The 72,089-nt window shown below is 35.6% G+C and overlaps 2 pseudogenes; both read right to left on the bottom strand.

The window, feature by feature from the left end:
- Positions 1-20,329: 20,329 nt before the first annotated feature.
- LOC149181489 (ubiquitin-activating enzyme E1 2-like) lies at positions 20,330-41,079 on the bottom strand (annotated as a pseudogene).
- Positions 41,080-41,676: 597 nt separating this feature from the next.
- Positions 41,677-61,407, bottom strand: LOC149181488 (ubiquitin-activating enzyme E1 2-like; annotated as a pseudogene).
- Between the last annotated feature and the right edge of the window lie 10,682 nt (positions 61,408-72,089).

Below are 72,089 nucleotides of genomic sequence, written 5' to 3'. Positions count from 1 at the left end.
CTGGTTATAATATTCTGCTTCAAGAAGTGGGTGACTTCCTGATCATTAACTCATCTTAAAGGAACTTCTTTTATCCACCGAGTAAAATAATTTGTCGTTGTCAGAATGTATCAGTGTTTCTTCAACGAATGTGGAAATATATCTGTGATAACATGTAGTCCCCATTGTTGAAATGGTTCCTCGACTACTACTGGTAGCATTGGGGTCGCTGACTCTTGATCTTGACCAACACATCTCTGACAATTTGGGCACATGCGAGCAATAAGTGAGATTATCTTTGAAAGCCCCAAGGGTTAGCTCAGTTGGCCAAAAACCGTGCCTCACCATCGGGAGGTCACAGGGTCAAATCCACCCAAAGCCCTTGGGGTCAGTTCTTGCAGTAGGCCGAGGGGAGATTTAGCCCAGCTATCGCCCAGATATTTCCGTGGATGTAGCGATCACTCACTGACCAGGGTGCTCGTGAACCACATGCAAAAAAAAAAGTGAGATTATCTTTGAATAAGGTGGGCTAGTAATAACAATCCCTCATTACTTTATGTGCAGTTGTATCACTCGCATAGTGACCACCAGTTGGTTTGTCGTGTAAATATTTTAGCACCTTCTTTGTATCTTGTGGATCAAGGCATCTTAGCAAGACACCGCTTTGGTGATTTCTAAAAAGCATCCCATGAATGACACGGTAGGATAGAGATTTAAGGTGGATCGACCTCTTTTTTTTGTTTGATAACTGCATGGGAAAGGTCTCATGCTCTAGGAATTTCCATATATCATAATACCATGGCACTGTAGATTTGGTCTGGGGAACATGTTCAACATTGTACATTTCTATTTCTTTCTCGCAACCTGAAATATCTTTCTCGGGAGCATCTCTTGCTTTGAATGCAATTTCATAGAGGCCATGACTCTTAATGATATGAACTGGTTTAAACTCCAAATCATATTCTTGTAAACAAATCATCCATTTTTCCCTCTTCTCACCCAACTCCTATTGCATAAAGAGTGTTTTGACTGTTGGATGAGGCACAAATATGATTGTGTGAGTTTTAAGAAGATAAGGCCTAAAGTATTTCACTACCTTATACACAACATAAGCTTGTTTATTGTTGGAAGGATAATTTAGATCTGACCCATGTAAGCTAGCACTCATGAAAGAAATAGGTCATATGCTTCCTTCTACATCCTTCTGAGCTAGCATGGCCGCAATGGATGAATCTGAAGCGAAAGTGTAAAGCAAGAAATATTTGCCATAATTAGGACCGAATATTGCAAGTGCATCAACAATAACTTGTTTAATTTGAGATAAAGCATCCTTCTCCCTTTTTTCCATTTTGTAAGTAGCATATTTCTTAATAATCTCTTGAAGAGATTTAACTATTTGAGCATAATCAAAGACAAATTTTCACAGGAAATTAATATTCCCTAAAAAAGATTGCATACGCTTCTTATTCACTATTAATGGGATCTGAGTAATAGCTTTGACCCTTTAATGATCAACTTTGATTCCACTTTTGCAATGATGTGTCCTAAGAGAGTTCCGTCTGACACACCAAAAATGATTTTCTTGGGATTGAGAGAAATCCCATATTTACGACACCACTCAAATATTTTCTTTAGATGACGTACATGATTTGATCTTCCTTTGGAAAACACAGTAACATCATCTAAATAAACAGCTACACTTTGGCTAATGTAACACCCTTCTCCCACACTTACCCAAGCTAATTGGTCCACTGGGGTAAATATGTGATGAAGAGTTAATATGATATGATTCAACTCCCAAAGTATAGTTAAGGAAGTGGAATCAACAAACCAAAACCAAACTGACCTTCCTCGGGAGCTATAGGACCCTCAGGGGCTAACCAACCACTCCAAGTGCCCAACCCCTGAGTTAACTTTATTTTTAACTAAACTAAACCCCCAGTCACTCCCATGAAAAGCCCTCCATGTGATTGTAACCCTCCAGTCACTCCCACAACAAGGCCTCCATGTGACTGCAAACTTTTTCACCCAGTTCTGTGCCAATGACTACGAAATTTAAGCCACTTTTTCAAGCTAGTCTCCAGACCACTGTTGAGAACTTCAGTAAACTTTCTAGAATAATGAATGACACTAGGACAGAGAGTTTCACACAAAATTTAGACAAAAATTTGACCTAACCAGGCCTATCCATGACAAACATTTCATCAAACACATCATGAACATGTAATCTACAGGTCATAAGTACATATCTGATTATAGGGGTCGCATACTTATCTAAGAATCGTCAATAAGGTTTGATTCCCTCTCACAATAGTTACATTATCATCTATTAGGTCATTCATTCATTAACATTTCATCTACTAACCAAAACATGATGAGAGCCATAACTCAAGATTGTCATAAAATCATGCTTGTAACTAGCATATAACCAGATAAATAACAATAATAAAACAACCATCATAGCCACATAATAAAAAGTACATTTACACATAGAACACAAGAGGAAAAGAGCTCTTATTAACATATGAAAATCCAACCAAGTCAGGGACTTCCACGTACCACCCGATCATATATTGGGTTGAACCAAATCTCTCTTTCTGCTAATCACCCCTGCACTATATTCCAAGCATGAATGTGGGATCTCACGAAATAAATCAATTAAAACCAAACCAGGGCTTCCAAAGGCAAAACCACCTCATCCCTCAACTAGTGATTCCACATAACGGTCAGGCATCACTAACCAACACCAAATAGGTCTCTACCCAAGTTGTTCAGGACTCTAGACCATTTGTTCCAACCCATCTCTGGGACTAGTAACTCAACACACAGTTGTCGCAGGGCTCTAGAGTGTTTTTCCAACCAAGGCTCCCAGACTAGTAACTCAACTCGCCAAGGGATCTAGAATGTTTGTCCAACCAAGGAATCTAGGACTAGTAACTCAACCCAAGTTGTTCCAGGGCTTCCAGAGCATTTTTCCAACCAAGGCTTCCAATACTAGTAAATCAACCCAAGTTGTTCCAGGTCTTCTAGAGTATTTTTCCAACCAAGGCTCGAGGAACTAATAACTTAACCCAAAGCCATAAGGAACATGAGCACCAATAAAAAAAAATGGAAAACCCTACAACATCATGGCTATCTAATAAATGGTAAGTCTAAAACCATTGTCAATCAAAATAATCCTCCATGCCAATGACAGATCATGACCAAATAACCACATGAATACACCATGCATGCCAAAACTAGAAAGGAAATCATACATGAAAGTATGTACCTACAAACAAAACCTGTTATAGTTTTTGATCCCGCTGTCCTACTTTCCTGTTTTATTTTTCCTTTGCCTTCTTTCTCCAACTCCAAGGTTTGAAAAATTCCTCGAAGAGTGCTCCAAGAAAACTCTAAGTGTGCAAGAGTATCATATAGAGAGAATAAAATAGAGATCCAAGCTTAAACTAACAAAAGATAACACTGAAAAAAGTCATGAACTGATCCTCATAAGCCCTTTTATTATTAAGGTCTCTATTTTCTTCATTTTCTTCTATTTTTTCTTCAATTTCCTCCTCATGCAAATCAGTGACCTCTCATCTCCCTTTTCTCCTATTTTCCTTTATTTTCATAAATAAATTCCAATTAATGCCTCTTTGTCTTTTCCAATGTCTTTGGAAATTTCCATAGCCATTAATTAACCAAAATTAACACCCACTAGGATGTTTTACCCACCATTAAGTTTGGAATACATGCCCCGTGACCTTGGTCTTATATTTTTTTACATGTGAATTCAACCAAGGGCTGTTATGAAACCCTCCACCGTAGGGTAACACTGTCCTCGGTGTTCTATGACACCTACAACCAAAAAGACCGCTGAAAGAAAAAATGTACTACCTATGGAGCTTTATAACCCAACTCGTTGCAGTATTTCAATGACCTCTGCTGAAAACATGACAAACATACCATGTACTGGAGCTTTATAACACAACTCATTATAGTATTTACAATAAAAGCCACATATACTTATGCACATTTGCTTCAATTAGAAAATAACCATATTGTCTGTGGAGCTTTATAACACATCACGATACAGTATTTACAATAATATACACATATGTACATTTTATCTAACTAGAAAATAAAAGGATACGATGCTTGCATCAGCAACAAGGGAATCCAGAGGCTCACACCTCCACCCTCAAAGTAGTTCCAAGATTCACCTCCTTCCAGAGAGGCTATAATCCACTTCCAAAATCAAAGTTTGCATCCAATTTCCAGCGTTACGATCCTGCGCCACTTGTTCTCTCAGTGACCAGTTACTAGCTCATTATTACAGAGAACACTCCCAATGTGCATATGATTCCATCTCGTAATGTTTATGACCAAAACAAATCCATCCCCTAGCCTTCCCTTCTCAGTTACATAGTCCCTTGAGAAATCCAGTCACCCCCTTCCATGTAGTCACACGCCTTCCAAGTTTCATGTGCATCACCTTCTCTGCTACACAATCCCTTGGGTGACCCCTTCCTTGGCAATATTTCCTCGCATTGGAAGGTCCAAAAACCAAGGCATGTCCCTGCCTCAAAACCATCATATTGTTCATCGCAAGCTCATGCAAATCAATTGACACTACTGGGTATCAATGTCCCACAATGGTCCTGCTCCTGAAGTGCTTTACCATCATACTGATTCATGTCTCAATTCCTTTTTTCTACTGCTGCTAATTCTTGCAACCAGTTCTAACCACCCAACCAGTCATTTTCATGCTTTGTTGTACCAAGCACATAATTTCCATTAGATTCAAAATAAATTGAAACAAATTCACATCATACCTCATCGATGGCCCATCAATAAGGTACACTTGCAATTACGTTCACTTCCTGTCACAACAAGCAAAAATAGATGTTTGATCAAATCATCATGAATAAACATATCACATTCAGCTAGCTCAAAATGAAACCATCATAAATCATAATCATAAATCACATGTAACCATCATAAATCATAATCATAAATCACGTGTAACCATCATAAATCAAAATAATAGATCACATGCTTAATTACAACAAAAATAAAATACTGATACTTATCCTTAAAATAAGTTCTTTGAATCTACCTTTGTTATTTGTCTTTTCTGCACACACACCAGATCAGTTGCCAAACTCGAAAAGCACCTAGTACCTTCTCTTATCTTCAATTATGTACACATACATACAATTTACATCACATGCATACACCCACACACTATGTACCACACAACACAATACATACACCTACACCCGATGTACCACACAACACAATACATACACCTACACCCGATGTACCACACAACACAATACATACACCTACACCCGGTGTACAACACAATACATATAAATACATATAGTATAACAAAATGATTACACATGTCACGATACACCAACTACACAATGCACATAGCACATTACCCTCTGTATATAACGCATGTAAGACATGCACATAATACCATATGTACATGACACAACATGTACGACATGCACACAATACCACATGAACATGACACAACATGTATGATATACACACAATACCACATGTAAAACATGTAGACAATACCACTTGTGCACAGCACCACCTACACAATGTGTACACAACACCACATGTACATGGCACCACCTACACAATGTGTACACAGCACTACCTACACAACATGTACACAACACCACCTACAAAACATGTACACGACACCACCTACACAATGTGTACACAATACCACATGTACATAGAACCACCTCCACAACATGTACACAACACCATGTCCTCACAGCATCGCATGCACACAATACCACATGTACAACATGTACACAACACTGCATGTACAACATGTATTCAACACCATATGTACAATGTGTACACCGCACCACATGTACATAACACCGCATGTAAAACATGTACACAATGCCATCTATACATAGCACTGCATATACGACATGTACATAGCACCATTTGTACCCAACACTACATATTCAAGATGCACACAACACTATATATACACAATACCAGATGTGTAACATGCACACAACACCATATATGCAACATGTACACAACACCATATATGCAATATGCACACAACACCATATCTACATAATATTGCATATGCTACATGTACACAATATTGATACTACACACCCTAAAACCACACTTTCCTTACCAAGAAACCTTTCTTCTAGTGTCTTTCCACTATCCATGTTTATCCCATCATTTCACAGATCTCACTGCTTTCATTCATCTAATGTATCTCTCAGCATTACCCGCAATAGCATAAACATAGACATAGTATAATCACATAATATCAATTCATATCCACATGATAATGACCTCATAGATCTGTCAGGGCTACTCTTCACACTTGATTCCTCATAGATTAAGAATCTCTTCATGCCATTCACCTGCATAAACAATCATTCCTCCACAAGCATGATTCCTGAAAACCCTGTCAGAAAATGGCATATATACATACATATATGCATATATAGACACCAACATAATCATGAACTTCCTCCTTCCCCAACTAATTCTGAAGACCCTCAAAATATAAAAGGAAATAACCAAAAGAAACCAAGAAAAAAACTATGAAAAAATAATAGAAATATGACACCACAAATAAAGTGGCATGGCCATGCACCAGACATAAACAAAACTACAAATTAGGTACAAACAAATCACATAATACTGAAAGTACAAAACTAACAATAAACCATGACTCAATCCCCATGGGTTCCTAATGCTTCCAAGGGAAAGCTCAACCCAAGACTTCTTCAAGATTTCATGGTAGTCTCTTTCGCCATGCAATCCCCTACATCATATTGCTATAAACACGTAACTATCAGTGCATAACTAAATGGAACAATAACAACTCCTTGACGGATCTAACGATACTGAAATCCATTTGTTACACCTATCAAATACATGTTCAGGAATATAGCATATTCCAGATAATGTCAAACAAACTCAAGGTTAAGAAGACTTCTTGTATTCAGACAAAACACTCATCCATTTGAAATTGCGGTTTCCAAACATAGCCAAAGGAATTCTCACCCAATTCCTTTGTTTTACTTTTACCTCAAGTGCTACAACTGAGTCTTATTATGTCCTATCACATCACCCAATTTTTAGTTATATAAACAAATCAATTGTTACTTTGTCATGTTGATACCAAGCATATTACCTTGCAACTCTTCACGCATGTCAGTCACATGTTCCAAAGATCAAGACATCACATCTATTAATTTGAAATCAACATTTACCAATACTAACAGTCATGTCATAATCAACTTACAATCATTAATCATGATACTAAAACTAGCACTCACTTACACTCAAGTACATATCAGTTGTCTCAACCCATAATGTGTTAGTACAACCAACTTAAAACAAGATTATTCCTTCATGCAATCTTATAGACACATGCTCATATTATATAATTAAGCAAACATTCAAACAACCTGTAAACACACCAAATTAGCTATTACCAAATTGACGGCATTATCAAACTCATACCTCAATGTATCTTAGGGGAACATTGGAATTTCTTTGGAAGCACTAGGGAAAAATGCAACACCCTTTACCAATAATTTAAAATTATTGAGAGGTATCTAGAACAATTGTTTGACAAAATTCTTGTTCATAATAGAGAATAACAATTTTGATTTTGATTTAGTCAGCAATGGGAAGTGTTTCTTAAAGGTGTTGAAGCCCTTCTTAAACATTTTACAGGCTGATACTCTAGTTTAAGCCACCCAAAACTTTTAAATATAATTTTTTTGGATGCTTACATGTTTATGAATATGACCTTAATTAGCCAATGATTGCTTACATATTTATGAATATGACCTTAATTAGCCAATGACTTTAGCTTCCCATGGCATTTGTTAAAGGGTTGGTAGTCATTCACTTCAGCTATTGGATTAATTTACGGGGTTAGTGTTGCATTTCCTTTTTGTTTTTTGTTTGTTATTTTTTCATATTGTTAGTATAATAGTTCTCTCTCTCTCTCTCTCTCTCTCTCTCTCTCTCTCTCTCTCGTTTTCAGCTTTAACTATTGGGGAATATAAAATTTTCTCTAGTGATAAGAGGGTTGATTTTGACTAGGTTCATTGGAATTTACTTTGAGAAGCATACCCTAATGTTGGGGGCTACACCACATGGCATGGATATCCTTGGGCTCAGATTCCAGTTCAAGGGGAATATATTCTGCTACCAAATTTCCTACAATTTACAACCAACCTCATCCCACTTTTGGCTTGTTGTTTGGCTGTGACAAAACATAATCATGAATCAGGAGAGAACCCTTGTGGACAATGCAATACTTGTTAACCTTTCCAATAGATTGATATACCATTGGCTCTATGTTTGGATTTTAATTATGTAAGTGATAAATTGTCTGACTATTATCACCAATGAAAAACAAATTCTACGAAAACAGAGTTTCCATAGTTTCACCACTAGAAAACTGTCACTAAATCCCAAACCACATGTGAATTTCACCTGTTCTGATAATAATTTGTGAATACTCTCCAACACATGTATTATTATAAACATGAATTGTTCCAATGGCAAATTTAGGAAATATTATCTTTATATGCTTGGTGAGTGTAAATGATGGTACATCAAGTGGTTAGTTTGTGCAGAATGGACATAAAAAAAATCCAAATTATAGAGGTATGAGCACTATTAGAAAAGTATTGGAATATCTATTGTGACAGATGATTATTTAATTCACATTGACAAATGCATGCACATTTTCTTTGTGAGCAGAGTTGAATTTCAAGTTCCAATGGATCTGTTATAAACAAGCAAATGGATAAATAGGTTGGAAATTATCCTTTTCCCAATATTTTCAATGTGCAGTATGTTTGGAAAAGTTATTTGTTGTAATTAATTTATATTATGACTTTCTATTTGCAAATACCCTTATTTCCTCCCCCCTCAGCTTTCAATATTTTTTTCTCAGGAAAACTTTCTAGGATCCCTCCTCTTTCCTAGACTATCTGGAAGGAGTGTGGCTCAAACACCAACTACATAGTGATTGACAACCCTAAGGGACTCTATTGAATTTGAACCTGTGACCTATGGTTGCCCTGCTGGTACCATGCCTTGGATAGATGGTTCAACTAATTGAACTAACCCTCGGGGCTTTGGGCTTTTTGTGTACATTGTAGAGTTGAAGACACAACATTACAAAAGTTTATTTGGGCTTAAATAAATTTATGGTTCAAAATTGTATTGTTATTTAAAATGATTTTAAATAGTTTATGAAATATTGATGTTAAAACTTTATTTTAAAAAATATATATCTATACAAAACATTATAAAGTCCAATAGTTTTTTTTTCCAATGGAAAAATCGTAATTTTATTCATATTGAGCAAAATTACATGTTGTAGACATTGAAACAGCATATGCTTTATCAAAACTCGTCCTGATACAATAGGATCTAAAAAATAATTTAATGGCTATCTATGCTTTCCTACCTTTCTTTTTTTCCACTTTCCGCCAACCTCCATTGTTGGGAGTGGATGTTACAATAGACATTTGTGCTTCATTTGTAGTAGCTGGGGTTTCTTTGTCCAAATCTGAACTTTTTGTAGAGTGTGCTCGCTTGCTGCCACCAATTTCTTGCCCTGGTATGAGTTGCTCAATTTGCTGCTATGGAATGGTTGTGTTTGGAACTCAAGCAGAGCAATTCTGATTTTCATCATTTTGTGGGTTTTGTAGGGTTCTTTGTTCGTTGGGTTCTGGATTATTTCCTAGATATTCTGCTTCTTGGAATATGTTTTTTGTGGCATTTTTTGTGTTTTCTTCCTCTTGTATGTCATCTGCTAGTTTAGCTGAAAACTGCCATCCTTTTGGCTTTGGTGGTTGTCTTCTTTTCTTGTCTTTTTTGTTTTGTGGGCACGCGCTTTGTAGGTGACTGGTTTGATGACAAATGCGGCATCTGAAGGTAGTGTATTCATAATCAAGTGGCTGGGCCCATTGCTTTTCATTATGGGGTAAGAGGATGTGGTCTGGTAATCCTTGACTAAGATCAACCTCCACACAGATCCTGGCAAAAGTGTAGATATCCTTGCAAAGGCGCTCACTGTCTACTTTTAAGAATTTTCCCAAAGCGTTGCCAATGCCTGCTAAAACTTTGATGTGCCAAAAGTGTAGAGGTAGGTTATATAGTTTTACACACACAGGCATTTTGGAAACCACCATGGTGTTTGGGTCAAATTTCGGAAACCAAGATGTCATAAAAAGGCCAGCATTACCCCAGAACCATGGTCCTTCGTTCAATGCATATTCCTTGTCATTGACTGTGTAGAATTTGACAATAAAAAATCCTTTTGAGCAGAGGTGGATATCATAGTATTCTGTCCATATGGAGTAAATCCATTGACTAAGGGCTTCTAGTTTGGGCCAAAACCCATTGAACATGCATATCACTACTTTAGATAAATAATCATCATTTATTTCATTTACCTTAGGTATGCCAATTGTTAATGCAAGGTTCTAAGTTGTCTGCTCGACAATATAGGCACCAGGGGTCGTAGCTTGCTGCTCTATTTGCGCTTGAAGTCCCATCTTCCCTTTTACTACATCTTTGAAGGAAATAGGTCCTTTTGAACTTGTGCCCGAGCAGCCTCCACGGAGTCTTGTGTTGAGGTAGATAGTTGAGTCGTTGCCTATGTCGTATTCTTTTAGCTTTTGCTCCTCCTGTAATACTTTTCCTGTGTAGATCAGAAGTTGTTTGCAAGATGGGATACCTATCCTTTCTTGTATCCTTTGTTTGAGTGTTTTTATCTCCTCCCAACTCCCTATCGTGATGCATATTGTGTTCCCTTCCATAGATTTGATAAAGAGGGTACTTTGTTTACCTTCGAGTAGTTCAGTTGGAGAGGCTTCAAGATCCAATATTGCGGTATTTTCCTCTTCATGGTGTTCTTACACAATAGTTGTAGCTCTATGCTGATTTGGATTGTTTAGTTTGTGGACTCACGTTACCCACTGGTGATCGTCGTATACTGGTCCAAGGTGATCCTTAGCACTAGACCTTGTATGCTACTTTTCTCTTCTGCGATGGATCCCGGCTACCCTTGGTCCGTGAAGCTTCCCCATGGAACCCCATTTTGCCTGTTGTGGGAAACCCTCACCTTGAGACCAAGAAAACCCCCAAAAGTGTGGGCCATTTGTCGGTAATGACCTCCTCGAGTGCAGATCTGCAATGAAGATCTCTGATTTGGGAAAATTAGTCCCGCCAAAGGAAGCATCTATGGTTTGTTGCTCTGGATCTGGGGTTTTGTAAGTTATCCCTATGTGTAGAGGCAGTTGTGGTCCTTTGGAGGTCCACTCAGCCTTCATGAAATAGAGATCAATCTTAATGATACAGGGATCCATGTCTGTGCATCCCCAACTGTGTAGGTTGGCATCTAAAATAAACATTTCCTTCGCCTCCTCAAGCGCTTCTTTTCCCTGGGGATCTATCTTCTGGACCCAAACCTTGATTGTGTATTTCCTCTACAATAACTTCATCCATCCGTTCGACTTTCCAGATAACCTGGATTGATATTTTTCCTTAAGATCCATGGATCTGTAGAGAGGTAGCCCAAATCTAGTATATGCTTTTAGATCTTACCATTGTGGCGATAGATCGGTGTGCTGGATGATCCATTCATATGGTTTCTGGCCTTTTTTTGAGCCATAATGTAGATCTAGGAAAGGAAATATTAGCTGGCGTTTTCGGCAGTGGTACCATTTCCCTTCCACTGCCGCTCTCTCCTCCAACTTGTTGCGAAGATTACAAGCTTCCTTCCTGTAGCCGTGCTTGTCTTCCAGATCACTAAGAAGAGTAAACAGTCCATCGACCTGAACAGAAACCCTCGCCATTTTTCCAGTGAAACGCTGCATTATGGCTCTGAAATTCGAAGTATCAGTGTTCGACAATGTCGTTGATGCTTTTCTAGAGGCCCTAGTTTGTTTCTTGCATGCCTTGGCAATTCCCCCACCATTCACAGCCAAAGTCGGCGGGGTGCTGAGGCCAATCGATGGAGGAGACCGTAGCTTCGTCGTTGTCAGCAACGTTGCTTCTGCAGTCGACATGGATGCAGAGCTCTCCAAAAAGAAAAAAAAAAAGATATATAACTCTATAAAGTCTAATAGTTAATTAGATAACAATGTAAAATAATTTATAAATTTATTGAAGAAGTTTGAAGTTATAATTTATGGCTTTGGGATTTTTGCGTACATTGTAGAGTTGACGACACAATATTACAAAAGTTTATTTTGGCTTTTCCAAACATCCTGGATATCATGACATTGTATTTACAACCAAATATTTCATTATGAAATACTTGCTTGTAGGATATGTCATTCTCAAAGTTTATTTAGGATTTTGGTTACCAATGGAATTCGTTATTTTTTGAACATTTGGCTATCATCTACATATATTTTATGTATTTCCAAATGCTTCACTTGGATTTGTTTTCTTATCCTAATCTTTTGATTTTTTTCTTTTGTTTTAGCCATTTGATGTTGCCTTATGCTTGATTGTTTAGTTTCCTTGCATCAATTTTTTTCATGCATTGAGAACGCATCCACCAATACATTCCATAGTAGCAAGTCTATTTCTGACAGTAGTAATGAAACTCACTTATTTAATTTGGACGAGTTCGTCTCAGACTTTACATAGCTCAGAAAATTAGTTGTTTTAACTTGTGTATGAGGCGAAATTTCTACCTACCAATGTGACTTGTCAGCAGTGAGTTTGACTTGCAAGCACTAGCTAGCCTGAACTTTGAATGGCAAGTAAGTGCTAAGTTTTTCTTTTTAATTGTTTAGTGAGATTGACTGATGGGTCTGACGAACTACATGATTTTTTCATGCCATTATAAAAATCAAACGTAAAATCCCATTCTGCTCAGATTTTTGGCAGGATCTTCTGCATGTTGTCTTTCGTGTTTTTTCTCAGTGACTTGTAAACCTATGAAAGAGGAGAAAAGTTATCATATTTTTAAGAAAAGAAAGGAAAGTAGTGGCATATTGAATTTTTACACAACATTTATAGTGGTAACCCAAAATGGGAAGACCAACCAAATAGCCACACATTTCATAATGCAATTTATGTATACGCAACTCTGCTTACTCCTAATACATTAAGCAAGATATTGTCCCTAGTCTTTTCATTAGGAGAATTTTGAGGTCTAAAATGGGCCTCCTAAGAAAAATATACAACCAAAATAAACTTTATAAGAACCAATATGATTCAAGATGATGATGTCAACCATGGGGGATGATTCACCATTTTTGGAATAAAAGAGTAAAAATATTAAAACATAATAAAATAATAAAACCACTTTGTCAACTCGTATTTTCAACATATCTCCCTAATGTTTTTCTCAAATTTCAAGCGGGAGTACTTGTTGGATGGAAAATTTAATTCCTCACCTAAAGAGTACCCATGTTGCATACTTTTGATGGACTCTGCTACATGAAAAATGAGAAATACATGAAAAAACATGATTGCAATCACGTTTTTGATGTATTTCTCATTTTTTGTATAGCAGGGTCCATCGAAAATATGCAATATGGGTATTCCTTGGATGAGGAATCAAATTATGCACCCAATGAGTGTTTCCACTCAAAATTTGAGTAAACCCATAGGGAGATAAGTTGAAAATATGAGTTGAAAAAATAGTTTTTTCTTTTCTCCCTCTAAAATTTGATGATGTAATGTAATCTTATTTTATTATTTCCACTATTATTTTATAATTTCCTTAGGAGGCCCATTTTAGACCTCAAAACTCCCCTAATGTGAGTTCAAGTTGAACTATTATTCTTTGGCCTTGCTGACATTTTTTCCAATCTAAGTTTTGGATCATCTAGATTGGAAATCATGTTGATTCTTGCTTATTTGAATGAACATCATGTACCTATTTTAATTTTTTCACAATTTGGCAATATAATATAGAGTGGTAGTGACAAAACTATTTGTCCAAAAATAAGATGATTGTGCATTTGTTTGATCAAATTTTCATGGCTAAGCTGAAGGTTTGGGTAATCTTATGGTAAGGTTTGATAATTCTTCATATGCTTACTCGCAAGAGTCCCTTAAGAACCCTGCTTGATGTCATGTTTCATATTTTACTCTTTGTACAACACCTTCATATTTTATAAGATTTTCAAGAATGACAATTGTCTAAGGACCCAACACAGTAGCCACTTTAGCAATTTCTAGGCATGCTGTTGGGCCTCCACAAATTGACATTATAGGGAATCTTGTATCATCCGGATAGATAGTAAGGATGGGTTTGATGTTTTGAATCACATTGAAGATTATTTTGGTTCTACAGATATAATGACATCTTAATTCTTGTTTATGACTTTTCTAAATGTGTTTGTAGCCATCTTGACCACTTGGCATGGTGTCTTTAGGAATTCAAAAATTTGGACCTCTACAGCCAATGCAAGTATGATATGTGTCTTGTTGATGTTTTCTTGCCTTTACATATGTGCCATATTGATTAGTGTTGATTTGGACATATGCATGTGATTTCTATTAAATGATGCGCTTGACAAAGAAATTGATGAATGAATGCAATTTGGAATTGGAGCACCACCACAAATAGGTCAACAATCTATGAAGTTAAGTAGCCAACATTTTCGGCCTATGTTTCAAGCTATACCACCACCAAACATTAGAACTGCTCCATTTGTTCAACCACAACCTGTGCAGTATCCTCCACAAATTCAACATTTTCCTCCACATCCAGGGCAATAACAACAAGCTCTGCCTTTATCTCAGGCTCTTTCTACGACTCATCTTCAGCAACTAAGGCCAATGACAAGGGGGGTTCCTCCATCTTAGCAGCCTCAACAATCTCAAAATCCTCTTAGTATGCCACTTCCACCTAGTTTAGGTGCCATGGCATTGCCACTGTCATCATCTTATACAATGCCATCGACTTTTATTTATATAATATTTATTATAGCATTTTAATGCATTTTCTTTTGAACAAGGTTTGTAGGAAGTATGCTTTTCAATATTTTCTTGACTCATGTATTTTATGTTCTCTAGTTTGTTCCAACTACCTATGGTCAGTCACAAAATTCATAGTGTTAATCCACACTATCATGTTATTTCTCATCCTTGACACATGCTAATGGTGCATTCTAGAACTTAGCACTAGGGATCTGCAAATCGAAATAGTGTCCCTGCATCTCAAGGGATGCAAACAGAGCAACAATCTACTATTGGTTTTGCTTCAGCTCCTGTAATATTTTGAATCATATTAAATTTATTCCACAGGTCTTATTATAGATATATTCCAAACTAATTAGGTTTTCTAGATTCGGAAAAACATGGAGCTGCTATAATTACTATATTTGTAGTCATATGAGTGGTATATTTTTGAACTGACTTGAAATTTTTTCTATATTTTAAAGGGAGCTATTGTACAACCTGGTAATTCCAACTTACAAAGTTCTTGAGAATGGAAAGAACATACAACCACAGATGGAAGAAGGTATGAGTAATGGTAATTCAAAGGTGTATTACTTGTTTTTATGTGTCACTATTTAGTTAGAAGTGACAGAATAAGGTTGATCTCCTAAATAGCAAGATGAGGGATACATGTAGTTGTGATGTTCTGGTGCTTCCCATTGCTTACATGTTCAATTTCTATTTAGTTAATACTTTCAATAGAAATACTACAAGCATTAAAATCATTTATATTATGCAACAAAGAACTTTTGTATCTAATACTTTGGAAGCTTTGTGAACTTGCTTGTTCTAGGAAGAAATTTAATTTGTACATTCCAATACTTACTAATTCTATATTTTACAATGTCTTAATTGAAATGACACTTTTGAGTGAATTGCAATCTTTTGATTTTGTGTAGATATTATTTTAACAAGAAGACAAGGAAGCAAAGTTGGGAAAAGCCTTTAGAATTGATGACACCAATTGAGGTGAGATAACACTGGATTTCTCTCATTATATGCTTGGGTTAGTTATTTTAATATATGATGCCATTCTTTAGAGATTCAGTATATATAAATATCCTTGACATTTATAGAAGCAATCTCTTCTCTGCTTGATAATTTTTATGGAGAATAGTTGACTATGTTTTAGGTTGATTTAGGTTTTTGTTTGCCCAAAATTTGTTGCTAATGACATAAAAATGGGAGAACATTTCACTTTTTTTTTTCCAGTTAATTATAAGGTCTAAAGTTACATGGGTGCTTCTTGAACTACATGGTTGAACGTACACATAATTCTTAATTAGTTTACATGAATTCGGAGTGAAAAAGAAATATAAATTCCTCTCACTAATCATTCCATGGATGAAAGTTTTGTGATGTGGAACTCTTCCAAATTTCAATGCTTAGGTAGTGCTTGAGTTGGTATGAATCAACTATGATAATTTACTCATGGGCCTTGTAATCATGGATCAGCATCATGTCAGAGATGAAGATTCTTTTACTGGGTGAAAAATTTGAAATATCCTACTTGGGAACAATTCCTTTGTTCTTTTATTGGGTGAGAAAGTAGAAGTGTTATTCTTTGGAGCAGTTTCATTGTTCTTTTGTTAGTCAAATAATTATATTCTTATGTTGATGTATCTTTGTGATGTATAGAAGATATTTATTACAACAAAGCTATTACTAAAGAGGAAAATCCATGTTGTGGGATTTTGTTCCATATCAATATTTATTCCATTCTACTCTAATTCTTTTGAGTTTCTTTAAATGTTGTTCTACATTGCTAACACAGTGAGAAGATGCAACCACTGTTTGGAAAGAATTCACAATAGGGGTGAAAGTGAATAAATATTATTTTTTAATCATTGTTGACCTGATGTTTAAGTCAAACTGGTAGTTTTTGTTGTATTTATCTAAAATTCCTAACTTCATGTTCATGGTTCAAAATTTTCTAAAACAACATTACAAGTGAGAACACCCAGTCGGGACCTTAGAGCATCTCATTTTTCATTTGGAATGGTAGTTCCAATTGGTTAAACTAGGCCCAGTTACCTTCTTTCTATCTCTACTAGCTTAAAGTATAAATTTCACTTACCAATAGAGAAGAGGCGTTAGATCAACCCTCTTGCTAATCAGGCAAGAAAGTGATCCTTAAGTTGATCTAGGGTTTAGCCAAGCCACAACTAAATTTTTCTTCTTTGATAAGAGGACATCTAGAAATGTAGAATTAAATCTATATGCAAGAAAATAAAATCCTAAGCCTATCTCGATTAGGAAGATATAGATCTAAACCAATCAAGAGCAAAGCAATTAAATGATTGAAATTTCAACATGCCTGGTTTATGATGAATATCTGGCTAATGAAGTAGTTCAATTAACTGATATTATAATTTACCAAACATGTTGTTTAGAGATCTATTAACAATGAATGATGAACCAATAACATCAGGAAATAGTTCTCATAATGCCAATGGAAATTAAATGAGAATTAGATGATAGATTTCTGAGTAAATAGTGACTAAGAAATCTGATTTAAGCATACGAGCATAAGAGGAAATTAACAACAGATCTCTGAAGCAAACAGATTATATAGCTAACATGCAAGAGATGAATTCATATCTACAATAGTGCATAATATAAATCCAATTAACATAATTATGTCATCAAAAATGAATTTCATATTAAAAATAAAAGTATTTCTAATACAAATAAATTTGAATCGGTTCTCCTACTTTGTTCTTTGAATCTGATCTCCTACAATCTTCTCCAAAGCATAAACTCTATTGCTAAAAGTAAGTGCTGCAATAGTGCAAGCTCTACCTCTCATACATAGTTCAAATTTGCAAAAAATAAAGCTCAATATTCCTCATATCTGAGATTGACCCTCTCTATCTACAGCCTAAAATCACTTTTACAATAGTGTTTTAAGGATGACAAAATTGTAGAACTGAGAAGCCCTTTGTACATTGTGCAAACCACTATTTATAATTTACAAAACTAATTCCAAATAGGAGAGTTGTTGAAGAGAAATTATGCCCAAACAATTTTCATTGGTCCAAATTCATATTCTTCTATTGTTGGAGAAATCCCATTGATTGAAATTTGTTCCTCCTTGCCTCTTCAATAGTATTCTTGCCAAAACTAATTAAAATACAAATTAAATCAAAATACCAAATCTGGAACACAAAATATTTCCAATCAAAACTTAATTAAATAAAAAAATAAAAGGAAATCTGGGTTTTTCATTGATCCCTATAAAGATCTAATTGGTCAAGGAGAACATAGACGAATGGATCTGTATTCAACAGAGGTTATGAGCAAATGAAAATGCAAAAAATTAAACTCAGAAAAATAATTTTGTTTAAAAATTCAGAGTTTGATCTTCTGTTAAATTTTAAACTCATTAAATGATCAAATCTAGTTATTCAACCACTTCATAAATATTCTCCGTGATTTTATCTATCCAACGTGCCATATTGGGCCTCATTTGGCCAAGTAAAACTCAACTTATGAGCTTCCAAAGTTGAAGTGTCAAAATTGCTAGAATTATGGAAAATTTGTTGCCTTGGATAAAAAGATAAATTTGTAATTATAATATTAATCCTAAATTAAATTACAATTATTTTTAATTAATATTTATTTAATTGTAGTCCATGGGGATTTGGATTGACGGTGAATGCCTACACTGTTAAGGCACTCCTTGTGATAGGTCACTGGTTAAAATCCCCTGTAGGTGCTTACCTACCAAAAAAAATAAAAAATTATAATTACAAAATTAAATTAACTATTTACAAACTAAATTAAAACAAAATTCAATTAATTAAAAATTAAAATTAATTAAGATTATAATATTGATTTAATTGTAATTACAAAATGAAATTAATTATTTACCAACTAATTAAAACACAAAATTCAATTAATTAAAATTAAAATTAATTAAAAATTAATTAAGATTATAATTATATTATATTAAAATTATAATTATAATTATAATTATAATATATTATATTATAATATTAATATAATATAAAATTATAAAAAACAAATCACAATTTACAAAACTCCAAGTGGCTTTTGTATTCATAAGTGAATCAAAAAATAAATGGAGGGGGGTTTTAATGGAGCAGGATGACGTATGGAGGAGGAGTGTGTTAATAAGGAGGTGGGAGATATTGGAGGGATAAAGGATATTGGCGCTCTTGAAAAAAACTTCTGATATGTAAAAATGTGTCAGGGTTCCAATATGAGGTGGGGAGTGACGTATAGTGAAGACTACGTGGAGGTGGGTCTCTCCCTCCATAGAAACACAATCACTTGGTTTATATTTCAAATTTCTTGATCTCGGAGGCTATTAAATGATGGTGAGAAACCTTTGGTAAAAACTAATAACTCGACGTATAAATCGAATATCGGAACATTTTGAAATATCAGAAAATTCTATATCGGGATTTTTTGTGACGAAAGGGAGAAGGTAAGGTGAAGTGAGGCCCACTTTGGTAATTAAAGTTCCTACAAAATGGACTACAGCCACTTTGCAATTTTGATATTTCAAGTCTCGTTATCTCTTTTAAAATTAGGAATTGGAATAAATTATCGAGATCTCGAAAACGCATAATTTAATTGTTCTATAATTTGGCTGGGCGATTTTGTAGGACCATTAGTAGAAAACGAATAAATTAGTGAAAATTGAATAGGAATTAATATTTACAATCAATTACTAATTTATTTACAAAAATTAAAATAATATATATTTTGTACATTTTTTAACCTAGGTAGTAAAAATTATCAAACTTCGGACGAGCACCATTTGCATACTATGTAACCAAATGAGATGAAACAAGTACCGAAGGAAAGATAGCAAAAAATATAACTCAATGAAGAAATCAAAATAGAAATCAGACGAAAATGAAAAAATGGAACAATTGTAGGACACTTAACCAAATGAAAATATTAAAAAGTGATTTAGCCAAAAATTTATGGAAAGGGTCCCCATTATTTGAAATAAATAAGTCAAAAGTGGGGGGTGTTGGGTTTTCCCTACAACACTTCCCAAAACTTTTATTTGCATAGGTACTATTACAATAAGGTCACAAAAAATCCAAGTGGACTATTCTTTATGAACTAAAAGTTTGTACTATTTCTTATTTTTCTTTGAGATGGTTGGTTCCTTTTTGTTTTGTCAACATTTAGTAATCTGTTTTAGTAAGTTCTTTTGTGGGATTTCCTCAGATCACTTGAGAGAAAGCAGAAAAAACAGTGTCTTTAGTTAGAAACTTTGAAGTATCTTTGTTCCATTGCCCACAACTGCATCACATGTTCTAGTCGTTATGACATCATCTTCATCTAAAGCATCGCCAAATCTATCTACTCACAAAATATTTGCATCTACTACAACCTTAGCATCAACAAGCCCTCCAACAATTGCTACACCAGTTATGCATATTTTGCTGACAAACCTAGTTAAGGTTATGGCTTCTTTGACACCAACTATCTCTGCATCTATTAAAGTTGTCTCATTTTCCATGACCACATATGTTCTCACAACTTCCCCTTCCATAGGTATTGTGCCATTAATCAATGCAACTACAGTACCACTAGCTACGACTGCATCATTAACATGAACTGTTGTGGTTCCCACAAGTGTAGCGGAAACTGCAATTGCTGCAACAACATAAGGGTCAACTATATTTTATCAAAGAGATGGCAGATTTAGTTAATTTCCTCTTACTTTTCTTCTGCCATTTTATGCCATTCACGAGTCAAATACTGATAAAAGCAAATGGTGGAGATATAAAGGAAGGAGGAATTGATGAAGCTTCTGCTCAAGATTTAGAGGTAAACTTACAACTATAAATGTTAATAAGATTATTGTTTAGTAACATTTGCACCAAAATCGTTCTCTCACCCTTTTCTATAAATTCATTATTAAGAGGGATCTATCCTTGTTAGGGTTAGAAGGTCAAGCTACTTTTCATAAACATTCATTGTAATTCAAAAATAGTTCTGGATCCTCATACATTCGATCCTTCTCATTTTGAGGTTAGTGAATGTGATGTCTCTAAGAATGTTGGATTTTAAGGAGGATCAATGTTTTATATATATATATATATATATATATATATATATATATATATATATATATATATAGATATATAGATATATATTCCAGGGTTTACAGTGGACATTAATGAAAATTTGTGGTTTTCACTGTATTCTTTTCAAGATCTACGAATATATTATTTACTTCAAATGAATTAAGATTTATGTCTTTGTTGTTGCAGAGACCTCCAAAACGAAACATGTTTCTGCCCTTTGGCAATCGAGTCCATTAATGACCTTGGAATGAACTGGCAATGTTTCAGATGCTTATCCTAATCCACCATCATGTATGGGTTATTCTATAGGGTTGTGACATTCAGCTAACTTTGTTGAATTATTTTTTATTAAGTTAAAAATAGGGATTGCATGATTATAGAATTTACAAAGATTATTGTTGAGCATTTTTTAAAAATCAATGCTTATATATGCACTTCCAAGGACTTTCATAACTCGCATAATTATTTAAAAGGTGCTAGCTCAATGGAAGAGCTCTTGCCTTATAAGAAGAAGGTGGGTGGTTCAATTCCATTGTGCCCTAACTTGAATTAATCAATAATATTGTAATTTATTTTTAATTAAATACCTTTTATATTAATTTATTTCAATGGTGAGATATTTTTTTGTATTTTATATTGTCTCTAAAGAGACAAAAGTGATATTATAGTCTTTAAATATAATTTTAATTGTCTTTAGAAAGACAATAACTAGGATTAAAGACATGTTGTCTCTATAAAGACAATAAGCAATTAATCCTAATTATTGTCTCTAAAGAGGCAAAAATGAAATTATCTCTAGAGAGACAAAAAATAGATTGTCTCCAAAAAGACAATAATGTTTGTGTTATATATCGTCTTTATAGGGACAATTTTTTAAGACAATAATTTGAGACACCCGCTTAAAGACAATACACAAGTTTTATTTTGTCTCAAGCTAAGAAAATTTACCCAAAAAATGTCTCAAATATTGTCTTAAAACCCCCCTCTATGTTGTAGTGAAAGTGAATCGCAATATATATTTGCCTCGATTGAGGCAAGGTTCTCTATAGCGAGGGTTGTCCAAGAAAAGTGTCCATCAATTTTTCAAAAATTCCAAAGCTCTTTCCAGCCCCAGATCCAATACAAAAAATCCATAGCAAAACAAACAATGTGAGTGCACTTCGATAGCTAGGCATTTTGGTTACATAAGGGGTTCAACCATTCAATGCTCTAATATTCCACACACTACAACAACGGTATCAAACTATATATATATATATATATATATATATATATAACTCATCATTATAAATACAGGATCTCTACTCAGTCTATTCTGTGAACAAGATCATAGATGAAATGTTGTTGGGTTAATTCTTACAAACTATAACAGTAGAAGGAATCTCATGTGCCAGTTAATTGCAAGTGGAATGACCAAACATGATGTGAACTCAGATTGGATGCACGAATCTACATGAACACTTTGCCCCTTTATATAACAAATGATGAGTTCCTAAGAAGGAATAAAATAAGGAGAAATAGGAATAAGTCTTGATACCTAGTCAACTAAATTGACCATCCAAGAGTTGCCACCATATGGGTGAGAGGACTATACCAAGAGAAGGGAAAAGTATCATTGTTCGATGAATGAGATGGCCAAAAATAATGGTTGTTCACAAACACCATCATTGATATGGGAGATATCTTGACTCCATGACTGGTAAATTCTTAACTCCATGACTTTGGCATAGTTTTAGGGATTGTATTATTCATATGAACTAGTCTAGATGCATCTTTCTCCTTGATCTATCAAGTGTTGGGAGTGATCAAGTCTCTTTTGGAATCATACAAACAACTTTTAAAGTGAAAAGAGATTTGATCCCTCTTGGCGCTTGATAGATTCGGGCTTAAAATAGATCTATGTTGGTTTTAAAAATAATATAATTTATAGTTTTTATTTGATGTGTCAAATATACTAATGTATTAATAATGTTTTGTTTACTAAATAATATTTTTATAAACTAATATAAAATATAAATAGTAATTTACGTTGAAAATTTTGAAAAAAGATATAATAAATGAATATTTAGTATTATTTTTTAATTATTAATTGTTAAGTGTTAATAAAAATTAATTATTATCCAAAATTTAATTTGGTAGATGAAATATTCGCCGGTTGTAGAATATATGGTGATGGGGTTTATTGTTAAGTGACTCAATGAAGTGAAGGTGATAAGTTTGAAACTATGTGAGAAAAAATATTATTAAAATAAATTTTATATATAAATATCACTTGAGTCAATAATTTATTAAACTAATTTTTAATCACACGATTTGTTTCTCTTTAAATAGTTTTTGAAAAAAAGTTATTTTCCATAATTTAATTATAATTAATAGTTTTGTACTTTATATTTATTTAATATATTATAATTTATATATATCCAATTTTTTTTGGTTGGTTAAAATTCTTTTTATAAATTAAGATCACCGTAAAACGTGTCTCGACACAATAACTCAAAGAAATAATAAGAATCCTTTATTGGTGAACTTCTTTTTCATGACTCCCAACAATACATAATGATATGGCCTTGTCCACCGTCCAAATTGTTCATAAAGACTGCACCTGGTGTGCCTCACAAGCAACTCCAAAACAAACGGTGTTGTTCCCGTGTTTTAAGGTATTTAATTACTAGAGTTTTGACCTGAGAGCCGTTATTCACATGAAATCTGTTGACCTGCTCCTCACAGGTTTATGTTTTATCAAATTATTCGGAGCAAATGGGAATCCACTCAATTATCTGACTCCCTGCACATTCTGAAGGGTTAAAGTCCCCGGCCGAACCGTCATCAGGGGTACTTTTTATCCATAAAGCGGCTCATAACTCCGGAAAGTTTCTTCATATGGGATAATTATTCAGTGCATAGGACGGTGTGATTCATCGTGTCGTAAGGATGAGTACGTGGGATGACGTTATTCAAAGAGAATTAGGGTTACCTGTGTCTTCCGGTTAGGCTGCTATTTCGGTGATCGGGTTGGAAAATGGGCCGAGAGCATCCTTGTGTAACTAATAATAATTTTCCCGGTTGCATTGTTAGTATTACGGTTGAAATTTGAGAGGAGATTGTTGTCACGGGTCAACTTGTTAAAATGAACAAAATATCTTTTTTAATTATCTATATATAATTAGCAATTTCTTTTAATTATCTATATATAATATGAGGATGTCACGATGACAAATGATGATATCACGAGATGTGTAATATGATGTTGGCTACCGCTGTGTGTTGAGAAGGTATGTTGTACATTAGAAATTTTGTTATATGGTTTTGTTTCGGTACCTATTGTAATGATTTTTTTTATTTTATTTTTTGGAAATTATAGAATAATAATGTATGAAAAAGTGGTAATATGTTTTTGCGTTATATTTTTATTAATAGTTTATATTGAAATTTGGTTGGGGAATTTTTAATTTTTAAACCAATGGGTGGATAGAAATTGATTTTTTTTTAATTATTTATTACATTATTTTTTAGGTTAGTGGGGATTTGAATTATTGAGCAAATATTGGTCTTTTTAGAAAATGAAATGAAATTTTAATGTTCACTTGACTAAAAATAATTTATGGGACTATTAATTTTTTGTTTTTCGTTTTTGCAATTCAATGATTTCTCTGCTTTTTGCTTTTAACAATTCAATTATTTTCTTATTCAAATTGATGATGAGTTGGCCCAACCTTCCAACAATCCCTTCGTTGAAAACACAATGATAAGAAATCGATGCTACTATATTCCCACAACTTTCTATGATGTCTTTAACTGCATCACATTCCAAAATGAAATATTTTTCGGATTCCAATGCCCAAGATGTGCAAAATGTACACATTCATTCTTCCTAATCTTCTTTAGGCTTTTTCCACAATCCTGTTTCACACCGGAGTTGATGCGAGTTAGTTCATTTTTCACACTGAAGTTGATGGAGTTGGTTCTTAATTGGACAATAAGAACCTTTTCCCTCCATGAAATGTTAACTCCAATGAACTATTTTTGTTGTACATCATTGTAGGCTTGAATTCCTCAATGTAGTACTTCTTCTTTCTACTCAATTCTTTTGCCATATTCATTTACAAAACTTCTCCATAACAAAATTCTTTAGTTCCGTGTTATTTGTAAGATAGAATTTAAAGTAGATATTCCATTTTTGTATTCATATGATAGTATTACTTTATTTACCAAAATTAATATTATAATTGAGTACTTATAAGTAAGTTTGATTGTGTCGAGTATTAATGGGCCTGTTCTAAACTTTATGTACAAGTTAAATCAATTTAAGCTGTTGCGGCAGGTATCTTTAATTAAATATTTCGGCATTAGTAAGTCTATAGGATTAGTATACAGAAATGAGGTTTTTTTTTTTTATATTTAATTAAATATTTTGACATTAATAGGTTTATATGATTAATATATAGAGATTATTTAATTAAATATTTTGACATTAATAGGTTTATATGATTAATATATAGAGATAATGGTTTTTTTTCATAGTTACCGAATTCGGCCGTACTGGCCCGAAAAATTCGAAAATATGATAGTATGATTCGGTTCGGTTGCAAATTCGGAAAGTGCAATTCGATACAGTATTTTTTTTAAATAATTTTTTTATATTAAAAAAATTATAATGAGTTGTAAATGGTAAGTTGAAAATATTACAATTATGATGGAATTAGGGAATAATATTTTTATATTAAAAAAAATTATAAAGTATAAACTGTAGGTTAAGAATAATATTATAATTATTATGGAATTTGGTAATGTGTTTTTATTAATATAAAATTTAATATTTAAAAATATAAATTTTTATATTTTTATTTTTATTTATTTATTTATTTTTCCCGAAGGTGGCAAAACCTATCAAACTCAGGTGTCAAACCAACAGTGAGGACAGTCATCTCTGGCTGCTATCCGCGAATGTCGGTTTGACTCATCACCGTTATCAAGGAAAACCACGCCACCTGAAATAACCCGTTGGTGGTCCGTAAGGGAGCAGGCTTTCACTCCTGCCAGATGCCTCTGGGTCTTGGGCTGTTAACCTGTTTCCTTACGTCTGAGGAAGACGAGCTCTTAGCCAAGCAGAAGCAGTTTTACGGCATACTCCAGGCCGATAAATTTTTATATTATTCAAAACATTAAAAACATAAATTTCTAATTTAAAAATAAAAAATTATGTAAAATTTGTTAATAAAAAATTTAATATTTAAATAGAAATTTCTATATTACTCAAAACATTAAAAACATAGTATTCAATATTTAAAAAGTTGCAGTTACAATCTAATTTGGTAAAGATTTTTGTTAATAAAAAATTAAATATTTAAAGATTAAAAATAGAAATTTCTATGTTAAAAAAATATAGTAAATAGTAAATTGCATATTAAAAAAATTACAATTGTAAAAAACAATAAATGTTATATTAAAATATTGTAGAAAATAGTAAATTTATACTTGTAAAAATAATAATTCTTATAACAAAGAATAATAAATTTTTATTTATAAATATTTATAAAATATATAATCTCCATTTTTTTCTATTTGAATTTCATACTTCTCTTCTTTCCCATAGTAAAGAAATTGAAACCATGAATTAAAGTTTGGGTGTGCTTCTATCTACACTCTAAACAACTCTTTGAAAAATCTACAAAGAGACATTTAGATTGCTTTAGTTATTAATTAATAATGTTATTTTTCATTTTTAAGCCTTATATTAAAATTTAGGATTTGACTAAGTGATTTTTATTTTAAATATATTGTAAATATAGATTTTTTTTTTTTAATTTTAAAAATAATTTAATTTTGGAAGATCTATATTTCCGAATTTTTTCCGTATTGTATTTTAGGTAGTCGAATTTTTTCTGTACCGAATCGAATTCGTATTCGAATTCGAATTTGGTAACTATGATTTTTTTGTATATAGATATATATGGTTTTTTAAATAATATTAAATATTTCAATAATAAAATTAAAATGTTTCTTTTATTAATTTAATTTAATTTTTTTTATTAATTTTAAATAATGATATTCAAATATTTTTTATTAATTTTAAAGAATTTTTTTTATTAAATATTAAAGTAGTTTGATTGTTTTATTATATATTTAAATAAATTATCTCTATTTTATATTAACTACATTTATTAATATAATTATATTAGTAAAATATTAAATTAATTAACAATAAATTATTCTTATGGAATATTAAATTAATTATCGATAATAAAAAATTAATTTATAATGTATGAAATATTTTTTAAATTAGATTCTTTGACTAATCAGTATTCTGTATGAGAGGAATTCGATTTATGTCATCGTACACGTGGGCTAATAGATTTTAATTAATTATCGTGAAGTTTTTTAATTGTTTTAATTACGTAGCAAGGTGTTTCCTCTTAAGACCAACTTTCTCCCGTGTCAACATATTCTGTCATGGACCGTCGATTTTTGTGTTAGACGATTAGAAAATTTTGCTTCGTTAGATCATCACAAGCCGTGGAACTTCCCACAAGAATTAGGGACTAACCCTCTTCGGTGATTACCACTGCGGTTTGGATAGGAACGACTATACCTGTCTTCCCCTTGCTTCCATTTAAATATGACCCCTTGCTTCCATTTAAATATGGCTGCATACCCCTGGTTTCTTCATTATGTTTTCCAGTTTTGGCGGCTTTTCCAAACCCAATCGTTGTACTTTCTTGGGCATGGATTGCACACATTCTTCATTGAAAAATGAGGTATTGTTGGAGATGTTCTCCCTTTCTCGTTCTCTAACTTACCATTTTATTATTTTTAGCCTAATGCTTATATAATAACTTACAAATTTATTATTTTTAGACTAAGTCTTATATAATAATAATCAAAAGTTTATATATTTCAACTTCAAAGATGGAAGGAGGTTCACTAACAGGAGGTTCACTAACTTTTGAAAGCATAGGACAAGATTTATACTTTAGAGAATATACTTCTTCTTAACATCTCATCTATGGTGGAGGTAAGCTCTCTACTTAAGCATCAAGATTTGGAGAGCAGGGGTTCTAAGCATCAAAATTCAGTTAGGCGTCCCAGGTAAGTATGGAGATAATTAAGCATGAAGAATCAGTTAGGATCTAACTAACTAATTTCGCAAGAAACAAGAAAGAGTCCTTGGTCTATCTACACATGGCCTGCCCTTCATCCCGGAAACATCACTCTACCAGGGATGCATTAAATTTCTATTATATTGCTCTTATTATATTTAGAAAATTAATATATTGCTTTTATTATATTTAGAAAATTAAGTATAGTATTTCATTTTTTCAATTTCATCCGAGCATTAGAATTGATGATGTAATAACTATACTATAAATTTATAAAAATAATGAAGATGCAATAATTAGTTATGAATTTATAAAAATAATAATATACTTCAATATATATGTCTTTTTATATGGTTGTATCCTGCTCTATCTTTAGGTCTCCGAGTTCTGTGTATTTTCTGTTTCCATTTAATTTTGAGCGTTTAAATGGCTTCATACGCTTCTTAATATAGCGGACGATTGCCTAACCAGAGCTTGGGTAATTCTTCCTTGGATTACAAGTTCTAAAAACATGAAACGGACGGTTAAGGATATATATATCACTTTCACCCCTATAAAACAAATAAACTAAATCCAAAAGAATGACTAAACTAAATCCGCAGGGAAAAATCTGGTAACGCGGCAACAAAAAATTTCTTTCTACCACATGGTAGACAGGTGTTACAGTTAATAGAAAATTTCTTTCACCTGGTAAAGCTGCAATAAAAAAAATCTTTCTACCACGTGGTAGACGGGTGTTACACATGTGTTACAGTTGTTAGTGTTACAGTTAATAGAAAATTTCTTTCACCCGGTAAAGCTGCAATTAAAAAATCTTTCTACCACGTGGTAGAAGGGTGTTACAGTTATTGTTGTAATCTGCGCAAGAAATCCATTACAAACCTAAAAAAAACCAATTTTAGGAGAATGTAATGAACTGCAAATGTGCAGGGCTATCAGCATGGATGCATTGCATCCTTTTTATTATGAAAACAAAACTAATGATATATATAACAATAGGAGGTTTCAAACACAGAGACAAAGAGGATTCACAGAGACATGACTCTCCTCATACATTTATTATTAAAACAAAACTAATGATTTATATATATAGGAACAAAAGGTTTCAAACATAGAGACATGACCCTCCTCATACATATGTTGACTGATGTGAGATATTATATTAGGCCAACGTCATCTCAAACACAACAAGCCCTCTTTTTTTCATGAAAATGGATATTACCCTTTTCATAGGTATAAGTAAAAAAATATTGTAGATGATAAAGTAGTCCCAGTGGATGTTTCACTGATGCTACCATTAACATCACCTTGTGCCTGACAACGAGTTCTTGATGTATCATTTTTAGGGTGGTAGTGAAAGAAGTTTTGACCTAGAACACGTCTGATTGTCGCTGAAAGGAAAAAAGCAGAGCCAGGGTTTGTAGCAGAAGTTCAGTGTTGTGCACCATGGAGAGGCGAGAGGGGGGGGAGTTCCACTCCTTCCTACAGTCAGGCAGTCTCTAATCGATTCAAGAAACATCTGGAGGTTGAAACCGGAGTTTTAGGAGGTGGGAAACAGGAAAACAGAAGCTCACAGGGGCAGGAAAATACGTAGGAAGAAGTCATAAGAGAAAAGCTAATAGAAGGAGAAAATCAGAATGCTGACACCAGAAATCAGACTGGACCTTGTAAGCCTAGGGAAACCATCACATGCCGAGTGGTGTTAAGTGATTCAGTGCTATATGCACATAGGGAACACATGGTGACCTATGCATTCATTTGTAAATTCATAGGGTTATGGCCTACTGAGAAGGCTTTACAGGCATGGATAAAGAATCATTGGAAACCTAAGGGGGATATAGATCTGCACCTTGGATCCAAGGGTTTCTTTACTGTAGTTTTTATAAACATTGAGGATAAAGACAGGGTGTTTGAAGAAGGGCCCTACTTCTATGTTGCTGCAGGCCTCTATATGCAGCCTTGGGTGATGAATTTTGTCTTGAAGCGTGAGACATTCACTTCAGTCCCGGTTTGGGTAAGGCTCTATTCCCTACCTCTAGATTATTGGCAGCCAGAATCATTAAAAGCAATAGGAAATAAACTAGGGCATTTTGTAAAAATATCAGAGACCACTAGGAGGGGAAAGTATATCTCCTTTGCCCGTATATGCATAGAGATGGACCTCTCTGGAGCTCTACCAGATGAAATAATTCTGGAAGTTTTTTATGAAGAATGGGTGCAAACGATGGACTATGAGCATGTTCCTTTCAGATGCTGCAAATGCCATGAACATGGGCATCTATTCAGAGATTTCCCCTTAAACAAAATGGAAAACAATACTAAAACAACCTCAGGGAAAGAAATTGAAAGTTTTAACAAAGTGGGGAACAGAGGTAAAGGAGGGAGAAAGTACCAAAATAAAATCAACGAGGAAAAGCAGATAAGTCAGAATAGGTACAGGGTATTAGAAGAAGAAGTGGAGCAAGATAAAGAAAATCATATATTGGAGGACAACCCTATAAAGAAGGAAAAGGAAGAGAGCATGGAGGATACACATGAAAACAACCAACAAAAGGAGGGTCTGCTAAACACTATGGAACTTGATAGGGACCAAGAGATGACCCCGAGCAAGGTGGGAATGAACGATCATCAACTGCAGGATATTCTTGATAGGGAGCATCTAGATCTGGAAAAGCTCCTAGAGCGGGGAACCACCAAAGGAATGGATCCACTACCACAAGAGGAGTTTAATAGAGTGCAATAGCTATTCCTATGGAGAACTTAGGCAAAAGGTTCAGGAGTCAAAAGAAACCATGATAGTCAGGAAACGAAGGGGTGAAAACAATGAAGGCAACATCGGGACTAGCTCCGAGGAACCCAGGCAGGAAAAGAGGTAGGAAAAAACAGAATGAGCTACTAATAGAGTGTGGAAAACTCATGATTGATTTAGGTAAGATGAAACACCTGACTAGTTACTCATTTACAAATCTTTCTTAATGAAGTTCACAACATGGAATATTAGGGGTCTAGGAAGTAAAAGGAAACAAAGGAATCTTAGAAATAGAATGAAAGAAGAAAAACCAGATATGATTTTCATCCAGGGAACATAATGTTCAGTAGAAAATATAAGAGAGATACATAGAAAATGGCTTATGAAATATGAATATCTAGAAGTTAAAGCAGACAAAGCAGCATGAGGGATTCTCACACTCTGGAACCCTCAGAAATTTGAGTTCCTAGATGTTGAAGCATCCAAGAACTATTTATCAGTGGTCATCCAACCTTTGGGGGACAAGGAAGTTTATTTTCTCACTAATGTTTATGGTCCAAAAAATCCGGAAGACAAACTCAGACTTCTAACCTCATTGGAGGAGTTAAGAGGAAGACATCCAGGTATCCCCTGGATTTTGGGAGGGGACTTCAATATGATCAGATCTCTAACGGAAAAAAAAGGGGGGAACCAGATCACTAGGCAGAGATTCTATAGCATTTCAGAATTTCATAAATAACATGAAGCTTGTAGATACATAAACAAGTAATGGCATCTTTACATGGAATAATAAGAGGGGAGGAGCATCTCAAGTGGCCTTTAAACTTGATAGATTCATTATCTCAGAGGACCTAATCCTCACAGGCCATAACTTAGTAGCAATGATACTTCCTTTTGGAGGCTCGGACCACTGGCCTATTCAACTTGAAGTGTCCTTTATAGGAACTCCAAGAAACAAACCTTTCCGGTTTGAAAACATTTGGCTTACCCATCCTGACTTCATCAACAATATTGCAAGATGGTGGACACAAGATATGCAAATTTAGGGTACTAAAATGTTCCTTCTGCATCAGAGATTGAAACATGTTAAATAAAGGCTAAAATATTGGAATAAGAATGAATTTGGCAATATATTCGAAGCCAAAAAAGTAGCAGAACAGAAACTACAGGAAATTAACCAAACCCTCATTACAGAGGGCTTCACCGAGGAGAGAAAGGAAAAAGTTGATTATGTTCAACAAGAATGGGAAGGCTTATGCAAGCAAGAGGATATTTTCTGGAAATAGAAATCGAGGGTACAATGGTTAAAAGAAGGAGAAAGAAATACAAGGTTTTTTCACAAATCTACCATGGATCATAGGTCACAAAATAGGATTTCAAAGATCAAAGATAATCACGGAAATCAGCTCACTACACACCAAGAAATAGAAACTGTTATGGTTCAGCACTTCCAAGGCATAGCCGAGAAGCCCCTCATAGACAAATCTCAATTTATCAAGGACTTTACAAATCACATTCCTAAGCTAGTAACAAGAGAAGACAATTATACTCTTAACAGGACAGTGAATGAAGAGTTGATCAGTGCAGTCATCAATGAAATGAAAAATGGGAAAGCTCTAGGGCCGGATGGCTTCAACGTCGACTTCTTCAAAGCATGTTGGGAAATAGTCAAGCAAGATATCCTCGATGTGGTGGAGGACTCAAGGAAAAACAAAATTGTTCTGAAGGCGCTCAACTCCTCTTTCATAGCCCTGATTCCAAAGCAGGAGAATGCTATCACACCTGACAGATTTAGACCCATAGCATTATGCAATGTGGTGTATAAAATTATTTCAAAAGTAATTGCGAATAGACTTAAGCCCCTGCTCCCAACTCTTGTGTCTGAGGAGCAAACTGGATATGTGGAAGGCAGGCAAATTCTTAATAACATCATTCAAGCTCATGAGGTGGTTCACTCACTTAAGAGTAATAAGCAGGCAGGTATGATCATTCAGCTTGACCTAGAAAAGGCTTATGATAAGCTGAGCTGGGCTTACATCAAGGAAGTACTGAAAGCATATGGCTTTGACCATAACTGGATAAGATGGGTAATGGCCCTTGTAACCACCCCAAGTTTTTCAATCCTACTAAATGGCTCACCATCAAAGACCTTTAAGCCCTCAAGAGGACTTAGACAAGGTGATCCGCTCTCACCCTTCCTCTTTATTCTCATGATGGAAGGGCTAAGAAATGTGATTAAATATGCCAAAGGAGAAGGAAAAATCCAAGGTCTCAAACTCACTTTAAATGGGGATGCCTTGACCCATCAACAATTTGTGGACGACACCATGCTGCAGGGTATACCCACAGTCAAGGAAGCTCAAGCCTTCAAACAAATCCTGAACGACTTTGCTATGGCTGTGGGGACAGAGGTAAGCCTAAGCAAATCAAAGATTTTTTTTTTTAATACTGACATTGCTATTCAGAGAAACCTCACTAGAATTCTAGGCTTCCAAAGAGATATGCTACCCTCCAGATATTTGGGAGTACCCCTAACAGACAAACCTCTCAACAAGGCAATTTAGGAGCCGGTTACTAATAAACTTTAGGGAAAAATCAGGAAATTAACTATCAGATCTTTGAATATAGTAGGACAGCTAGTACTTACAAAATATATCCTACAAACTATCCCCATCTTCATGCTCTCAGTCCTTCCAGCTCCTAAAGGAGTAATGCAACGCATCAGAAATATCCAAAGAGATTTTCTTTGGGGCAAAGGGGAAGAGAGAAATAAATGGGCTTTGGTAGCCTGGGATAAAATATGTAAGCCTAAGACACATGGAGGGTTGGGACTTGATGACCCTGAAATACTAAACAAAGTCCTGGGGGTGAAACTATGGTGGAGATGGCTAAAAGAATTGGTGTCCCCTTGGGCCAATGTATGGAAACAAAAATATGCAAGAAATTGGCAAGAAAGGGATTACATTAGGATGATGGGACTCATCAAAGGCTCCCACATTTGGAACAAAGCTTGGGAAAATAGAGCTATAGTTCAAAAACATAGTTTCTGGGAAATCAAAGATGGAAACCTCGCTTGGTTTTGGGAGGATAATTGGAAACAAGAACCTAGACTGTTAAAAGAAGAATTTGTCAATCTCAAGAATGAAACTGATAATAAAGGGTTGCTCAAAGTAAATGACTTTTGGGATCAGGAAAGAAGTGATGGAAAATGGAGAAAATGGAAGAACCTAGTTTACAGAGATGACTCCCCATTAAAAGCCCAGGCAAAAGCTCTTACAGTCATCTTGGAACAGAGAAAGATTCTAATATCAACATCTCCAGATCAGCTAAGATGGGGTAAAAACAATGAAGGCAACTTTAACCTCAAAGAGGCGAAGAGAATAGCCCTAGGGCTAGACTTCCCAAACCCTGATAAGGTATGGAAGGGTCTATGGAAGAACCAAAACTGGATGAAAATTAAACTGTTCATGTGGTTAGTGCAACATAAAATAATTTTGACTTGGGAAAATCTTAGGAAAAGAGGGGTAGCTGGACCATCTAGGTGCCAGCTATGTGAATTACAAGAAGAAACAATGGATCACCTTCTCAACCTATGCCCTTTCACCTCCACCTTATGGAATTGGGTGGCTTCAATCTTTAAACAAACAGACAGGGACATTGGCAGCATTACCAGGACTTTGAAGAATTGGAGGAAAAATTTCTCAGCAAATGAAATAATCAACAAAGCGTGGGCTTTGGTTCCAGGATTCATAATTTGGGATGTCTGGAAAGAGCGCAACAACAAAATATTCAAGAACAAGATTGGGTCACCATAGAGCATCATGACTCAGATCATAAGACAACTCAAAGAGACTATAGGAACCCTTTTAAAAAATCTCCCTGATAACCAACCTCAAGATCAGGATGAGCAGATACTTCTAAATTTGGGACTGTAGGGGCTTACCCCCAAGGGCAACAACAAGACAGTAAGTAATATAACAACTGATAAGGAATTCTGGCAACCTCCACCTCAGGGTTTTATGAAATGCAATATAGATGGAGCCTCAAAAGGAAACTCGAGATCGGCTGGGTATGGAGGAGTCATAAGAGATGAAAGAGGTTTCATAAAAACCATCTTTCACTGTCATTTGGGGAAGGCCACCAACAATATGGCAGAGCTCATGGCCATGGAACATTGCCTAGAAATCCTAAGGGATTCAAATCTACACAACATCATAATTGAAGCTGATTCTGAATTGATAATTAATTCGGTCAAGAAAATTGGTAATGGATCAGCACTAGACAAAGTGTCGAGACACTGGAGGTTACTGCAAGTTTATCAATACATTCAATCCCACCTGCAAAACATGAGAACCATTAGTTTTATCCATGTGCGAAGAACAACCAATAAATTAGCGGATATCTTGGCAAACGAAGGCATGCTCTGTTCAAAAACCAATGTAAGATATGACTGGATAGGGACTCCCCAAGGACATTTGAGGGAAGAATGTTCCAGACAGGCGACCTTAGACAGAGAGCTCTATCAGAGCAAGGAGAATAAGCAGGATGAAGACTGTGGGAGACAAAGAAATTTGGTCCACAGGGAAAATTAGTTTATGGCAAAGCGCATGAAGAAGGGTAAGTATCCATTGGGCCTTTGGGCGGGAAATATATATATTAATGGTGCTCAGGCCGAAGAATACAAACAAGATTAGGTGGGCCAAAGATATACTTATGGACCCTAATTACATCAAGATTAGAACACGGACCCTGTTTCATTGGGACACGGATGCAGATAAAAGGGAAGCAGGTCGACGAAATCGCAGCAATCCAATGCATTTCGCATGGAGAACAACAAGAAGGATAACGAGGAAACCGAACCTGAAATTATATAGGCAGGAGATTAATCCAGTTTCAGGTCCGAATCAAAGGTTAAATTTCGTGCTAGTCGCATGGCCTCATCGAGATCGCGCGCAAATGGTGGGTTTCATGCAGATAAAGTGCTTGAAGGTTAGAGCCCCAGACGGACTTGATATACTTATTAAATATGGTTCATTGGTCTCATCGGGTCCAAATTGATGGTTAAAGGGTGTGCTTGTTAGTCACTAAAATGAGTCTCATCCGCTAGTCTTAGGTGGACTTTGTGTTTTATTTTGTAGGCCCTCGACCCATTGTTTGAGATCATGGCTTGGGAACAAGGCTTTGGTTGGCCTGTCTTATTGGTGGGTCATACCTCCTTGGTATTTGTGTGTATTATGTTTCTTTTTGTAAATAAATGAATAGAAGGTTCTGCTCTTTCTTAAGCAAAAAAAAGATAAAGTAGTTTCAGTGTGAAACTCAGTTGTTTGATATTATTAGTTTTCCGAATATCTTTGTGACATAAAAACATCTTTGTGAGATCTCAATCTTCTTTAATTGAATTTTTCATCACAACCAATTAGTGGGAAAAAGCTACAAGTCAATGCGTGAAGTTCAAGATTGACTGAAGAGTCAATGGTGGGAACTTCTTGTAATTTTGTTACATGTGAAAAAACGTTGTTCTTTGGTTTCTATCATTGTAGGATTTTCTCTTTTTTTGTCAATTTGGTTCTGGCTTTTAGGGGCAAATAATTTTTTTCCTAGGTTATGGTATTTGTTTTTTCAGGTGGAAGTGATTGTTAAATTAAAAAACTAATGTGAAAATGATACAATTATCTAATTGAATAAATGTTATTTATACATTTTTTCCAATTAGTTTAGTTTATTGTTTTTAGGATTATTAAAATACAAATATTGAAATATAGAAATATCAAATTTAATTTTTTTCAAATAACTTACTGTATTTAAATTAAATAAATATAAGAAGTTATATATATATATATATATATATATATATATATATATATATATATATATATATATATATATATATATATATATATATATAACCCAAATTCAAAAAATATTAAAATAAAATTGGCTAGAAACATCCATATATAATCCAGAAAAATGAGTATTATTATTTATCCTCGTGTATGTTCGTATACTAGCATTATGTTCATATATTAGTTAACTATTCACTACCCCTAGCTAGAGATAAAAAGGATAGAATATAACCTGAGGGCTCACCCAAGGGAACCTCAAATTGGCATTTCCCTTAATCCAAGTACAATCTAATTTTGAATAAATTTGAATATGCCATTTAAAACAAATGATTAAATTAAAAGTTAAATTCAAAATCTGATTTTTTAAAATGATAGGAAATGGTATTTTTTAATTACTCAAAATAAAGGGAAGAAAAATCAATATAATCAAATATGTTTACTCTGAAATAACAATAATCATTTTGAATTAATGAAATTGCAAATATTTAATATTAATATTAATATTGTACAATCTTGTTATAATAGGGGAATTATGGGGTGTTGAATCCTCTTTTACATTAACAATATGGATTCCATTAATTCAAATTGCAAATTTTGGCAAATATTGTTTAGTTGGATTCTGTAGATGGGAAAATAGAAAAAGACCTAAAATGTAGAATATTATCCAACAATTAAACATTTTGACTCAAATTGCATAAAAATAAAATAAATAATTATAAAGATCTAAAGTTAAGATGAATCTAGGTTGGTTATTCACAAAAGTTAACTTTTATAAACTTGAGGAACATTTTATTATAAAATAGGAAAAAAATTATCAATTACAATTAAAGTCATATTTATTATCCCATTAGAAAGAATGCTTGGTTTTGAATCATTTTCTTTCAATTAAAACTCAAAAAAAATAAAAAAAATTGGTATAATAGTTTATTAATATGTGTTAATATATTATTATGAAGAAGCTTAAAAGATGAACATAGACATGTAGTACTTGCTTTAGTTGTTGGAGAATTTGACATAATTTGTACTTTCTTTAGTTGTTGGAGCATTTGACATAATTTCAAGTGTGACACAAAGAGGGAGTTCGTTTAATATAATTTCAAGTGTGACACAAAGAGGGAGCTCCTTGTGATTGTTTAGCATCACTTGCTTGCATTAGACAATCTTAGTGTGATTATAAAAGTTAAGAGACAAAATTAATCTAATAATGTGGAGACCATAATTAACACAGACATCCATGGTAGACATTAATATCGTATTCTTTCTAATACATATACATATTTTATTAATAATGAGTAGAACCCTATTGTGAATGTAAAACACAATTATATTCTTAATGCAAGTTCCATATTAATAATGACCTATGTGTTTTTTCTATACATATAGTATCACTTGTTTTTGTTATTTTTAATTTATTTTTAGTGCATTCTAACTAAGTTTAACAAATTGATTGTTATTCAACTATGATACTTTCTTAATAAATAAATAAAAGATTTGATATTTAGTTGTAAAGTAATTTACATACATAAGACTTAAAATTATCAATCATTTAATTAACAATTTAGATTTGGCCATTGTCCATTCATATTGTATTTGGAGTAGATACTGTCTCAAATAAAAAAATATTGTTCATATGTTATGCCACTAATGTTCATTCCAATTGGGATTTTCCAAATGACTTTAAAAGGTTGTTAAATATAGTTGTAAGCAATATCCCATGTAATTGTGCAACTTTGGTCTAAGAAGAGTTTTGACAATCTGTCTAGCCAATGGTGATTATATTGGTTTTATTATCTCATGCATACTAATCATAAGAAGTATGACACTTAATGTAGTAAGAATTATGGCCTTGAGATTTGGTTTTATTATCTCATGCATACTAATCATAAGAAGTATGACACTTAAGGTAGTAAGAAGTATGGCCTTGAGCTTATCCACCTCAGGTATGTTATAGTTCCTTGCTCACATATTAGCAAGTCCAATGATAAGATCCATGTGATAATTTGTATCATCATCCTACATTGCAATGAAGCAATAACCAAAATTTTAGACTGATTTTTCTTCCAATGGATACTGTTGAATTGAAATATTTTATTTAAGTTTGTAGCATCATCCTACATTGTAATGAAGAAATAACCAAAATTTTAGATTGATATTTCTTCCAATGGATAATTTTGAATTGAAATATTTTATTTACAGGAGGATAAGTTGTGTAATTAGTAGAGGATAATAGGGATCATTAATGAGGAAAGTTAGAGAATACCTTTTCAAACTTAATAGGATTCATGTGAAATCTTGAAGGTAGATTTTGAACACCATGTTGCAGTGTGGTGATGAATTTTTCAATCTGTTCAACATCATCATTACCATCATCATCATACAATGTAGAAGAAGGGTTCACATATGTAGCTTTCTCGTCTGTGACAATCTTCATCCATTTTTTTGGCTCAAAAATTGGAATATGAACTTTATCAACAACCTATGCCAATATGATTGAATTTGGATTTGAATTCCAATCGGGAATGGTAATGTCATATGTATTAGATTTTAAAATGGAGGTTGTAAGAATCAGGGACATGTGACTGGGATCATGGGAAGAAAAGTGGAGGGGCTTTGGGAAATTCTTAGGAGAAGACTAGAATGGGAATGATAATGCCATATGTATTAGCTTTTAAAATGGAGGTTGCAAGAATCAGGGACATGTGACTAGGATCATGGGAAGAAAAGTGGAGGGGCTTTGGGAAATGCTTAGGAGAAGACTAGAATGGTGCACCTTCTCTTGTAGTTGCATCCTCATGGAAGTTGAAAGTAAGTTGCTTCACACGATTTGAAAATAAATCCTCAAACCTGAATCCTCAAATGAGTTAGTGATTTGCAAATCTAGTTTACTGAAATTTGATATTTTTGTAAATAGTAAATTGTGTTAATATTTGTTGCAATGCAATGTGAAATGAAAAGTATATAATCATATAAATGGAATGGAAGGGAAAAAATGAAGGGGATTTAATTACTTACTTGATTCTAGCCCAAGAGACTTAATCTTTAAATGTTAGACATTTGTGTGAAACCAAAAAATCGACAATAGACTGTAGAAGTTCTCGGGCCTTAGTATCCCCTACAAACTTGATTGATGCTATGTATTCTTCTAATTTTAATATAAAAACATTTGCCTCAATTGGATTTTTGTCTAACAGACCTTCAAATTTAGACATTTCCCATGTGAGACGGTGGTGAATATTATGTGGAAATGAATGAAGTGTGCACATGGGTGCCTAATTTTCAAGTGGATCTCATGATGCTCCATAGTTCTCAATAGTGGGATAGTATTCTTCTAATTTCAAAATAAAAACATTTTCCTCAACTGGAGTTTTGTCTAACAAACCTTCAAATTTAGACATTTCCCATGTGAGACGGTGGTGAATATTATGTGGAAATGAATGAAGTGTGTACATGGGTGCCTACTTTTTAGGGGGATCTCGTGATGCTCCATAGTTCTCAGTAAAGTGAGGGATATAAATTTGGGTGTTGCACCGGGTTCCTAGTGTTCTAACTAGTAATGGATTCTAGAAGTAAACACACATTGAATCTACATACAACATGACATTAACATTGTCCAGAGTATTCAAAGAAACATCAACCTCGCCATTCTAGAACGAATCATGAAAGACATTTTCAGTATCTGGGATCACACGATTCTCCATTGCTTGAACTTGTAAATGTGGGTTGATTTCATTGGATGTTGATGCTACCACTCTTGACATTTCCTGCCCAAAATTCCAATCCCGAAAGAGGAATTGTCTACTAAGATTTCTCTTCTCAATTTCTCTTCTCAATAATGTCATCATCTGTTATAATCCGCTTTCCCTGGCTCCCATGAATCTAAGTTCTTTAGAAGCTCACATCCCAGAGAACCATCCCCCACAACAAATAATTTTTCATCTTCCAACTTTTTATACACCTTTTTTCTAAATACAGAAATTTGAGCATCATAATGACTATTCAAAGGTCTCACATCCTCTAGCCCAAGGGGTTCTATAGGAAGAGATTCCAATGAATTGAAATAGAAGAACGACACAAGTAGGAATATAGAAATTGATATTAGACAATAAATAATTGAATTCTCTTCTACCTTGCCCTTCCTGACCTATATAAAAGGGCACACTTCCATTTATATTTAAGAGAAATACATAAAAAGAGTAAGTAGGGTGCCAAAGAAATAAAACTTTCAAAATTGGATGAAATTTTTCATAACAAGATTTTACAACCTCCTACCCAACGATTCCACCAAACATAGCTTCCATGGGATTCAACACTTGATGGGAACCACTTGCAAAATGTTTGAATACATTTACAAAAAAAATTGATGTAAGGAAAAAAATAATTTATATGATTTATGAGAACAATACATAAACAACAAACTAGGAGAAGACTACTACTAGTAATTGAAGTTGGTCCATTCACTCTCTTCAAGAAATAATGGAGGAAAGAGAGAATTGGGACAATCAAGCATGCAAAACAATATCAACAATGAAATCCTTCCCTGAAGACTTGTATGCAAAGGTTTACTCTCACATGATTATAACACCTTTTAGAAGATATTTGAATAGTTATTGGGTTGTCAGCTTCATTTCGCTAAGAAACAATGGAGGAAACAGAGAATTCGAATAATCAAGCATGTAAAACAATATCAACAGTGAAATCCTTCCTTCGAGAATTGTATGCAAAGGTTTACTCTCTCATGATTATAACACATTTTAAAAGATATTTCAACAGTTATTGGGTTGTCATCTTCATTTCACTACTGCATTTCATTTTCAAATGAATAAATGGGTAGATCAAAGTAATAAATTGCAGTTTGGTACAACCCCTATGTGTTTCTACACCAAAAATAAACAGTGGGATTCTTCTTTCCATGTCATAAAGCACATTTATAATCAGGTTGTTATGGTTACCAGTGTTATGCTCTTAACCTGCAAAATGATACCCAAATATAGAATATGTGAAGAAAAGATACCCAGAACACAGAATAGCAATGATTTTATTATTCAGAGAATAATGTTCACTTGCCTCTTCGAGGGGGCAACCTCCAATAGAGCAGAGCTCGATTACAAAATAAGACACGATACTCCTCGCAGGGAGTCTCTATCCTTTATATATGTCTCATACATGCAATACCACGGGCCAATATCGTGGGTTTTATTAATACCATCTATCTAATACTACGGCCCATTTGCAACTAACTGTGGTCCCGTCATTAATTGCGGGTTAACCACTTACAAATATTAATATGGGCTTTATTGACTCTTGACTATGACGTGATCCCATGACATAAATAAGGGGGTTAGGGTGGGACCCTAACATGCCCTCCCCCTTAAGACTAGCCTTGTCCTCAAGGCTGAAGCTGCGGAAACTGTTGAAGAATAGTGGCTGGTTCCCAAGTTGCATCTTTCGGAGAGGTGTCTTTCCATTTGACGAGGACTTCCTTAATCATGCGGCCGCGCAGGTGCTTGTCTCTTGTGTCTAGAACCTATTCAGGTTGAAGCCAGATTGACCCTTCTTCGTCCAATTCAGGTAGACTGGTTTGAACTCGGCAATTGTTCCCGATCACTTTCTTGAGGCACGATACATGGAAAACTGGATGGATTTTTGCAGTAGGTGGCAAATCCAACTTGTAAGCCACTTCTCCAATGTGCTAAAGTACTTGGTATGGTCCGTAGAATTTTGGAGATAGCTTCTGACAACCCTTGTCTTTGAGTGATGTTTTCTTATATGGTTGCAGCCTCAAAAAGACCTGATCCCCTTCTTGAAATTGGCGCTCTGAGCGATGCTGGTCTACCTATTGCTTCATGCGGTTCTGAGCTTGATGAAGATTCTCTCTAAGATGGGCGAGCATGGTTGCGCGGTGTTGTAGGAGTTGATCCACTGCTTCATAGGGAGTCATTTTGGTGGTGGCATGATAGTTGGTGTTATACCACCATTCAGCCAGAGGTAACCATTGTACCCAAAGGTGTTGCTTTTCTGAAGTGAAACACCTAAGGTAGGTTTCTAGACATTTGTTGATGGCTTCAGTTTGACCATCCGTTTGCGGATGATAGGAATTACTGAGTTTTAGTTGAGTGCCTTGTATCCTGAAGAGTTCCTGCCAAAAATTACCGGTGAAGATCGGGTCGCGATCGGACACAATAGAAGTGGGCATGCCATGCAATTTGAAAATCTGATCCATGAAATTTTGAGCGACCAAAGTTGGTGTAAATGGGTGGGGTAGGGCGTAGAAATGAGCATATTTCGATAGTCGGTCCACAACCACCATGATGACTGACTTGTTGCCGGACTTTGGAAGACCTGTAATGAAATCCATAGAAACTTCCGTCCAAATTGATGTCGGAATGGGCAATGGTTGTAATGTGCCTGGTGTGTTGACGGTTTCCCCTTTGTGGCGTTGACAGACATCGCATTCTGCTACAAAAGTAAGGATGTCCTTTTTCATGCCTGTCCAAAAAAATGATCTTCTGGTGCGAGCATACGTCTTCTGAAAGCCCGAATGTCCTGCAATGGGCGATGAGTGCAATTCTGCCAAAATGCGACTTTTGAGGGTGGATGTTGGTGAGATTACGACTTTGTCCCTGTAGCGAAGAATATCATCCTGCCACGAGTAGCCCTTGGTGGAATTTGGATCTACCTGCAATTGAGAAATGAGTTGGGATAGCCCGGGGTGTGAAAACCATTCCTTGCGAGCCTCTTCAATCCAGTCTGGAATGGGGAGGGAAATTGCTAGCAGAGTACTTTCTTCCTCAAATTGGTGAAATAATGCATCTGCTACACTATTGTCTTTCCCTTTCTTGTAAATGATCTCATAATCATATCCCAGCATTTTGGCGAGCCATTTATTTTGTTGTGGGGAGGATAGGTGTTACTCCAAAAAATATTTAAGACTGTGATGATCTGTGCGGATTTGGAAACGTCGCCCCAATAAGTAAGGTCGCCAGGTCTCGACGGCATGTAAGATGGCCATCATTTCTTTTTCGTAGGTAGATTGGCCCAGATTCCTCCCACTTAGTTGTTGGCTTGTGAAGGCCAAAGGTCGCCCTTCCTGCATTAAGACCGCCCCAATACCGATCCCCGAAGCATCACATTCAATGACAAAGGATTTGGTGAAGTCAGGTAGTGCTAAGACTAGATATATGATACCACTTGTTGTAGATCTAACCCAGAAATATATGATAATGGAAATAAACCCAAAAATAATATGAAATGATTCTTTATTGATCAAACCCTTAAGGTAGGGAAACACCATACGTTCACTCCTTAAGGAAGGAGAACACTCCACAAGCCATATGCCTGTTCATACAATAATCCTTCACTCTCTCCATGTGTTGTAGATCTGATATGAAAATATAAGACAATGAAAATAAACCCAAGAAATAACAAGATCTGAATATAGATAGAAATGATTCACTTTATTGATCAAACCCTTAAGGTAGGGCAACACCATACATTCACTCCTTAAGGAAGGAGAACACTCCACAAGCCATATGCTTGTTCATACAATAATCCTTGACTATTTTTTCCATTTCATTCTTTTGGGTGAACGGATATCTATATGGCCGCACATTTGGGGGTTGGGCCCCTGGAACCAAGGTGATGCTATGATCATGTTCCCCTCGTGAAGGTGGAAGCTCATGAGGCTTGTCAAAGACCGGCAGATGGTTATATAAAATCTGTTGCATCTCAGGATGAATTGGCAGAGACTTGGTTTCGACGACCTGGATGGCATTAAATTGAGCTACCACTCCATGATTGCCCTTTTTTAACACTTTTCCCATCTGATGCAAGCTGATGATAGAGGGGGCTCCCGCCTAGAGTCCACAGAGGGTATTTGTGTAGTTGTTCTGCTTAAAACTCATATATAACTCTTGGAAATCCATTGTGATTGGCCCAAGAGTGCAGAGCCATTCAACGCCGAGGACAATGTCGCAACCCCCCATGTGTATGTCAAACATGTGGGTTTTCAACTGATAATCCCCCATTTGAAGTTTGACATTTTCACAGGGGCCTTCACATTTCATTGTGCCCCCATCCGCAATTCGGACTTGGAAGTTAGAAACTGCTCGTACAAAACAATGCACTACTTCTGCGACTTTTTGATGGATGAAATTATGGGTACTTCCACTATCAATCAAGACTACTACTGGGCGATGTTTAAGAAAACCCCTGATTTTGAGAGTTTGAGGGGAAGAAATCCCTGCCAACGCATGCAGCGAAATAATTGGTTTGTCAGAGACATTCTCCTTTTGGTTGTCTTCTTCTAGCGCCTCATGTTCCTCAAGTGGTGGATCTTCCTCTGTTGAGCTGTAGTCAGTGGCATCTATTTGAAAAAATTTGGGCTCCTTGCATTTATGACCTAGGGAGTATTTTTCATCACAGTAGTAACATAGTCCTTGCTTCTTTCTTTCGGCCATTTCCGCAGGTGACACCTTTTGGACCTTAAGTGTTTGAGTCGTGTTGTGAGCCTGTGGGGAACGACCTTTAGCGGGGAAATTTGGGCGACTGTATTAGGCTACTAATGCACGTTCCACGTTACGGGCTACCTTGCAAGCCTCTGTCCAAGTGGGAGGGTGGTGCAGTAAGACTTGAGCTTTGATGGCTTCTTTAAGACCACTGATAAAACATTCCGTGTAGAACACATCTTAGAGACCCCAAGTGCGGAAGGCTAAGGCTTCAAAAGCTGTAATATATTCATCCACTGTACCCGTCTGTCGGAGGTTAGTAAGACGACCCAAAAAAGAGTCCTCCTGTTCAAAGCGGTCTCGAAGAGCTTTGGTAAATTGGGTCCAAGTCCTAAAAGGTCCATTGCAACGTTGATGCCATTCCCACCATTGCCACCGTTCATTGTCCAAGTACATGCTCCCCAACATAAGCTTAGTCGCATCATCTAAGATACGATTCAGTTTGAAATACTGCTCCATTTGTGCTATCCATGCGGACGGGTGAGAACCGTCAAATTTATGCATATCCAACTTGGGAGGTCGCTAACTGGGTGGTGGGTGGGTGTGCCAGACGTAAGGAGAGTGGCTAGACTCACCCTCATTGTATTCATTGCCATTATACGCCTCCTCGTGGGCTGGCTCCTTCCCCTTCGAGATTAATTGTTGGACCTGGAGACATAGTCCGGTAAGCTGATTATTGAGGGATTGCATGGATTCTTCAAGTTTGTCCATTCTTTCATTGGCCATTGCTTGAGCTCTAGTTTCTACCATACACCAACCTGATGAAAAATTGGGACCGCCTAAAAATTTCCACTAATAATTGAATGGTACCACCGTGCTCAGCTCGTCGTCCTGATTCTGATGGGCTAGATCACCAATAAACGCCCCGGAAGATCTCAGACTTTTTTTTTTTTGAAAACTCCTAACGGAGTTTTACTCCTTCTTGATCAATACTGCAGTCGCCAAATCCTCAAAATGTCCATGTGGCCAAAAGTCCTGCGAAAATTATACCTCGGTATAGGAATCCTTCACAACAACTCCGATCTGGTGGATCTGAGAGATCTGAATGGCGGATCGGATAGCTTTGGGCGGCTGAATAGACTGCTACTGCGGATCTGCTAGATCTAATAGATCAGAATGACTGATCTGCGAACTCGAGACGGCGGGATTGATGACTACTGCTGTTGCACCCCTTTGCACCAGCGGATCTGGAATAGATGATGTGCGATCCCCCGATAGAAAAGGGAACTATGGTCTTGAGGAGTGTCAGGTGCTACAGATTGCAATATACATAAGGGTTTGGCAGTAGTACTCGGCCCAATGTTTCAGGGCTCTAACTAAGGAGGATCGACCGTACCCTTAGCCGTACAACCCGACTACCATATCGTACGGGCGAGTAATCTCTTCAAGTGCTGTTCTCGGTGTACTGTAGCCACAAGACGGCCGACGATTTATCTATGGCGAGGTTTCAAGGGAGCCTAGGGGGCTTCCGATATACCCAAAGGGTACGTGGAAGAAAGTCCATGCGCGGTTCTGTCTAATGCGCTACTACTCCAAGGGGTACCCACAGGGGTTACAAGGGAGTCCAACAGACGTGACCACCTCTTGTATTTCCTGCGTGCATGCCTCCCCAAATCCATAGGTTTATGCGCTCAACGACAGATCCCGTGGTTTAAAGACGCCGGAACACGTCTCTAGCCAAATTTTTTTTTGCTAAGAATTGGAGATCCCACCGGCCCTGGAAAGTGCTCTGATACCACTTGTTATACTCTTAACCTGCAAAATGATACCCAAATACAGAATATGCGAAGAAAAGATACCCAGAACACAGAATAGCAATGATTTTATTATTCATAGAATAATGTTCACTTGCCTCTTCGAGGGGCCAACCTCCAATAGAGCAAAGCTCGATTACAAAATAAGACACGATACTCCTTGCAGGGAGTCTCTATCCTTTATATATGACTCATACATGCAATACCATGGGCCAATACCGTGGGTTTTATTAATACCATCTATCTAATACTACGGCCCATTTGCAACTAACTGTGGTCCCGTCATTAATTGCGGGTTAACCACTTACAAATATTAATATGGGCTTTATTGACTCTTGACTATGACGTGATCCCATGACATAAATAAGGGGGTTAGGGTGGGACCCTAACAACCAGTGGTTTGAAGAATTTTATGCAAAGGTTTACTCTCACATGATTATAACACCTTTTAGAAGATATTTCAACAGTTATTCGATTGCCAACTTCATTTCGCTACTGCCTTTCATTTTCAAATGAATAAATGTGTAAATCAAAGTAATAAATTGTAGTTTGGTACAAGCCCTATGTGTTTCTACACCAAAAATAAACAGTGGGATTCTTTTTTCCATGTCGTAAAGCACATTTATAATCTGGTTGTTATTGTTACCAGTGGTTTGCCCTTACATGTTGCCCATATCTCTTCCTCTAGTTATCTCCCATCACCAACACAAGAAGCAGCACAGGCATCCTTCTTTGTTTAGAAGTTGGCTTGCATCCATTCCCAGGTATTTGACGATGTTCACACCCCCTAGGCTTGCTACAAACCTCTCCAAGACAAAAACCAAATGTTTAGACCTAAGTAGTAAATTGTTGCTTATTACAAGCCCTTTGTGTTCACTACACCAAAAATAAACAGTGCAATTCTTATTTTCATGTCCTACAACATATATATAATCAAGTTGTTATGGTTACCAATGGTTGGCCCCATATAAGCTTCCCAACTCTCTTCCTCTAGTTGTCTCCCATCACCAGTGCAAGAAGAAGCACATGACATCCTCCTTTGTTTAGAAATTGGATAACATCCATTCACAAGTATTTTATGCTCTTCAAACTTCCTCAAGTTGCTACAAATAACTCCATAATAGAAATCAATTGTTTGTACAATTTTACATAGGTGATTGAATCTAATTTTATTTAGACAAAATATGTTTTAAGGGGAAGTGTCATCATAAACTCAAGCCCATCCACTATGGTCCCTATACTACTCTGAAGCAGGTTGTTGTGAATGCATGTCATTTATATTTGCATTGTCAGCTTTTCCTCCACAATGTGGTTAATGTTAATCATCTCAAGCCCTATGAACCTCCTATTATGAAAGAGGAAGTTCACCTTTCCTGCCCACCTGACAAAATTATGGATTTTCAACAATTGTTGGGGAAAGACACACTACTAGACCTGCACACCTGCACCACTTATTAGCAATAGACTATGACGTATCATTTTGGGCACCAAATACAACTTCCTTCTTAGGACAAATGGTTGTCCCGAGTTTCTTTTGAACATATATTCCCGCTGTTTATTGAGAAAGTGGGGTCATTTTTGCTAAAATAGTGAAGACCTGATGTGCCACATCTGGAAATCATTTATAGATAGTCTTAATATTTAGTTGTAGGATAATAAAGGTATGGTTAATCTTGAGCACTATGAATTTTCTGTTTATATTATTTCTTAGTTAAAGATGACTTTCGCAAAACTAATAAGATTTGATCTTAAGTAAACTCTTATCAAATGTATTTGCTCAAAAACATAAAATACAAATATTTTAAGAATCATTATTCTTATGGAATTTATTCTTGCAACTTTATGTCTTCAACATTTGATTTTTATGGCTTATCAATCAACCAACCATATGATGAGGGAAGGCTAATACACTAGTCTAGTAGTTTGCAAATTGGAAAGAGGCTGATATCACCTCTAGAGCTCCCAAATCTGCAGTGATATGGGCTGTCAGATCCAAGAGGATGAATTAATGGCAAAGTATGCACCTGCATAATAGATTTTTATATGTTTCCTTTGCAACATTTGGTGCAATTGCTAGTTTTATATGCTTACTAGTTCGTTATATTTTCGGTCAAACTAAAGGTCAAAGGAGGGAGATTGAAAAATGGAATTTGCTCTACCTATTAGAGTTTTGTTTGCAAGAAGAGCCTATAGTGTTTTGGCATACGCAGCTCGTGGTCGAGCTTTTGATTTACACAACAGATGTCTGGTATCCAACATAGACAACCAACATAGAATTGACTAAAAGGAAGGGAAGGTGGAGCGATTTGGTCGTCGCCCTTCAGGTTTTTTTTTGTGTAGTAGAAGGCTTTCACAAATATGTTATAGTTCCTTGCTTGCATATTAGCAAGTCCAATGATCAAATCCATGTGATAATTTGTATCATCATCCTACATTTCAATGAAGAAATTAACCAAAATTTTACACTGATTTTTCTTCCAATGGATACTTTTGAATTGAAATATTTTATTTAAGTTTGTATCATCACCCTACATTGCAATGAAGAAATAACCAAAATTTTAGACTGATATTTCTTCCAATGGATAATTTTGAATTGAAATATTTTATTTAAGGGAGGATAAATTGTGTAATTAGTAGAGGATAATAGGGATCATTAATGAGGAAAGTTAGAGAATTTCTTTTCAAACTTAATAGAACTCATGTGAAAGCTTGAAGGTAGATTGTTAGGTCCCTATAATACTAGTGATTACCCCATTACTATCGTAGTTGTATCACTTATTAATATTGTTGTGCTCCTAATGTCCCCATATTGTTATTACTCTGCCCCATAGAATCCCTCTATTGTTATTTTTGTGCCTTTATATTATTATTGTTAGGTCGGATGAGTTATATTGTGACTCCTTAGACTCCTATATATAGAAAGGAGGTTTTGTCATTTGAATCATCAAAGAATCATTAATTTCTGTAATGTAAAGGAGGTTGCCCCCTCTAAGAGGCTAAATTCTAAGGCGTTGATCTATCTTTTCTATCTTTTTGTGAGCTGGTTTCATAACATTTGGTATCGGAGCTTGGGATTCTAGGGTTTTGCTGCTCCAAATAAGTCATCGTGGCATTTTCGCTATAACTTTTTTTCTGCGACGTTTCAGAAGCTAAAAAAAACCCATTTGAGACGAGATCGAACTGAAGCTTGGATCTGAATTTCAGAGCTTTTCGTGCTATATTTGCGGAGACATGATTTGAGGAAGTTGGTCTTTTTGCAAACTCCTAAATTACATTCCAAACAGGTGACCTGGGGAAAATCGTCATAACTTTTTCTCTGAGCATCAGATTGAAATTTCGTAAGAAGGTACAGAAAGAGAATGGGCTGTAGTTTCTTGTATATATTTTTCAGAGCCAAATGTTGAAACAGGGACACGTGGCACGTCGTACAAGTTCGGTCTATTGAACTAGTCTATAATCAGGTCATTGTGGGAGATTTGGCATAACTCTTCTTTGGAGAATCCAATTGGGATCAGACTGGTGGCATTGGAAAGAGGACACAGAGGGCTACTACAGGTCTCAATTTCAGAACTGGATGATCCGAAATTACAGAGATACATCAGAGGCAATATCGAGCTCATACAAAGTGAAAAAAGGTGTGTAGAATTTTTTTAATTTTTTGCTTAAGCTTGGTTTGAAAAATAATTTTGAAGGAATTCAAAGGGCATAGTAGAGAATTATTATCGGTAACTGATGCCCCAAGGAAAGAAAATGCAAACACCTAGTAAGCAACCTGAAAGCTCTAGCATCACTCATGAAGAAGAGGAAGAAATGCTACATGATATATCAAAATTACAAGACCAAGTGCAACAAATTTCACTATCACAAAACCTAATAGAAGCAAAGATAGATGGCGTGGAAACTAAGATAAAGAGCGTGGAAGCTAAGATGAATGGTTTGGAAGCTAAGATTGACAATTTGAAGATAGATTTGAAGACAAATTTGACAAATTTTCTACAAGAAATACTTACTAATGGTGAAAGGGTAGTAAAGGAAACTCATGATACGAACAAAAGAAATATTAGTCATGATTTCATAGACTCTAATGTTGGATTGAAGACCCACCATATTCCAAAAATCGATATGAGGAAGTTTGATGGCAAGGATCCCGCAACATGGATATTACAAATGGAGCAATTTTTTGATCTCAATAATGTGCAAAACACACAAAAGGTACGTATTGCAACTTTATATTTGGAACCAAATCAGTTTGTATGGTATCAATGGCTTTGCTCTCGTAAACAAATTATCACTTGGGCAATTTTTATGGAAGAATTGACAGCACATTATGAGGATACAAAAAGCAACACTTTTTTTAGCCAATTGATAAGTCTCAAACAAAAGGGTTCAATAATGGAGCACATTGAGGAGTTCCAAAAATTGAACATAAGGGTAAAAAATATTCCAGAGGAGCATAGGATTGATGTGTTCATAGGGACTTTAAAGGATAATATCCAACATGATGTTCGCCTTTGGGAACCCGATTCATTAGAAAATGCATTTAGGTTAGCAAGAAAAATGGAAAGCAAAATTATGGCAACCAGGAAGCATACCACTCACAACTATAAAGATGGAAGCATTGTTGCCCCTAGTCTTCCACAACCTATAAGGATGACACCACAACAATTGGAAGAAAAAAGAGCAAAAGGGCTTTGTTACAGTTGTGATAGCAAATACACTAAAGGTCATAAGTATGTTGAGAAGAAATTATTCTACATAGATTGTGAAGAGGAAGATAGAAGGACAAATCAAGAAGAAAAAGATAATAGTGTTGATTGATTCAGGAAGTACCCACAATTTTATTCATTGTAAGGTAACAAAAGAATTGAATTGCTTCCTATATCCAGCACCAGAGTGTCAAGTGATGGTTGCAAATGGAGGAACAATAAATTGCTCTGGAACGTGCCATAATATCAAGCTATCCATGGGAGAATATGTATTGACTAGCCCAATGCTTTCCATTCCAATGGGAGACGCTGATGTTGTATTATGAGTCCAATGGCTACAATCCTTGGGTATAATAGCTTTTAATTTTCAAGAACTTTTCGTGAAATTTTATGCGGAAGGAAAGGAAGTTGAATTAAGGGGTATTGCAGGGAAACTGGGAAAGATAATTAGCTCTAACTGTATGACAAAGCTTCTAAAAAAGGAACAAAGAGGTGTAATTGCACAATTATGTTCACTAGATGTTTCCACATCGAAATCATTTATTTCTCTAGATCTCCAAAAATTCTTGGACAATCATTCCAAGGTATTTGAGACTCCCAAAGGTCTCCCACCTATTCTTGATCATGATCATGCTATTCATCTAATTCGAGGAAGTGTTCCTCCAAACATCAAGCCGTACAGATATCCCTATGCCCAAAAGAGTGAAATTGAACGCATGGTTGCAAAAATTCTAGAGGCTGGTATAATTCAACCTAGTCAAAGTTCTTTCTCTGCTCCAGTTGTATTGGTGCACAAGAAGGATGGATCATGGCGCATGTGTCCAGATTATAGGGAGCTCAACAAGCTCACTATTAAAGATAAGTTTCCCATTCCTGTCATTGATGAATTACTCGATGAATTGCATGGATCAATTTACTTCACCAAGTTTGATCTTCGTTCAGGATATCATCAAATCAGAATGAAGATTGAAGACATTCTGAAAACAACATTTAGAACTCATGAGGGTCATTATGAATTTTTGGTCATGCCTTTTGGCCTTACCAATGCACCCTCTACATTTCAAGGTTTGATGAATTCCATTTTCAAACCCTTAGAAAATTTGTGTTAGTATTTTTTGATGATATACTAATCTACAGCAAGTCTTGGAAGGATCATGTGGAACATGTTGACAGGGTGCTACAACTAGTGGAACAGAAGCAATTATATGCAAAAAGATCCAAATGTTTCTTTGGAGTACAAGAGTTGGAATATCTGGGTCATATTGTATCTCATGAAGGAGTTAAGGTCGACCCTAGAAAAATTAAAGCCATTAAGGAGTGGAAAATCCCCACATCCATAAAGCATCTGCGAGGATTTCTCATGTTGACAGGGTATTATCGCAAGTTTGTTAAGAATTATGGGAGAATAGCAGCACCTCTAACAACATTATTGAAGAAAGATGCATTTTCATGGACTCCAGAAGCAACAAAGGCCTTTGAACATCTTAAAGAGGCAATGTGCCAAGCATTGGTCTTAGCTACACCAGACTTCACAAAAACCTTTATTAGTTCATGCATACTAATCATAAGAAGTATGACACTTAATGTAGTAAGAAGTATGGCCTTGAGATTTGGTTTTATTATCTCATGCATACTAATCATAAGAAGTATGACACTTAAGGTAGTAAGAGGTATGGCCTTGAGATTATCCACCTCAAGTATGTTATAGTTCCTTGCTCGCATATTAGCAAGTCCAATGATCAGATCCATGTGATAATTTGTATCATCTTGCAATGAAGAAATCAACCAAAATTTTAGACTGATTTTTCTTCCAATGGATACTTTTGAATTGAAATATTTTATTTAAGTTTGTATCATCACCCTACATTGCAATGAAGAAATAACCAAAATTTTAGACTGATATTTCTTCCAATGGATAAATTTGAATTGAAATATTTTATTTAAGGGAGGATAAATTGTGTAATTAGTAGAGGATAATAGGGATCATTAATGCGGAAAGTTAGAGAATTTCTTTTCAAACTTAATAGAACTCATGTGAAAGCTTGAAGGTAGATTGTTAGGTCTTAGAATACTAGTGATTACCCCATTACTATTGTAGTTGTATCACTTATTAATATTGTTGTGCTCCTAATGTCCCCATATTGTTATTACTCTGCCCCATAGAATCCCTCTATTATTGTTTTTGTGCATCTATATTATTATTGTTAGGTCGGATGAGTTATATTGTGACTCCTTAGACTCCTATATATAGAAAGGAGGTTTTTTCATTTGAATCATCAAAGAATCATTCATTTGTGTAATGTAAAGGAGGTTGCCCCCTCTAAGAGGCTTGGGATTCTAGGGTTTTGCTGCTCCAAAAAAGTCATTGTGGCATTTTCGCTATAACTTTTTTTCTGTGATGTTTCAGAAGCTAAAAAAAAAAACCCATTTGAGATGAGATCGCATTGAAGCTTGGATCCAAATTTCAGAGCTTTTCGTGCTATATTTGCAGAGACATGATCTGAGGAATTTGGTCTTTTTGCAAAATCCTAAATTACATTCCAAACAGGTGACCTGGGGAAAATCATCATAACTTTCTCTCTGAGCATCAGATTGTAATTTCGTAAGAAGGTACAGAAAGAGAATGGGCTGTAGTTTCTTGTATATATTTTTCAGAGCCAAATTTTGAAACAGGGACACGTGGCACGTCGTACAAGTTTGCTCTATTGAACTAGTCTATAATCAGGTCATTGTGGGAGATTTAGCATAACTCTTCTTTGGAGAATCCAATTGGGATCAGACTGGTGGCATTGGAAAGAGGACACAGAGGGCTACTATCCGAAATTACAGAGATACATTAGAGGCAATATCGAGCTCATACAAAGTTAAAAAAGGTGTGCAGAATTTTTTTAAATTTTTGCTTAAGCTTGGTTTGAAAAATAATTTTGAAGGAATTCAAAGGGCATAGTAGAGAATTATTATCGGTAACTAATGCCCCAAGGAAAGAAAATGCAAACACCTAGTAAGCAACCTGAAAGCTCTAGCATCACTCATGAAGAAGAGGAAGAAATGCTACATGATATATCAAAATTACAAGACCAAGTGCAACAAATTTCACTATCACAAAACCTAATAGAAGCAAAGATAGATGGCATGGAATCTAAGATAAAGGGCGTGGAAGCTAATATGAATGGTGTGGAAGCTAAGATTGACGATTTGAAGATAGATTTGAAGACAGATTTGACAAATTTTCTACAAGAAATACTTACTAATGGTGAAAGGGTAGTAAAGGAAACTCATGATGCGAACAAAAGAAATATTAATCATGATTTCATAGACTCTAATGTTGGATTGAAGACCCACCATATTCCAAAAATCGATATGAGGAAGTTTGATGGCAAGGATCCCGCAACATGGATATTACAGATGGAGCAATTTTTCGATCTCAATAATGTGCAAAACACACAAAAGGTACGTATTGCAACTTTATATTTGGAACCAAATCAGTTTGTATGGTATCAATGGCTTTGCTCTCGTAAACAAATTATCACTTGGGAAATTTTGACGGAAGAATTGATAGCACATTATGAGGATACAAAAAGCAACACTTTTTTTAGCCAATTGATAAATCTCAAACAAAAGGGTTCAATAATAGAGCACATTGAGGAGTTCCAAAAATTGAACATAAGGGTAAAAAATATTCCAGAGGAGCATAGGATTGATGTGTTCATAGGGACTTTAAAGTATAATATCCAACATGATGTTCGCCTTTGGGAACCCAATTCATTAGAAAATGCATTTAGGTAAGCAAGAAAAATGGAAAGCAAAATTATGGCAACCAGGAAGCATACCACTCACAACTACAAAGATGGAAGCATTGTTGCCCCTAGTCTTCCACAACCTATAAGGTTGACACCACAACAATTGGAAGAAAAAAGAGCAAAAGGGCTTTGTTACAGTTGTGATAGCAAATACACTAAAGGTCATAAGTATGCTAAGAAGAAATTATTCTACATAGATTGGGAAGAGGAAGATAGAAGGACAAATCAAGAAGAAAAAGGTAATAGTGTTGATTGATTCAGGAAGTACCCACAATTTTATTCATTGTAAGGTAGCAAAAGAATCGAATTGCTTCCTATATCCAGCACCAGAGTGTCAAGTGATGGTTGCAAATGGAGGAACAATAAATTGCTCTGGAAAGTGCCATAATATAAAGCTATCCATGGGAGAATATGTATTGATTAGCCCAATGCTTTCCATTCCAATGGGAGACGCTGATGTTGTATTAGGAGTCCAATGGCTACAATCCTTGGGTATAATAGCTTTTAATTTTCAAGAACTTTTCGTGAAATTTTATGTGGAAGGAAAGGAAGTTGAATTAAGGGGTATTGCAGGGAAACTGAGAAAGATAATCAGCTCTAACGGTATGACAAAGCTTCTAAAAAAGGAACAAAGAGGTGTAATTACAAAATTATGTTCACTAGATGTTTCCACATCGAAATCATCTATTTCTCCAGATCTCCAAAAGGTCTTGGATAGTGATTCCAAGGTATTTGAGACTCCCAAAGGTCTCCCACCTATTCGTGATCATGATCATGCTATTCATCTGATTCGAGGAAGTGTTCCTCCAAACATCAAGCCATACAGATATCCCTATGCCCAAAAGAGTGAAATTGAACGTATGGTTGCAAAATTGCTAGAGGCTGGTATAGTTCAACCTAGTCAAAGTTCTTTCTCTGCTCCAGATGTATTGGTGCACAAGAAGGATGGATCATGGCGCATGTGTCCAGATTATAGGGAGCTCAACAAGCTCACTATTAAAGATAAGTTTCCCATTCCTGTCATTGATGAATTACTCGATGAATTGCATGGATCAATTTACTTCACCAAGTTGGATCTTTGTTCAGGATATCATCAAATCAGAATGAAGATTGAAGACATTCTGAAAACAACATTTAGAACTCATGAGGGTCATTATGAATTTTTGATCATGCCTTTTGGCCTTACCAATGCACCCTCTACATTTCAAGGTTTGATGAATTCCATTTTCAAACCCTTAGAAAATTTGTGTTAGTATTTTTTGATGATATACTAATCTACAACAAGTCTTGGAAGGATCATGTGGAACATGTTGACAGGGTGCTACAACTAGTGGAAGAGAAGCAATTATATGCAAAAAGATCCAAATGTTTCTTTGGAGTACAAGAGTTGGAATATCTGGGTCATATTGTATCTCATGAAGGAGTTAAGGTTGACCCTAGAAAAATTAAAGCCATTAAGGAATGGAAAATCCCCACATCCATAAAGCATCTGCGAGGATTTCTCGTGTTGACAAGGTATTATCGCAAGTTTGTTAAGAATTATGGGAGAATAGTAGCACCTCTAACAACATTATTGAAGAAAGATGCATTTTCATGGACTCCAGAAGCAACAAAGGCCTTTGAACATCTTAAAGAGGCAATGTGCCAAGCACTGGTCTTAGCTACACCAGACTTCACAAAAACCTTTATTGTGGAATGTGATGCTTCAGGAAATGCAATTGGTGTTGTTTTGATGCAAGATGAAAGACCCATTGCTTTTGAAAGCTGTCCAATTAAGGGAAAGTTTTTAGACAAAGCTATTTATGAGAAGGAAATGTTGGCAATACTACATGCACTTAAGAAATGGTGACCCTACCTAATGGGAAGACACTTCAAGGTAAAGACAGATCATGATAGCCTTAAATACCTTTTAGAACAAAGATTATCCTCTGAAGAGCAACAAAAGTGGGTCCCAAAGATGTTGGGTTATGACTTTGAAATCATCTACAAAAAAGGAAAGCAAAATGTGGTGGCAGATGCACTCTCAAGAAAGGATGAGGATGTGGAAGCATTGTTGTGCGCCATTTCTATTATCCAACCAAATTGGATAAACGAAGCAAGGGAGGAATGGAAGAATGATGAAGAAGTGTGGGCACTTATTCGAAAGTTACAAGAAGATTCCAGTACATCTGATACATTTAGCTGAAAAAATGATTCATTATGGTACAAAGATTGCTTATACCTCTGTAAGAATTTCCAACTCAAGCAAAATATTCTTATGGAATTGCACACTTCTCCCTTAGGAGGGCACTCAGAATTTTTAAAAACTTACCACAGGGTTAAGAAGGAATTTTTTTGGGATGGCCTTAAATCGGATATTCAAAAGTTTGTGGCAGAATGTTTGGTTTGCCAACAAAATAAAGTTGAAACAATTAAGATCCCAGGTCTATTACAACCTTTATCCATTCCAAACCAACGTTGGGAGGAGGTTTCAATGGATTTTATCACAGGTTTACCCAAGTCTGAGGGAAAGAGTGTCATCATGGTGGTAGTTGACAGACTTACCAAGTATGCACACTTTGGTGCATTATCACATCCATTTAAAGCCAATACAGTTTCTACTGCATTTATGGAAACAATTGAAAAGCTACATGGAAACCCCAAGATTATTGTAAGTGACAGGGATCCCATTTTCACTGGAAATTTTTGGACAGAATTATTTTCTTGTCTTTGTACTCAGTTAGCTCATAGCTCATCTTATCATCCTCAATCTGATGGGCAACTGAGATAGTAAACAAATGTTTGGAAGGATATCTTCGTTGCTTTGTATCTGATAAACAAACACAATGGGTCAAATGGTTGCCTCTGGCTGAATGGTGGTATAACACTTCCTTCCATACAGCAACAAAAATGACCCCATTTATGGCACTTTATGGATATCAGCAACCATCCATCACATCATATTTAAGAGAAAATTCTAAGGTTCAAGCAGTGGAACATCACATCGAGCATCAACAACAAGTCCTCCAACTCTTAAAGGATAACCTTGTGTTGGCGTAGAATAGAATGAAACAACAGGCAAATCAACATTGCAGTGAAAGAAGTTTTGATGTAGGTGATTGGGTATTCCTACGGCTACAACCATATAAACAAATGTCCCTCAAGCAAGCTAAGAAGGATAATAAATTATCACCAAAGTATTATTGTCCGTACAAGGTGTTGCAAAAGATTGGTACTATGGCATACAAATTGGATCTTCCTGTAGCTTCTCGAGTGCACCCAGTTTTCCATGTTTCATGTTTAAAGAAGGTTATAGGCAACAAGCTCCCAATTCAAACAATATTTCCAAAACTTGACGAGGAAGGAAAAATTATATTAGAACCAGAAACAGTCGCAAAAACAAGAACTCGGCAGCTATGAAATCGATCAATTTCAGAGTATCTCATCAAGTGGAAGAACTTATCTGCTGAAGATTCCACATGGGAGGATGAGAATTTTATGCAGAAGCATCTAGAACTACTCATGCGTTGAGGACAACACTTTTTTGAAGGAGAGGGGCATGTTAGGTCCCTATAATACTAGTGATTACCCCATTACTATTGTAGTTGTATCCCTTATTAATATTGTTGTGCCCCTATTGTCCCCATATTGTTATTATTGTGCCCCATAGAATCCCTCTATTATTATTTTTGTGCCTTTATATTATTATTGTTAGGTTGGCTGGGTTATATTGTGACTCCTTAGACTCCTATATATAGAAAGGAGTTTTTGTCATTTGAATCATTAAATAATCATTCGTTTGTGTAATGTAAAGGAGGTTGCCCCCTCGAAGAGGCTAAATTATAAGGCGTTGATCTATCTTTTCTATCTTTTTGTGAGCTGGTTTCATAACATAGATTTTGAACACCATGTTGCTTGAAGGTAGATTTTGAACACCATGTTGCAGTGTGGCGATGAATTTGTCAATCTGTTCAGCATCATCATCATCATACAATGTAGAAGAAGGGTTCACATATGTAGCTTTCTCATCCGTGACAATCTTCATCCCTTTTTTTGGCTCAAAAACTGGAATATGAACTTTATCAACCACCTATGCAAATTTGCTTGAATTTGGATTTGAATTCCAATCTGGAATGGTAATGCCATATGTATTAGCTTTTAAAATGGAGGTTGTAAGAATCAGGGACATGTGACTGGGATCATGGGAAGAAAAGTGGAGGGGCTTTGGCAAAAGCTTAGGAGAAGACTAGAATGGGAATGGTAATGCCATATGTATTAGCTTATAAAATGGAGGTTGTAAGAATCAGGGACATGTGACTAGGATCATGCGAAGAAAAGTGGAGGGGCTTTGGGAAATGCTTAGGATAAGACTAGAATGGTGCACCTTCTCTTGTAGTTGCATCCTCAGGGAAGTTGAAAGTAAGTTGCTTCACACGATTTGAAAATAAATCCTCAAACCTGAATCCTCAAATGAGTTAGTGATTTGCAAATCTAGTTTACTGAAATTTGATATTTTTGTAAATAGTAAATTGTGTTAATATTTGTTGCAATGCAAGATGGAAATGAAAAGTATATAATCATAGAAAGGGAATGGAAGGGAAAAAGGAAGGGGATTTAATTACTTACTTGATTCTAGCCCAAGAGACTTAATCTTTAAATGTTAGACATTTTTGTGAAACCAAACAATCAACAATAGACTATAGAAGTTCTCGGGCCTTAGTATCCCCTGCAAACTTGATTGATGCTATGTATTCTTCTAATTTTAAAATAAAAACATTTGCCTCAATTGGATTTTTGTCTAACAGACCTTCAAATTTAGACATTTCCCATGTGAGACAGTAGTGAATATTATGTGGAAATGAATGAAGTGTGCACATGGGTGCCTAATTTTCAAGTGGATCTTGTGATGCTCCATAGTTCTCAGTAGTGGGATAGTATTCTTCTAATTTTAAAATAAAATCATTTTCCTCAGCTGGATTTTTGTCTAACAAACCTTCAAATTTAGACATTTCCCATGTGAGACAGTGGTGAATATTATGTGGAAATGAATGAAGTGTGCACATGGGTGCCTGCTTTTCAGGGGGATCTCGTGATGCTCCATAGTTCTCAGTAAAGTGAGGGATATCCATTTGGGTGTTGCACCTGGTTCCTAGTGTTCTAACTAGCAATGGATTCTAGAAGTAAACACACATTGAATCTACATACAGCCTGACATTGACATTGTCTAGAGCATTCAAAGAAACATCAACCTCACCATTCTAGAAGGAATCACGAAAGACATTTTCAGTATCTGGGATCACACGATTCTCCATTGCTTGAACTTGTAAATGTGGGTTGATTTCATTGGATGTTGATGCTACCACTCTTGACATTTCCTACAAAAAATTCCAATCCCGAAAGAGGAATTGTCTACTAAGATTTCTCTTCTCAATAATGTCATCATCTGTTATAGTCTGCTTTCCCTGGCTCCCATGAATCTAAGTTCTTTAGAAGCTCACATCCCAGAGCACCATCACCCACAACAAATAATTTTGCATCTTCCAACTTTTTATGCACCTTTTTTCCAAATACAGAAATTTGAGCATCATAACGACTATTCAAAGGTCTCACATCCTCTAGCCCAAGGGGTTCTATAGGAAGAGATTCCAATGAATCGAAATAGAAGAAGGACACAAGTAGGAATATAGAAAGTGATATTAGACAATAAATAATTAGACAATATTAGACAATAAATAAGAGCACACTTCCATTTATATTTAAGAGAAATACATAAAAAGAGTAAGTAGGGTGCCAAAGAAATAAAACTTGCAAAATTGGATGAAATTTTTCATAACAAGATTTTACAACCTCCTGCCTAATGATTCCACCAAACATAGCTTCCATGGGATTCAACACTTGATGGGAACCACTTGCAAAATGTTTGAATACATTTACAAAAAAAATTGATGTAAAGAAAAAAATAATTTATATGATTTATGAGAACAATACATAAACAAAAACTAGGAGAAGACTACTACTAGTAATTGAAGTTGGTCCATTCACTCTCTTCAAGAAACAATGGAGGAAAGAGAGAATTGGGACAATCAGGCATGCAAAACAATATCAACAGCGAAATCCTTCCCTGAAGACTTGTATGCAAAGGTTTACTCTCACATGATTATAACACCTTTTAGAAGATATTTGAATAGTTATTGGGTTGTGAGCTTCATTTCACTAAGAAACAATGGAGGAAACAGAGAATTCGGACAATCAGGCATGTAAAACAATATCAACAATGAAATCCTTCCCTTGAGACTTGTATGCAAAGGTTTACTCTCACATGATTATAACACATTTTAAAAGATATTTAAACGCTTATTGGGTTATCATCTTCATTTCACTACTGCATTTCATTTTCAAATGAATAAATGGGTAGATCAAAGTAATAAATTGCAAGTTGGTACAACCCCTATGTGTTTCTACACCAAAAATAAACAGTGGGATTCTTCTTTCCATGTCATAAAGCACATTTATAATCAGGTTGTTATGGTTACCAGTGGTTTGAAGACTTGTATGCAAAGGTTTACTCTCACATGATTATAACAACTTTTAGAAGATATTTCAACAGTTATTGGGTTGCCAGCTTCATTTCGCTACTGCCTTTCATTTTAAAATGAATAAATGGGTAGATCAAAGTAATAAACTGTAGTTTGGTACAAGCCCTATGTGTTTCTACACCAAAAATAAATAGTGGGATTCTTTTTTCCATGTCATAAAGCACATTTATAATCTAGTTGTTATTGTTACCAGTGGTTGGCCCTTACATGCTGCCCATCTCTCTTCCTTTAGTTATCTCCAATCACCAACACAAGAAGCAGCACAAGGCATCCTTCTTTGTTTAGAAGTTGGCTTGCACCCATTCCCAAGTATTTGATGATGTCCACAACCCCTAGGTTTGCTATAAACCACTCCAAGACAAAAACCAAATGTTTAGACCTAAGTAATAAATTGTTGCCTATTACAAGCCCTTTGTGTTCACTACACCAAAAATAAATAGTGAAATTCTTATTTTCATGTCCTACAACATAGATATAATCAGGTTTTTATGGTTACCAATGGTTGGCCCCATACAATCTTCCCAACTCTCTTCCTCTAGTTGTTTCCCATCACTAGTGCAAGAAGCAACACATGACATCCTCCCTTGTTTAGAAATTGGATCACATCCATTCCCACGTATTTGATGCTCTTAAAACTCCCTCGCCTTGCTACAAATAACCCCATAATAGACATCAATTGTCTGTACAATTTTACATAGGTGACTGAGTCTAATTTTATTTAGACAAAATATGTTTTAAGGGGAAGTGACATCATAAACTCAAGCCCATCTACTATGGTCCCTGTACTATTCTGAAGCAGGTTGTTGTGAATGCATGTCATTTATATTTTCATTGCCAGCTTTGCCTCCACAATGTGGTTAATGTTAATCATCTCAAGCCCTATGAACCTCCTATTGTGAAAGAGGAAGTTCACCTTTCCCGCCCACCTGACAAAATTATGGATTTTCAACAGTTGTTGGAGGAAGACACACTACTAGACCTACACACCTGCACCACTTATTAGCAATAGACTATGACGTATCTTTTTGGGCACCAAATACAACTTCCTTCTTAGGACAAATGGTTGTCTCGGGTTTCTTTTGAACATAGCTTCCTGCTGTTTATTGAGAAAGTTGGGTCATTTTTGCTAAAATAGTGAAGCCCTGATGTGCCACATTTGGAAATCATATATAGATAGTCTTAATAATTAGTTGTAGGATAATAAAGGTATGGTTAATCTTGAGCACTATGAATTTTCCATTTATATTATTTCTTAGTTAAAGATGACTTTCGCAAAACTAATAAGATTTGATCTTAAGTAAAATCTTATCAAATGTATTTGCTCAGAAACATAAGATACAAATATTTTGGGAATCAATATTCTTATGGATTTTATGCTTGCAACTTTATGTCTTCAACATTTGATTTTTATGGCTTATCAATCAACCAACCATATGATGAAGGGAGGCTAATACAGTGGTCTAGTAGTTTGCAAATTGGAAAGAGGTTGATATCACCTCTAGAGTTCCCAAATCTGCAATGATATGGGTTGTCAAATCCAAGAGGATGAATTAATGGCAAAGTATGCACCTGCATAATAGATTTTTATATGTTTCGTTTGCAACATTTGGTGCAATTGCTAGTTTTATATGTTTACTAGTTCGTTATATTTTCGGTCAAACTACAGGTCGAAGGAGGGAGATTGAAAAATGGAATTTACTTTGCTATTAGAGTTTTGTTTACAGGAAGAGCCTATAGTGTTTTGGCATACGCAGCTCGTGGTCAAGCTTTCAATTTACACAACAGATGTCTGGTATCCAACATAGAATTGACCAAAGGGAAGGGAAGGTGGAGCGATTTGGTCGTTGCCCTCCAGGGTTTTTTTTTGTGTTGTAGAAGCCTTTCACAAATATGTCGGAATGTAGAGTTAAATTTGACGGGTCCATGGAATTTTTTTTAATGATGGTTTTATTTTTAAACTGCTTTGGGTAATATTTATTTTTACTGATTTTATTTAATTTTTATAAATTATATTTTAATTACTCTCATCTAAAGGTAGATATTGTTGCAACTAAATTAAACAACAAAATTTAATTTAATAGAAATTGAAATATACATACTAAATTATTAAGCATTTATCTTTGTTTTTAAATATATTGTTTATGTTTCTATCAACATTTTTCTTTATCTAATCTATTACATCTAACATATTGTGAATATTGATATAGATAAGTTTTAATTGGTAGCTAAAAAGTAAAATATGATATTTTATCAATTGCTCTGAGACTCAGATTTTTTCTTTTTGAAAAATATGATTATTACAAATTTACAATGGATGCATTTTTACCTCTGACTTATTTGCAGTAAATATCCTACTTTTTACCCTTACTCAAGTTGGGCTACCATTTATTGTCATCTTGATGCATTGTGAGAATTGGTATTCTACGAATAATTCAATAATTTTAATTTGAAGAAAAAGGCGGTGGATAGGTAAGTTGTTAGCCCTTCCTTTGTAAGTAAATTTTTTTGCTACTTTTTACCCTTACTCAAGTTGGGCTACCATTTATTGTCATCTTGATGCAATGTGAGAATTGGTATTCTACGAATAATTCAATAATTTTAATTTGAAGAAAAAGGCGGTGGATTGGTAAGTTGTTAGCCTTTCCTTTGTAAGTAAATTTTTTTTGTTAGCCTTTCCTTTGTGAGTAGATTTTAGTTTATATATTAAAACAAATCAATTATCAAATCCATATCCACATGTTATGTGTTTTGAGCATCAATTCCATTTCCACACGTTATGTGTTGTGAGACTGCGGCTTTAGAGCGATTTTTTTTTGAAGATGTTGTAAAAACCTTCGAAGGCATGTATGAATGGAAGATTCCATTCAAAAATTTTCAGAGTATCAAAATAATACATTGAAATATTTTTTCTGGTGTTTTCTAGAAGAAGAAAGAATTTTTAAAGCTAAAATCTATAATTGCAGGTACCTCTCTCTGCACTTGTGATGTTCTCAGCGACCTTTTGGGTGTATGATCTCTAGGTCCTATGGCTTTCAAGTTCTATATGCCTACTGCCTATGCCCCTGCTTTTGCTCAACCAAGCCAATTCACAAGGATTCCAATAACTTGCAAGTTGCCGCCGAGCGAAGATAATTGGGTAGATGGGAGGTAAAGAGGTAAAGAGTTTATTTTTTTTTGTCTTGCTGTCCTATACACATTTGCAGTGACGTGGAATCGTGAGGAACATGTATTGTGTGATAAAGAAAAGAGAACCATAACAATAGTGTGAACAATTTTTTTTCAAACCATTTAATTTTTATTACTATTTGTCGTGACATGGAGCCGTGAGGAATCACTACGAGCATTGGGGAATCGGGATTATGTTTTATATATATATATATATATATATATTCAATTTTTTTATAGGCTCAACAGTATGATTTTTTTTTAAATTATTGGCAAGTTAAGGATGATGTGTATATTTTAAAAGAAACCGTATTTGACATCTAAAATACTAGAAAGCATGCATGTGAGCGTCAATTTTAAAGTCTGTTTGGTTGGTTATACCACAGAATCTATTAAGCACTTTTTTTGAACCCATATCTAATCTCGAATCGCATCAGGTAGATTTATTACCATCCCTCGGGCCCTTATGGGTCATAAATCTAAATTCATGCACATACAATTGTAGCCTTACATTGGTCTACCAGAAAAAAAACCCCCTTTTCTTATAGATCTAGGTTGGGGAAGGGATGGAAAGGGATGGAAGAGATGGTATAGTAAGATGATTTTTAGAATTTTTTAAAGTTCCTCAATGGGAATTCCTCCATGTTCTGGTAGGGTTTGGACTCACTGGAAAATCTTAAGAAAAGAATAGAGGATCAGTTGGGTTTTCCTACAAATATACAATGTCTTGTTTACAAAGGGAAACAACTTCAAAATATATAGGATTGCCACATTTCAAATAATTCCACCATTATCATGAATTTAAGGCTACAAAGGGGTGATTCAAGATCAAGGAACCTAGGAGGTTCAATCTCCTCTAAGGATGTGACATGAAGTAAGGGTTCTAATCCAATGGGTCTACCACAATATAATCTTGGACCTTACATTGTCGAACAACTACAACAAGTGCTTGACATGGAGGTAAACCTAATAGAGGTAAATCAAATATTTTATGTTCTCCAATCCAAGGCAATGATTTGTAGATTCAATGGTTTTGGCTCAGGTCTAATGCTTTGCGTCAGTGAGTTTTTATAAATTGGACCAGCAATTGTGACATCTACCTATGCTTAAAAGGTTTCTTTATCATCCAGTTCAATGCTCAGGGAAATTTAGAGAAAGTATTAAAATAAGGTCATTGATTCTATGGAAGAGCATGGCTCTTCATCACCCCTTGGTTCCCAAATTTTTACTCCACAACAATGGTGATATAAAAAATGCTAGTATGAGTGAGCCTGCCAAATCTCGCCTTCCTTTATATCATCATAAGGTTCTTGAGGATATTGGAAACAACCCGAGGTCATTCAAAAAGATAGATTCTTAAAGAACGGAAAATGGGTTATTTACCGTTGCTAAGATCTGTGTAGAAATATACCTAAGTAAAGGTCTACCTAGCCGCATTTAGTTGAAACACAATACCTTTCAATGGACCCAAATTTTGGATTATGAAAATATGGCATTCGAATGTTGCTCATGTTACCAAACAGGACACTTGTAGGACACGTGCCCTCTAACAAAAAACACCCAAAAAACCAAAAAGGGTAGGATCACAAATAAAAGGATGACAACCTTCGAATCCCTCAATCGTGAAGGATGAACAATGGGAAATCACATATAACCCATCAAATCAAGAAAATTGGAGTACTTAGGACATGAGGGGAATGCAATCCATAGAAACAATGGAACAAAATTAGAAATGATCCAAGAACCATAATAGTAGAATAATGTGGCACGTAAAGAAGATGGGTTGGTAGGCACAAAAATGAGCTCATGTTTCAGAAAGCTCTGATTCAAACAAAGAACATCCACCAAAATTAATTGTGAGCAATGTGGAAATGATTCCAGTTGACCCCCACCTAGGGGATGACAGAAGGTCCAGAGAAAAAAGAAAGGAAAGAAGAAGTTAAGTGATTCTAGTACTATAACACTTAAATGATCGTTTTTTCATTATATTTTTAGTTTTTTTCTTATGCACATAAGTCGAGAGGCTACTCTTACTAAATGTGGATAGCATGTGTTAAATGTAATTTTGTTCCTTTTTCAAAATCAGAATAAAATTAAGGGTTTTTCCCTTTGGAAAAAGTTGGTTATATTTTCATTTTCATATCATATTTTATTATTTATTATTTTGAAAGGTATCAAGTCAGTAGGAAATGTATGGAATTGAGATGTGATATTTTAAATGTAATATATGCTTATGAATAATAATAATAATAATAATAATAATAAAATGTTTTAATATTAGATTTGATATAGAATTCTAATGATAAGAACTTGAGGAGGAACTGATGAAACGGGCGGAGCTGAAGATTAGGGTTTGAAACAAAGAGATTTGCAGAAGCCGACGGGAGCAGGAGATCGAGGCGACGGCAAAGAGCAGGGAACCCCTGCGTATAGTGTGAACAGTAAATCTTGCATCTCACGGCAAGGAACAAATAAAAGCAGGTAGAGCTGAAGGAAGCTATGGAAAGTAGGCAGGGGAGGGGAGAGATCCCATCCTACAAAAATGTAATAGCCGGGGAAGCAAGCGGAAGCAGACCGCAGAGAAACCCAAGGGAGAGCAGCAGAGAGGCACCAGTAATGGGTAATCAATGGCAATCAAAGATAGGAGGCCGATGCTTACCAAGGGCACAGAAAAACCAAGGTATGTAATACCCAGCAACAAACTAGAGGAATACAACTGTTATATGAGAGACCATGCGTTGATATGCAAGTTTGTAGGGTTTTGGCCAACAGAAAAGGATTTATCTAAATGGATACAACAAAGGTGGAGGCCAAAAGGGCATATAGATCTAAAATTAGGAGCGAAAGGGTTTTTCATAGTCATATTTGCAAATCTGGAAGATAAGGAAAGAACATTTGAGGAAGGACCATACTTCATGAACAACGCAGGTTTGTTCATGAGACACTGGGAGGAAAGATATAACCCCGAAAACGAAAAAATGTTGGCAGCACCCATCTGGGTCAGATTATTTGGCCTGCCTGTAGAATTTTGGGATCCTGACATTCTCGAAGGGATTGGTAATACTATTGGGAACTTCGTCAAGGTAGCTGAATCAACGAAAAGAGGGAAATACACGTCCTATGCAAGGTTGTGTGTCTACATGAACATAGCTGAACCATTGCCCGAGTATATAGAGCTAGAGTATCATGATGAGATATGGCAACAACCAATAGACTATGAACACATACCTTTTAGGTGCAGAAGGTGTCATGAATATGGGCACCTTTACAAACAGTGCCCGGTAAATAAAGAGGAGGAAACTACCAGACAACAAGAAGAAGAGCAAAGGAGAGCAGAGAGAACAGAGGATGGAGAAGAGGGTTTCCAAGAGGTAACTAGGAGGAAGAAACCCGGAAAAGAAGGAACAAAGATACAAATACAAACAAAACCTGTTGTAATCGAGAGTCATAATAAATTCCAAGCCCTACAGAAGGACGAGGAAGAGAAGGAGGAAAAATCGATAGAAGAAGATGGGACAGAGAACGAGCCAATGGAAATCATCAAAGAGACAAAAGATAAAAACATAGCAACCATTAGAGAGACCGAAGAAGGGGTAGGGGAAAGTGTGGAAATAATAACAGAACAAACATAGATGGAGACAGAACAACAAAAGGAAAGTGGGATTGAGGAGGAAAGAATCATGAGAAAATTGTTACAAGAATGGAAAAATCTTGATGAAAGATTTATACCAGAATCCCAGAAACAATTATACAAGGAAGCATTCCAAAAATACAAAGAAAAAAAAGGCATAATTCTGGAAGACCAAACAGGCCAAGTAGGGATACAAGAAAATGGCATTTTGGGAATGGACAGTACTGGCAAAGGAAGCAGAAAGAGAGGCAGAAGAACGTTGAATGAGACTATACAAGCTGTCGGAGAAATTTTGGTCAACTCAGGTAAAGTTATACCTTTGTCAGAGGTATTCCAACAACCCCCCAAGAAGTTATAAATGATAATTACAATTTGGAATATTAGGGGACTCAACAGTAAGAGAAAGCAGAGATATTTAAAAGAGAGGTTGAAGAAAGACAAACCGGGGATCATAATCATCTAGGAGACGAAGATTAGTATGCAGCAAATGGAAGGAATAATAAAAAAATTCAAAATACAATATGAAGTAATGAGCCAAGATGCGAATGGCTCAGCAGGAAGCTTAGCAATCATGTGGAATCCCGAGGAGGTAATATTCAAAAATTGGATAAGTCTGCCTAGAGTTCTCACTGGTATGTGTAGATTAATAGGATCAGCAGAGAGAATTCTCATTTCAGGAGTCTATGGGCCACACATTCCAGGAGAAAGAGAAAGGTTTCTTAAGAATTTGCAAGGCGCTAGAAGGATCTACCCCGAAACACCCTGGATAGTAGGAGGAGACTTTAATATGATTAGAACCATGGATGAGAAGAAAGGAGGAATAAGAAGACCAGATCAAAATATGGAAATATTTAATGAGATGATAACAGAACAGAGGCTGGTGGATATACCAACTATTAATGGCATTTACACATGGAACAATCGCAGAGGGGGGAAAAATCAGATAGCTTCCAGATTAGATAGATTCTTATTATCAGAATCAATCATGAACCGAGATGTCTTTGTAGAAGCAAAAATAATGCCAACTATAGGTTCAGATCATTGGCCAGTTAGGTTGGAAATAGATATCAAGAAAAATTCAGGCAAAAAACCATTCAGATTTGAGGCCTTTTGGCTAAGGAACCCACACTTTTTGCAAAAAGCAGAGGAATGGTGGAATCAAAGTACATTACAGGGGAAAGGGAAGATGCACACTTTCCAACTTAAACTCAAAGAACTGAAGGTGAAGATAAAGAAATGGAATAAAGAAGAATTTGGGAATATAATGGAGGAGAAACAGAAACTGGAAAAATAAATGGAAGAAATACAACAACGAGTAATTACAGAAGGGAGAACGGAGGAAAGATGCAAAAAATAAGGGATTATAATAAGTAAACTGGAGGAGAGAAGGAAGCAGGAAGAGATCCTATGGAGACAAAAATCCAGGATCAACTGGCTAAGGGAAGGAGAAAGAAATACTAAGTTCTTTCACCAAGCTATGATACAACACAGACAGAGAAATAGAATTCTATCCATTAAAAACGAAGAAGGTGAAAGGATAGTAGAGCAAGAAGGAATCGAGAAAGAGCTGGTGGAATATCATAAAGAAATTCTGACAGAACCCCAAAAAGACCGGTCAACAGCAATAGAGAGTATATGCAAGGAGATCCCTAAACTAGTAACAGAGGAGCAAAATAAAGCACTGATGAGAGCAGCTACTATTGAGGAGGTCGAGGAAATTGTGATGAGTATGAAGAAAGGCACAGCACCAGGTCCTGATGGCTATACAGTGGAGTTCTATCAAGCAGGATGGCACTTTCTGGGTAAAGAGATCCTGGAGATTGTAGAAGAATCGCGCATGAAACAAAAGGTATGGCCCGCCATTAACTCGACCTTCTTTACTCTGATACCTAAAAATGCTAATTCAGAAAATGCTCAGGGTTTTCGACCCATAGCTTTGTGTAATGTCATATATAAAATAATAGCCACCCTGATAGCTAAAAGACTAAAACCCCTTCTTGCTAGCCTAATCTCCCCTGAGCAAACAAGGTTTGTAGAGGGTAGACAAATTCTTGACGGTTTAGTAGTGACCCAAGAAGTAATCCATTCCCTAAAAAAAAAGAAACAGAAAGGAATGATGATAAAGCTTGACCTGTCAAAAGCCTATGATCGATTGAACTGGTATTATCTGAAAAGAGTCCTGGAGAGCTTCGGTTTCAACAACAGGTGGATAGAATGGGTGTACAACATGATATCAACGCCAAATTTCTCAATACTAATAAATGAAACACATTCAATAACATTCAATGCTACTAGAGGTATAAGGCAAGGGGATCCCCTATCCCCCTTCCTCTTTATAATGGCAGCTGAGGGCCTGGGAAGATACTTCAAGAAGGAACTACAAGAAAGGAAAATAAAAGGTCTAAGGTTATGGGGAGACAATTTGCCCATAACCCATCAACAGTTTGTAGACGACATTATGCTATTCTGTGAGGCATCATTAAAAGAAGTAAGAAACATTAAAAGAATCCTAGACTTGTTTATGGAGGCATCAGGGATGGAGATCAACAAGGAGAAATCTTGCACCTTTTTCTTTAACACCATAGATTCAATCAAAACTCACCTAACCAGAACTTTAGGATTCAGGTAGGGAGAACTCCCAACAAAGTACTTGGGGAATCAGCTAGATTCAAATCCTAAAAGAATGGTAAACTGGCAGAAGGTCATAGAGAAAATCAAGAATAAAATAGCAAGCTGGTCATTCAGATCTTTAAACATTGCAGGTAGGATAGTCCTCTTGAAATCTGTCGTCCAAGCAATACCTATTTATCCCTTATCAATCATGGCTGCTCCCCAAGGAGCATGTACGAAAATTAAAGAGATTTATGGAAAATTCATTTGGGGCGGTCTGAATCAATAGAGGAAATGGGCACTAGTCTCCTGGAAAAATCTAACGAAAAGAAAAGAGGAAGGAGGTCTAGGATTGAGAGATCCGGAGGTGCTAAATAAGGTGCTTGGAGCAAAATTGTGGTGGTGGTGGATGCGGGGAGGAAACGACCTGTGGAAGAAAATATGGAATCATAAGTACAATATGCCAAAAACAACGGAGGAAATCCTAAGAATGGAAGAAATCCCGAAAGGTTCAACAATTTGGGAACTTGCAAGCCAAAACAGGGACTTAATCAATAGCCATGCATTCTGGGAAATAAGAGGAGGAAGAAATGCCAGAT

This window comes from Pinus tabuliformis, chromosome 3_2, assembly GCF_031772625.1.
Source record: "Pinus tabuliformis cultivar Carrire ecotype Pingquan chromosome 3_2, CPIR1, whole genome shotgun sequence".
Classification (NCBI taxonomy): Eukaryota; Viridiplantae; Streptophyta; class Pinopsida; order Pinales; family Pinaceae; genus Pinus; species Pinus tabuliformis.
This window is presented reverse-complemented; position numbering and strand designations above follow the sequence as displayed.